General features: G+C 41.3%; 2 protein-coding genes and 1 long non-coding RNA gene across 3 annotated transcripts in view; 1 reads left to right on the top strand and 2 right to left on the bottom strand.

The window, feature by feature from the left end:
* ZNF407 (zinc finger protein 407) overlaps positions 1-36767 on the bottom strand; it is a 349254-nt gene extending 312487 nt beyond the window's left edge. The window contains exons 1-2 of the mRNA XM_049830283.1: positions 36673-36767; positions 4421-9245 (exon numbers count right to left, since the gene is read on the bottom strand). Of these exons, the coding sequence (XP_049686240.1) occupies positions 4421-9203 (4783 nt within the window). The 5' untranslated portion in view covers positions 9204-9245; positions 36673-36767. The remainder of the gene's footprint in view (positions 1-4420; positions 9246-36672) is intronic.
* A 12637-nt stretch (positions 36768-49404) lies between these two features.
* CNDP1 (carnosine dipeptidase 1) lies at positions 49405-61459 on the bottom strand. Its single transcript, XM_049830319.1, has 11 exons — positions 61333-61459; positions 60357-60500; positions 58594-58756; positions 57423-57511; positions 55303-55503; positions 53786-53870; positions 53048-53208; positions 51474-51638; positions 51145-51286; positions 50594-50741; positions 49405-49736 (listed from the first exon to the last, which is right to left on the bottom strand). The coding sequence occupies exons 1-11, from the start codon at positions 61408-61410 to the stop codon at positions 49631-49633; spliced, it is 1482 nt and encodes a 493-aa protein (XP_049686276.1). The 5' UTR covers positions 61411-61459; the 3' UTR covers positions 49405-49630.
* On the top strand, positions 57759-63005 carry LOC126051269 (uncharacterized). Its single transcript, XR_007509767.1, has 3 exons — positions 57759-57919; positions 60077-60208; positions 62417-63005. It is a non-coding gene; the product is annotated as an uncharacterized LOC126051269 (long non-coding RNA).
* The last annotated feature ends 9084 nt before the right edge of the window (positions 63006-72089 follow it).

The raw sequence follows: 72089 nt of genomic DNA, 5'->3' as shown, positions 1-72089 counted from the left end.
TAATACTTCCATTTCTACTGTTGGAAGTAGATGTAAAATATATTTAGCACCTGAATGGTTATATCTAGTCAGCTTTATATGTTTAAATATCAAAAGCAGGTTGAGACTGCAGCTAACAGCAATCACGTTCTATCAATCACACTGAAAAACCCCAGTTTATTTAAATGATCCTGAAAAAACTAAATTAATCATTAATTTGGTGACATTTCAAATCAACACTGCATTCTATAAAGAGACCCATGCAAATAAAAAAAGGCCTATCTTTGCATTAAATAAAAGAGTATTAAAAGTTGATGTTTTAACTTACGATCTTAAAGACTAATTGCACAATTAATAACATCAACACCACAGCCGGAGAGGATTTTTTTAAATCTATTGGTGTTTATACTGCTCTTTTTTGTCAAAGAATTCAAATACCATGTGGATTCAATCCTACGTTCCCTTAGTTTCTCTCCTACTGATTAAATTGTAAATTCGTTCCTCATTCTGTTACTGCAGGTGTCCCACAGGGCTTCCATACAAGACCTTTGCTGTTTTCCATTTACATGACTCCTTTGTGAAGAACTCGAGTTCAGACCAATCATAGCTACAGTGTGCTGACAATACAAAAATGTATTATTCTGTTGACTGCTCTCATCCAAAAATCACTGAGGCCTTAAGGTTTTTTTATTTATTTCTCAGATCCAGAGCTGAATATCTGTTAACATCTCCATTTAAACTCCATGGAAATTCAAGTGCTGGCAGGCCTCAGTCAGTACTTACCACCTGAAACAAAAGCAGCGCATCTCCCTTTTAGGTTGCTGGTGCCAAATTTGTTCCAGTGTGTTCTTGGATGGAACAACTCAAAATTTTATACTTAAGATGAAGACATTACACTAAGAGTTAAACTAATGGGGCAAAAAACCTGTATTTACCATAAGGCTATCTGAAACAATGTTGAAGCAATTAACTATTTCTTAGCCATACTTGCATTATCACAAACTTTAATGGTTCTCATATGCTGTGTTAAATGTGATACTATTGGATTCGCACTTGGCTTTTAGTTCACAGAAAAATGAGAAAAATACTTTCAATATAGCATCTTTCCAATAAAATTACTTTAAAAAAAAAAAGCCACAGAATTACTTTACCCACAAGTTAAGGCATGGAAACGAAGTGTACATTTTCTTACGGTAGCAGTAAACAATAAGGCTCTAAACAGGAGAGTTGGGAAAACAAAACAAAACAAAACAACAAATTGAAAATAGACTAAATTTAAGAGTCCAGGTCAGACAGGCAAAAACTATGCTACTGTTTCACAAAAAAAAGACTGGAGGTCATAGTCCTTATTTTACATTAAGACAACAGAGGCCCAAAACTATAAAAAAATTAACTGTCTCAGCTTTAAGCTGGCCAAAGGCAATACCATCTGCACCTGCAGGCATGGCTGTGTCCCTAGCTCAGGCCTAATGCAAAGTGAGCAGAGCCACATGAAACATCATCATACCATCTCCTCCTCTGTTTAGGACGTGGGGAGTAAGATACCACACTTACACTGAGCAAATCTTCCATTAACTGAGAAATCTGATGAGAAACGAAACAAAGATGATATGGTTGCAGGTGATTTTTTGTCAGATGTTGATTGTTAATTAAGTTTATGGGACCTCCATCAATTGCGAACTAAAAAGTCTTCCACCTCTACTACTCCTTTTATTTTTCTTTACGCTTCCTCATTTTCACTTGTCAAGATGTGATGGACTTACTTGTTATCTCCTCTCTAGCGAAGCTTCCCTTTCATTTGCAATGTGAAAATCTCCTACATTATTTAATGGTATTTTGAAACATTATTTTGCTATTAATGGAAATCATTAGTTGTATCTTTCTACAACTTTCCCTTCCCCCCCTCCCCCCCCAACCATCACCAATTACTCAATTAAAAAAAAGGCAAGGAGTTGGACAGGGTTACACATACATACAAACATATATATGCACACCTGGATGCTGAAGGAAGATTTTTTAAAGAGCACATAATCAGAACAATAAATGTGAAAATGTGCAGCTCTGCTCCTGTTGTGTACCTGGCGTTACCCTGGAACAGACAGGAAGCTACAAATACTGTACTTTGCCTCACCAATGTTATAAGGCAGTGTGTATACAGTTGGTGGAGTAGGTCAGTTCCCTCTGCCACCACTCCCAATAACCCAAAAATATTCGTTTCTTATTCAACTGCACCTATGTGATACAGATTGGAAGAAAAGGTTCTATAAGTCACAAAGGAAATCACAACTATGGAAATACAGATTGGAAGAGAAAGCCTTCTTCCCATTAACTATTAATAAAAGTCTCCCCATTACTATTTATGTGAATAAGCAAAGCATAAGAAAAGCATTTCATTTAAAGGTGCGGTGAGAAAGAGGGCAGATAAAACTCTATTCTGTAACCCTTCTATGCCTCCTCTGCGCACACTACCGAAAAAATGACTTGCAAAATTAAATGTATTCTTTTACTGCTTTGCGTATTTAGGGCCATCCAAAAGCACAATAAAAATATACTTCATGATAAGACCTACACACAAGATGTTAAAAAGTACACTAACTTTTACTAAATGTTACAATCAATGATGTAACTTATGTAAGTAGGGTTGCTTTGTCATATATTGATAGTTACCTCACTTTCACATCCACATTAACTTGATTTTAAATGCAATTAATACATATAGTCAAGAAAGACTAATGGACTACATTCTGCACTTAACCTGGTGGACATTTTCAAATGGCACAAGTGACCAGTGCAAACCTATTTTGCATTGTAAACGACTAAATAAATCTTAATGGATTAAGAATGATCAGCTATCAACACACAAGGGAAATTAAGTGCTGAAATGCCTACATTGATTATTTTAAATTATTAGCCTTACTCTGTTCTTGAATTTGTATGCTTTTAGTGAGCTTTAACACATTTACAAGACTTATTGACTATAATTACAAGAGAATTCAAGTAATGGACACATCAATTATAAGCAACATGTCTTGACCAGACAGTTGCATAAAGAATTCTAAAGAGAGCTCCATTAGCATCCTCCCCCTTAGTTTTATTCAGTTTTATCTGCCGTAAGAGGGCATATTAAGGGCTTATACAGCTGTTCGGACCATGTGAACACGAGCGTCCCTCTAAAGACTTAATACTGCGTTCAAAGTTGGATATTAGCTGAAGCAATAGAGATAACTATGTTATTGACAGGATAGAAGTAATGCTGAAAGTATTAAGTATGTGAGTTATTGGTATACATGAATACTGCAGTTGTAGTAAAATACTTTGAAAGGTTTGAAATACAATGTCCGTGTTCCCCAAGATTAATTTTAAACTTTGTTGTCCAGTCACGCCCTTGCCTTTTCATAAAAAAAACCTTACGAAACTATTTTAGGATTATGCCAGGAATTACCATTCTTTTATGTTTCTTTTTTCTTACCTTTTTGTTCTCTTCCTTGTAACCATGCACTAAGTTTCAAATACTGCATGAATTTAAACTATAGCTTCCATAATAAGCCATTATTTAAAAGTACAGTAAAATAAACCTTACAGTTTTAATGAAAATATGTTCATTGAAATGTGAATTTATTATTCAAATCCACTCATAAATTCAACCATGGAGACACCACTTGTCTAAGCAGAGCTCAGTGATTTAGAAAAGCTGTCTATTTAAAATAAAGAATGTATGGCAGGTTTATAGAAACATCGCAGTGAATTTTTACATAAATTTAGAACTGCAGCTTATGCATTTTTCTACAAAAATGTTTTTAAATTTTCCACTTAAAATCAAACATAAAAACGAATTGAAAGTGTGATCAGCACAGAAACTAAATCAGATGCTACATCCCTGTGCATCACATCAGCATTACACACTACCTTCCAAAAAGGCTGACCAATTCCAATTCCCCTAAATTATTTCCACAAAAACCTCTTGCTGCGTCTTATTGGTGTTTATTTAGGAATGATATAATATCAAATGCCTATCCTGAAGCGTTATGCAATGCTGAAAGTGTAACTGAATTGAAATCAAAGAAACAATTTGGATATTAAACAACTGCAAGGAAGAGGAAGTTAGAAAGAACAGTAAACTGTTCTCTCAAGCCACCACTGCTTCATTATATAAATTTAAGAACCAATTAATGGTTACAATTTAGATTAAAGGGAAGGAAATCTCTCTCTATGAAACAAAAAGCAGAAGGGTGACTGCGCTTAAAATGTTCTTACATTTTCTGCCCTTTGATCACTGTATTTTCATACCCCTTTAGGTAATTTTGAATTTCACTGGGGGCTCATCAGGCGATATGAATGCCAGTTCATAAGAAATGTTAAAGAGATTAACAGGCAGAAAAAGACCAATGGTATAATTCACCCTGTTTGAAAGAGACCACTTGCAAAGAGAGCGTTTCCATACCTGTATGGGTACGGATGTGAGCTAGGAAGGCCATGGAATTGCTACTTCTACACATCTTCCCACAATACTTGCAGACGTTGCCTTGGTTCTCTTCCCTCTCCCTGTTTATTTGCTCGGTGTCTTCCACAATGTACTTGTTCACTTCCCGCAGCAGCTCTTCGTGCTGCTCTTTGATGTGGAGGAACAAGCTCTGCTCCGAATCGAAGGGCTCCGTGCACTTCACACACTTAAAGGTAGCACCTCCTTCGGGCAGCTCCTCCACGCTCGCCTGCTCATTTCGCAGGTGCCCGGCACTCGCCAAGTGCTGGTGAAGGTTGCTCTCTGTGTAAAATGATTTTCCACAGAGTAAACAATGAAAATGTTTTTCTTTTGAAGGATGTTTCATGGCTATGTGAACATTTAGTCCGCTCAAACCATCTGCTAGAAAACCGCAGTCGTCGCAGCGAATACGTGTCGATTCCCCCGGGGAAATTCCTTCCGACTTCTTCTTTTTCCCACCACTTGGTGAAGGATCTGCTTTCACTGCGAGCTCACTAGCTTTCACTCCACCTGACATCTGTCCTTCAGCAGAATGGTCAGTGGCTTCCCCATCTGGATGGCTTTTTAACCTCACTATAGAAGAATCAAACTTGCCAAAATTTTGCATTGCCTTTCCTTTATCATCAGCACTGAAAACTGTTCCTAAAGCCTCATTACTACTTTCTTGCATGCCCTCAGCTGTTGAGCCATCTGCCTCCCAAACATTGTTATTTATAGTTACTTCTGCTTCATGTTGTGCTTCCATAAGGGCTTCTTCCTCCTCCCCAGTAGGATCCTCTTTGAAACTTCTGTCACCCTCTAAACTATGTATATTTTGTACCATTTCTCCAATGTTTCCAGCAAAATCTGATTGTTCTACTGCACTACTTGTTTCTGGAAGAGTTAGCATAAGTGGGTTATTTTTCTTCAGTGATATTTTTTTAAGAATGCCTGTGTTTCTACACTCTGCTTCAGGGTTTTCTCTATTTGCTTCCAAGCTTTCCTCACCTTTTCCTGAATTCAAGTTTGTGCTGCTTGATCTATTTTCATTTTCTGCAGTGCAATCATCATCTGAGTTGAGCAGCTCCTGACCATGCCTACTTTTCTGCAACTCACAAGTACCTGTTTCTTTAACTGGTACTTCCTTGTCAAGTTTAACAACTTTTTCTTTCTGAGGAGTTTGCTGGAATCCTTCGCAAAAAAGGTCGTCTTCTCCATTTTTAGCTGTCTCTTCAAGTTCACCTTCTACTGCATTTTGGGAACTGCCACCTTCAGGCATTCCTGGAGATGCATTTTCATCTAAGACAGTACACTCAGTTAAGCTTTTATTCATATGATCACCTTCTGCTTCGTCATTGGCACATTTTGTTTCATCTAAAACAGTTTTTGATTCTCCTGCACTGTGATGGTGCTCCTCCTGAGACAAAGCAGTGCCGCCTTTAGTGATATTTGCTGTGTTTGCTTCCTCCCCAGAAGAATACACATAAGATTCTCTTCTAATTTTATGTTTCTCTGTTGCTGCATGCCTAATCATCTCTCTGCGAGTAACAGCATAGTAGTCACAAGCCATGCAGTAGTATTCAAATTGTTTTGTATGTTTTCGCTTCACATGCAGCTCTAAAGAAGAAGAAGAATGAGCAATGAAGCTGCAGTGGACACACTTGTTGTCGTTTGTGCCCACTGCTCTTCTCTGGAAGCACGGGTCACCATCTTGAGTAACCCTCGCTGGTTCCAGAAATATACGTTGGTTTATATTTAATGGAGTCCTAGTATGCTCCAAATCTGGCAGCCTACTGGCATTTACAACTTTTAGCTCAGCATCTCCTTGCTCAACTTCCTGATTGTCTAAGACAGAATTTTCCAGATCTGATGACTGGCCACCATCCTCAACATGTTCATACAAGGCAGTCAGGGGGCTATTAACCTTCTTGCTCACAGATTCAAAATTACCTCCTTCAGGGCTAACGATGATCTCCGAGTTCTGTTTTCCACATCCTTCTATTTCAACACGACTTTTGTGTTTTTTGGTTGCACAATGGCGTTCCATATCTCCTTTGGTTACAGTATAATAATTGCAAACCTTACACAAATAGCTGTACTGATGACTATGCTTTCGTCTGATGTGAACAGTCAAATTTGTAACACTGGAGGCCAAAAGACCACAATGGGTACATGTCCTAGAAATAGTGCCTTTGGGTTTCCCCCTTCTGGGTGCATTAGCTAAAACGAATTCATTTCCACCAATCCTTTGATCAAGTGGAACGAATTCTTTATTTCGTGAGATGTTTTCCACAGAAGAAGATGAAACGTGTATAATTTCTTTATCTAACTCTGTATTCCCACTCCCAGAAATGGAAGGATCCACCACTGTTTTAATACCACCAACACCAACACAAACCTTTTCAATACATTCTTCAAAACGTAGTCCAATGTTGTTTTTCCTGGCATTTTCAAGGTGCTTACTTCTTTTGATATGCTTCTCCATTCCTTCCTTACTCAGTGAGTAGAGATTACATGCTTTGCAAAGGAAGTGATACTCCTGTGCATGTCGGAGTTTTATGTGCCTTGTAAGAACCGTGGAAGATCTTGTCTTATAAAAACACTTTTTACATTGAAATTGGGTTTTATTCAGAACAGAATGCTTTAGTTCATTTCTATGATTTATGAAAGAAGAGTCTGGAGTTTTTGCTTTCACTGACACTTCCATTTCCTTTGCAACATTTTGGCTATTGTTTGATACCGAGTCAGCATAAGTTACTACTTGCAAGGTCTGATCACTGTTACTCAATGGAGTAGCTTGCTGAAATAACGAACCATCATGTTTCTCATTTTTTTGATGATTTATCAGTTCTTCTTCCATTTGAAAAAAAAGAATGCAAGTTGGACAACTATGGGACATATTATGTGCTTCACTCATATGGCTTCGAAGGCTGATCACATTCAAGCTGGTAAATGAACAGAGTTGGCAATTAAAGCTACAACCACCCATCTGGTGTTTACTGTCCTGACAGTGTTGCTTCATATCTTCCCTGACTCCGGAGGAATAACTACACATCTGACAATGAAACTGGATCCTTTTTGTATGAAGCTTTGCAATGTGAATTTCCAAACTTTTTCTGTTCTGAAAAACATGACCACAGTCAACACAAGTATGAAGAACACTATCATCAGCAGTAAGTTTAACATCAGAATGTTTAGTATCTGTAGCGCTGGAAGAAAGGGTATTTAGCTTATTTTCAGTAAGATCTTGACTTTCTGAAGTAGTATCAAAATTACTTTTAGAGTTTGTTTCTAATTCTGTATGTGACATAGGGCTTGAATCACTAGGTTTAAGCTGTGTGCTGGAGATATGCTTCACATGTACTCTCCGAGTTTCAGATTTGCCTCTCTTACTATTACCCAACAAACTGTACCTTCTTTTAACTTGCCTTTTTAATCGAAAAGACCTACTCTGTCCAAATGAAGACCTTAACAAGACAATGTTTCTTTTATGTTCCCGTCTATCAAATCTCCTTGTCATGTTTAAACTGGTAACTAGCTTTTTGGTAGTTGGAGGGAGTTCTATTTTCTGCAAGATATTTTCTGAGGGTCCTGGTATTTCTAGTTTTTCACTACAGACTTTATCATTTCCTTCTATATTGGAAGAAAGCAACGTTTCTTCTGTCACAGTATCTGTTTTTTCAGTGGGAACATCCGAAGATGGTATCATTTCAACAAGTTCAGCGCCATCATTTTGTTTAGACAAGCTTACTTTTGAGCCTTTCAGTGCACTGCAAATGCTTAATTCTTTTGTATCAGCAGTTCTTGCCCTTAATTTACTGGTCGCCGGTTTTGCTCTGACATTCCTCTCTTTGGTTGCAGTAGATTGTTGTTTTTTAAAGGATTTTTTTGTCAATATCTGTACCAATCCACCCCGTGCAGCAAGATTTTGGCGTCGAAGGTGCGTCTTGCCAAGGAAATGAGAATTCAGGAGATCTTCCTCAGCACTCTGAAAACCACAAAGATCACAACAAAATATCTTGGATTTCTCATGATCTTGCTTAACATGCATGTGTAATGTTGAGCTACATTCAGCTGTGCAACTACAGTGAGGGCATGTTTGCTCTTCAGATTGTTTAGAGGGGCATTCTCGTTTATGATTTTCTGTATCAGAGCAGGAAGGTAAACACCGATTACTCATTTTGCCTTTAAGATCTTTGTCTATGTTTCCAACTGTATAGCCAACCCTGATTTCTTCTGAAGAAGATAACTTATCAGGAACAGCAGCTGGCACCTCTTGTGAATGTTTATTTTCCATGTGAATTTTCAATATGGCACCATCAGCACATTTGAAATCACAATATACGCACAGGAAATTTGTATTAAATATATCATCACTAAGACAACTGGCAACTACGTCCTTCTTTACAGCTCCAGCTACTGTACTACCTGCTTCTCCAGCTACGACTTTGTGCAATTTCCTTTCACTATCTTCAATGTCTTCTGAAGAACTCCGCTTTCTTTTTCTGGAGACATTTTCAGGTTTGTCTGCTTCAGCAACATCCAGGTTTGGTGATCCTGACAGTGCCCTTTTGTTTGTGCCATTATCTTTTCTCTTCTTTTTAAGGTCCCTGAACACTTCATCTGGTATCAGCCTTGTTTTCTGCTGAGACAAAGAGTCACATCCAGCATTTTCTCCTGATATATTTCTCTGGGATTCTTCTGTCAACTCAGTTTGTAAACTCTCATCAACATCATCTCTTTTCTTATTTTGCTCACCATCCATTCTTAACTGATATTATCAATTGTAGATCATTTGGGTTAGTACCTATAAAACAAAAGAGTTATTATTAGTCTTTCATGCACAACAAAAAGTTAAAAGATTCAAGGCAAAAAAAAAGCAATATAGCAAATTAAATTAATGGCAGGAAGACAGACAACAATGAAAGATATGAGGCTACATTTTCAGCATGGTGTCTAAACTTATGACATCTAATAATCAAACCAACCTCTAGACACTTGGTTACAGAGCTCTCACTGTGATGAGCACCGTATGACTGAGCACTAGCTTCAATAGTTTTTGTGTAATCAAGTAATTTACTACATGCTTAAACTTGGGCAGACAAGCCTAACCACTGTTTCTGGAACCATATTTAGGACAAGAAACGCCAACAGGTTTCAGGGAACCGGCCATGGGATGTTCAACTTTTCCTGAACCACAAATCCAGGTTCTCAAATGTAAAAGCTCCAAGGAGGAAATGACCATGACTGCAACAACAAGCAAAACAAAGCCAACATCAATGTTAAACATTGTAAGTATGAAGCTTGCTTTCCTTCCTCTGCTTCGATTACCTGATAAAGAGGGAAAACACAAATAGAGACATCTTCTAAAAGAATATGCCACAAGCAGAGTTTCCCATCATTCCTAAAATATCCTCTAAAACATCATTTTCCAACTGGGGGGATGGAGAAAGAAAGAAAAAAAAAGTCATGAAATAGTGGTGCAGAGAAGGGCAGATCTTTGAACCCCAGCACAAACTTGAACCGTCCAAATCTAGTTACCAAAAGCTTTTGCTCAACTGCCCAGTGTGACCTCCCTGCTCCCAAAAAGATGTCACCACTAGAAAACTGATGCTACCAACACGGTTTATAAGAGGGATAGGGGTGGGAAATCAAATCTTGACATTTATTACCTTTTCATTTTGATATGAAGCGATTGAGAATTGAAAATGCATTTCATTTTAACAGATGATTAAATACTAAATGTTTATCTATGTGCTTTACACTATGATTTAAACATCAATTTGCTGCAGATCCAAGTATCCAGTTTTTTGTTCAGTTACCCATTGAATGAGGCCATGACCACAATTGTAAGTACTTCTTGACAAGATTAAGTAATTGCAATGTTGATACAGACAACGCAGGGTACAAAAAAGCTATTCAAGTACATGCTAAAAAAAAAAAAAAATTATGCTTATTTTTGAGGACAAAGTAAGAAAGTATTAAACTGGGGAAATATATTCAAATCAGTCGGACTTACTACCTATGGAAGTAAAAAAATGCTTTTCTGTTTAATAATAACTTATGGAAGGCCTATAAGGAATTGAGTGCACTGTAGTTGCATACATTGAACAGTTTTTCAACTGTAGGTCTCTCATTGAGCTAAAGTACTGACCACACTTATACCAAGCTAGCTATACCTAAATAACATGAGAATAACCTCCTCTAGATCATGATTGCCCTTTGGAGGATCCAGATAATGCTTCTGTAACTGTGGTTTTCTGGTTCTTATACACTATTCTTTTTCTTTGTTCACTAAACCATGATAGAAACTATCACAATTAGTCAGAAATAAAACAGTCAGGTCTATATTCTCAGCTGGTTTAAGTCAGCATATTGTCAGTATGTTCAAAAATGCTATAGCAATTAATAGCAGAGAAGGATGAAGCCTTTGAAGTGCAAGCTTACCCTGAAAAGGTTTATGAGCACTGTTTGGGATACAGAAAAAAAGATCAGATGAAAATTATGTTGTTTAAATGCAGTACAGCTTTATTTATATAACTTGGAAAACATAGTGAAATTACTTCAGGGATGAGTGCCACAAGTCTATCCTGAACTGCCTGCACGCAGCAGCCGTGGGTCTTTTGCCTTGCTGCACCTCCACAGCAGGTTCCCAGCACACCACTGAGACCTGACCACTCTTCTCTTGCACAGTCTGGGGAAGAACAGCAGTTTTTTCTTTGCTGTACAAGACAATTTGCAATCTCAAACCAATTCTCCATCTTCTTTATAGGATACTTTCCTCTCAGACCATCTGATTTATCAGAAAACCTGTCCAGCAGTGAACTAATACCTGCATTGGAAATTTCCACGATCAAAGGTTGTATCGGGATAATTAGGGGTTTCTCCATCGACAAGAATTCATACATTCAAGACATATTAAAAAGTAGGGGACTGGTGGCTCCACACCATACTCTCTTCTGACACACTTCATGCCCATTTAAAGCCATCCTATAATTTGATTTAAACCTTAAAGCACTGTCACACTGAGATCAACCTCTGACAGAAATCGCAAGCCACTTTCAGCCAGAGATAGAGTAATCGCTGGAGGTGGATGCTTCCCAGCTGTCACAGGCAGGTATCAGCAGTCTCAGAACATGCCTTTTCTGCCACACCAGCACAGATTCAGCTCATCTCCATTAGCCATCCACACACCTCAAAAAAGATGGCTGATTATTTGCATACAGTACTTGCAGGCTTAGCCTCACTTCTTGGCATTTGATCACTAACTCTCCTATAGAAGTTCATCCTGTTCTGTGCTTTACCAAAAACTCTTGGCTTGCAATCCCAGTTCTGGTGTCCAACCTTGTCTTCAACTCAACTGTACTGCACCGATTAAGGATTTTTTCAAGTGCTTAGGGAAAAGAAGAAAAAAAAAAGTATTTCCCTTATTTTATATTTGTAAATTGTTTGTAGTCACTACTACAAAATAGTTGCTAGGCGAGTGAAAAATGTAAAACACAAATCTCAGGTGCTGCCAATAATTTCAGTATGAAATTAAAATAGTCACCTACGTAATACAAATATGCAATGGAGCCTTACACCCCAGCCTTCTTGTGTAATTCCTCCAGGTCTCCAAGTTGACAGTAAATGGAGACACTTATCTCTGCCTTCAAGACAAACTTCTAGCACGCAGACCGGGGATGCACTCCACTTCATTTACAGGCAGTACTCCTAATGAAGTCAACAGCCTCACGTCTATCCCCGCAACTAAAAACACATGTTATCAAGACAATAGCTCCTTGGCTGCACAGCACAAGTTAGGCATAGCAACAATTAATGATAGGCCTTCACCAGTTTCATCTCTGCTTCACATCTGAGCTTTCATTAAAGTAATCTCCCCCTGCACACCCTTCCCAGAGTTAGACTTGCCTGTGTCCCACCTCCATATAAACTGTGTCAAAATATCACTATGTGGGAGTACGCACCTGCATGAAACCATAATCCAGAAAGAATTCTCTATGAAAAAACAACTATGAGGCAGTTGCTGTTGTTTCTCTAACATTACCCCTATATTGATTAATGTAAGGAATAAATAGCCTTCAATTTCTTTTAGTTCTGCCTTGAAGTTGCCTTTAGGAGAAGAGCACATCTTCTGAGGTAGACACTTAATGTCTACTGTCGCTACCTTTTGCTGGGACCGTCGTCAGCGATTTGCTGAGCTGTGGTCAGTGCTCCACATCTCAGACAGGATCTAGACCACAACACTGAGCCCTGCCTCTGTTTCTCCCCGCTGTGATCTTTGCTCGGATAACACGGCTGTGTCTCTAACGCGATTTCAGTAGCATACCCCTCAGCTTCCTTGAGGGGAGACGAGTGCCTAGTACCCACAGGCAGCTGCGGGCAGACCTCTTCTCAGCTGCCTGCGTGGATTTATTGCACAAATGACTGTCACTACTTGAAGGATGCATTCAGCACACCATAAGCCTCCTGTAGGCAAAAGGAGCGTATATAGGGCTTCCTCTGCTGTCAGCTTCTCTCCTGAAAGCCCCTTCTCAGATTTGCCGCAGGGCAATGGCAAAGCAACAAACTGATCACAAATCTGGGTGGTCCTAATCCTCAGCCTGCATAAATCAGTTCACCTCTGCTCTCATCAAAGCCACCACACTAATTAAGGGCTAGCCTAGTATTAATACATGAACCCATGCATCAGAGAAGGCATCAACAGCACTCCCAAGTTTGTACGGTCCCAGTGACCACATGATACATAAGGTTAAATGGATTTCTTTCTGCAAAATTAATCTTGGCTCAAACCTTAGTCTGGCACAGGGATCATCATCAGAAGCAAAGAATCAGCATCTGGAATTTGATTAGATCAACTGGTAACCAAAACCACATTCTAGATCTAACAAGTAACCCTCTGCAGCCACAGCGGCTTAAGCACACGTTGAAGTCCAACTCCTACTTATTAGTGTGACTGAGGCAGCCTTTTGAGATCAATGTAATGCTGGAAAACTCATATAGCAGTAGAAGTGGGGAAGAACAGCTCTTGAACTACCTTATTCGTGGACCAACAAGACTAAAACCAATGCAAGGTGCAAGCTCTCATGCTTTTCCTTCTACCTTCACCTTTTAAAGATGCCGGTTATGTTTTTACAAGTAAACAAATATCTAAAGCGCAACAATACGTAACCACTTAATGCACTGCATAAATAAACCAGAAAGGATTTGTATAGGCTCCAAGACTGCACCAAAGTTATCGCCAGGTACAACACAGCAGAACACCAGAGCACAGGATCAAGCCCAAGCTCAGCAGACAGCAGTCAAATCTTCAGTATTTCCATAGTTTAAAACCTCGTTCTGTCAAACAGTGCTCTCTTAACATCATATTTGATGTTCAAAATGAAGCTGTTCTAACTCAAAAGTGGGTTGACTTTTTGTAACATAAATCTTTTGTTAATGTTCATATAAATCAAGTATAGCTGAACAGATTCTTAAAGGATATGACCAAAAATTAATTTGCCACATTAGCTTCAGGTTAACAAATTCTTCTGCTTGGAGACAGTCATACATTACCTAACACATTTTAAGGTTCTTTGCGGCACACTGCTGTTCCTGAGTTTGGGAAAGAAACCTGGTGTGCCCTCAACATTTTTACACAGAAAAAGCTAAGCTAAGTAATTCTACTGGAAATAGGAGCTAGGTCTTTAACATAGTGCTTTTCTTCAATAATTTTCCAAGTATCCAAAAGAAGTGAAACATGTTTTTAAGACCTTCAAAAGCAAAATGGTTATGTCACATCTGCATAGGCCAAATATCCAAATCCTTACAGAATATATAAGAAGACACACACATTTTTAAATTACAAGTGCATAATACACCATACTTTGGCTATGTCACAGAAACCAATATAGCTAAGGATTCCCCTCTTTGATGCACTGGGATTTCCAAATGGTCAAAATTGTGGAGTTTTTGTTTCAACATTTAATCTAATTTAAAAGACATCCCACAGTCACAATTCAGCACCATCTCACTACCTATTAAGAAGAAAATGAATACAAAAAATGAGAAAAATACCACTTCTTGAGCTGCCACCACCATTTTTTACCAGATAACTACACAGTTTTTTGTATTCTTCCTACAAAGCTTTTTTTGTATATTGATATAGTATCTGCTACAGTTCTATACAAAAGCATCAGTCATTTGCAGAAAGAAGATCTTTTCTTTGATGGAAATAGAGAACATTTTACTTGAGTGTTTTCTCCATTTTTTTTCCCTCTGGTCCAAAATATAGTATATAATTCCTCTATGCCAAAAAGTGGAGACAGTGCAGTTGAGATTTTCAGAGTAAGACTTGCATTGCCCTAATCCTCAGGTGAAATTTAGAAAGTAGTAATCTTAAATTAAGATCAAAAGTACAAGCAATTTAGTGATGATCCATAAACCTGTAATGAACTGCAAAGTTCCTTAACTTGATGCTCAATACAATTTTATTTACTCCTCTTTTTGGTCATTTGCCAGCTCTTTTAAGGGAACGGGTACGGCCATGTACAGAAGAACCCAAAGAAAGTATATTTACAAGTACTAAATTCCACTTTGGTTTTTATTTTTTATGCTAATCCTGGCATTAGAATTCCCAAGGCACTTCTCAGTCAGAGTATGATTGTCTCCAAGTATTCAATACCCAATCTGCAGTATTTGTAAAGGATGTGACATATGGAAAACAGGGTTTCTCTTTTTTCCAGTAAAAATTCCTCTTTTTCAGACAATTAATTCTTTCAATGAAATCATGGATACAATGAAGCAAAATCATTTTAATGAGCTCCTTAAATAGCCTGCACAAAACTAAATGTGAACAACTCATCTCAACATATGACCTTTGTGTCAAATAAACATTTTCTCATTTTCAAGGGCATAACTTCCTTCCTAAATCAAATCATAGGTCTGTCTTATGGCCTTACAAAGTTACCTCACATCCTTCAGAGAGACTAATCCAAGAGAACAGTCTCCTCCATAATGGAATACAGAAGACAAGATGGTTGTTGGTTCAAATGGAACAAAGACCACCTTTATTTTGAGGAGTATTTGATGCTATCCGTTACCAACATGTATCTTCCCTCACACCTCAAGAATGCTGGAACTTTGAGCTTTACATCGTAAGCCTGTTCTTCATGAAAGCCAATCATTTCCCCGGGGCAGCAGAACCTCCACAGGAGACTTCCAAACAAGCTACAGGCTTTCAAAGACTAAAGACTTTGAAACTTCCACACTGATGGATCTACAATAGTTACGGTAACAAAATAAAAAGCCTGCTGATAGTCATCACTTGTGTATCACTGAAAAACAGCAAGTTATCTACACCCGTTAACTTCATTTTCTCACAGGCATCAAGAAAGAACTGTAACGGCATCATGGGGAAACTCACCCTGCAATACTACTCACATCCTTCTTGCTCCTGCTTCCAAACCACTGAAAGTACTCCTGGGTGGGCAGAAATTGCCAACATAAAGGAAGTTCTTATGAATTCCTGACATGAAGAATATATTCTTTAATTCACACCTAAACAAATCAAGAGAAAAAGGGAAGGCTCCCTACTTCATCATCCACTCACTTCAGAAAGAGCCAAATGCTGCTAAATGCAGCAGTGGCCACCAATTAGATCAGCTTTGACAAGGAAGTCAAAAAAGAAAGACGTGGACACACTCTTATTTCAAGTGCTGTCAGAATCAATAGGCATGTATGTCTAAGAAAAAAAGAGGAAATGCATTAGCATCTCCTAAAAATTGTTGAATAACCTCCAGATTTTCAATTTTTGAAGATTTAAAGAGGTCCATATATTTTTAATTGTAAATTCAAAGAATTTTGACTATCTCCAGAGCAAGCCATACATATAACAATAGCAATAAAAATATTCAACAGAAACTTCTGAGGATCCAAGAAAGATAGTATTCATAAGCACTGTGATATTTATGGATTAAAAGCACTGTTTAAGTATTCTCAAAACACTTTAGAGAGTTTATCAGGTCCATCAAAGAAACCTCCAGGAAAGAAATGTTCATTTTTCACATGCAGTAACGAGTCCCACGGTTTGTGGGAATTCCCAGAATGACATGTTTTTATGCAAGATGCAATTCTCACCAACTTCACCAATTAAAAGCAGAGAGAAGCAAAAAGTAAATGCAATTTGAATCTCTTTTCTACCATAGGCTGTAGTACCCTCTTACATACAGTGGACCACACTGGAATTCATCAGAGGAAGTACACAGGCGCTATCACTGACACCTGAAAAAAAATGTTAGAAGTGTTAACTTTTTCATGCACTTTGGCAGCAAAAGATAAAACTAAGTTGAAATTGCTGTTACTTGCAAACTGTCTCTTGGAAATTTTACCCTAGAAACCTGGTCCTAGAAGCCACCAACTGTTGTCCTTTAAAATACAAGGAGGAGGAATTTCCTAGATGGCTATTCTGGTGTTTGATACTTGCCAAGATTTACTAAATTTCCATCAAACTTTGCTCAAAACTAAACCTGAAAGACGAAAAAAAGATGGCTTTTTTGGCCCCTTGTTTTAAACTACCGTATCATACAAAAAGCAACAAGAGGCCTCCATCATCACAGCCTGGGATGCATTTGTCTACCAACACAGCTTGAGCAGGCTTGAGGAGGTAGCAGCACAGCACAGGTGAAAAGGCCAACACTAATGGCCAGTTCTCTGCCAGCTGAGAACCAAGAACCCATTTTTTGAGTAACTTGAACCAAGATGCAGAAGGGAAGTACGAACCAGAAAAAAAATCAAGTTTTTTCTTGTAGGGAAGAAGGAAAAAAAAAAAAAAAGCTTTTCTTTTAATTGAAATGTTCTCTTCATTTTTTATGAAACAAACAAACAAAAAGATATTGAGCATTTTTCGGATATTTATTACCCAGCTATTCACTGAGCCTCAGCTCACTGAATATAACAAAAGAACCTAACCAATACCATTTTAAATTAAAGGTAGGCTGATAACAGTTTGAATGTATTCGATCCACAATTAATGCAAGTATGCCAAAAACTCACAGCTAAATTAAATAAATAAATATGTCATTTAAAAAAAAAAACCACATTCAGTGTGAAGTCAGGACACCAAAACTGTAGAAAAGGGATTAAGAAGGGAAGATGGCAGAAAGTAGAAAGGGAAATTTAACCTGTTTTAAATACTAGTATTTTCTGACTAATCATTTTAATTGCCTTACCTGTAGCTCTTTAATGACATTCTACTAAGGTAAATCAGGCCCACATGGTTTAGCTTACTGTATCTATCGCCATCTTTTACATTACTGAGGCAAAGAATGCATGTAGTAATCTGTGTATATATGCACATGTTTCTCAGTGTTGTCGTGCATCCTGTTTTCCTCTTGTTAGCTGCCTATCCAAGTAGCTCTGCTGAAAAGAGTTGCATGAGTTTTTGGCTGAACAGGTAACATAAGGATTTAGGATTATTTGTGTGGTAGGTTTACAAAGTTTCCAGAGAAGACTACAAAGTGTACATACGCTTCTAAAGAAAAGGAGAAATTAATAAAAATAAAAGCATTCTGATGACACCTGGTGGCCACTTCACACAAGGAAGTAATTGCATTTCATCTGAGAAAAGCAGATCAAACAGAAATGTGTTATGTGTTCTTTTGGCAAGCATATCTACAGCAATGACAGCTGATATTACTATCAGTTAGAATATATACTCATTGGAATATTCATCTTTACACGTCCGTATATATCAAATTACTGTATTACTGGTATTGACACATAGACAAAAACTTAACTATTAAAGATAAAACCTGTTTTTCTGTACAATGAAATCAAAGTGAGCACACTGAAAGTATTTCAGCTCAATCCTACAAGACATATGAAACTGACTTTCTTTTCAGTTTTGAAAAGAAACTCTACTCCTCTACTCCACTCTGAGACCCCACCTGGAGTACTGTGTTCAGCTCTGGGGCCCCCAACAGAAGAAGGACACGGACCTGTTGGAGTGAGTCCAGAGGAGGGCCACAAAGATGGTCAGAGGGCTGGAGCACCTCTCCTATGAAGACAGGCTGAGAAGACAGTTGGGGTTGTTCAGCCTGGAGAAGAGAAGGCTCCAGGGAGACCTTATAGCAGCCTGCCAGTACCTAAAGGGGGCCTACAGGAAAGCCAGAGAGGGACTTCTTACAAGGGCATGTAGTGATAGGACAACAGGTAATGGCTTTAAACTGAAAGATTTAGATCAGATATTAGGAAAAAATTCTTTACTGTGAGGGCGGTGAGGCACTGGGACAGGCTGCCCAGAGAGTTTGTGGATGCCCCATCCCTGGCAGTGTTCAAGGCCAGGCTGGATGGGGCTTGGAGCAACCTGGTCTAGTGGAAGGTGTCCCTACCCATGGCAGGGGGGTTGGAACTAGATGATCTGTAAGGTCCCTTCCAACCCAAACCGTTCTATGATTTTCCAGCTCGGTTGCTTAAATAAGGCAGAGGGTGATGGGGGAGAGGCTCGGTGGAAGCAGGGGGCTGCCTCACACCAGGGTGCAGTAGGAAGGGCTCTGTGGGACAGATGCTGCCCCAAATCCCTGCCGCAACACATTAGTCCTCCAGAACACTTCCGCAAAGCATTAAGCACCAGCCTTCACTTCTTTGTATCACTGGATCTCTAACAGAAAGCAATTAATATCCACCATTAGAAATTAGTATAAAAAGGTGATAGCCGTACACAGATCTTAGCTACAGAGGGGATAAACCCTTAACATGCAGGGGAAAAGCTGCATGTCAAATCACGCCTTTTCTCCTTAATGGTTTCTTATAATATGTGCAAGCAATCACAATGGTGCCGCCATCTCCTCCGCAACGTATAGGGGGATTTTTTTCCCCAATAACCTTAGATGATCATCACTAAGACTTAAACCACGCACAGCTGTCAAAGCTTGGCTTCCTCTCTGGTAACTGTTGCTTGCTTTCGGGCAAACCAACCCATGCTTCAGCTGCAATTGCCGAACCCCTTTTAAAGGTACATACTTCTGCACTCTGAACAGTTCAGGGGGTTACCATTGATTTTTATTCTGATTTCCATCACTGTCCATGTCAACAGATGGAAACCAATACAAGACAGCAATGGGAGGAGTACAGGTATGACGGCGGCATCGTGAGTCCAAGTACTGGCAATATGAGATGACACAAAAATTATTCACGACTTCCGTGGTGCCTGTGATACCAGTCAAGAGCTACTATTATGGCACAACATGGAGCGTCTTCCCTTCCCCATCCTCAAGCCCTTCACCAGAGCTGAGCCATGTAGCTACAAAAGGTGCCTTCGCTCCAGCAGAGGACAGAAGAGAGGCTGAAGGCCGAGCGTGCTCCCACTTCTCCACAGCAAAACGCGCTCTTGCTCAGCGGACGGAGAGCGGAGGTGACCGAAGGAGGCAGTGCTATAGCAAAGGGCTCTGTACACCCAGGACAGAAGGACCGGGGGATGCCACAGCAGCATCCACCTTGTACCGTGGCCCACACGCTGAAACCACGTCTCCCCAGGATGGGTCCAAGCCAGCTAGAATTGAAAGAGGGAAGGAACTGAGGGGAAGGGACAGCCCCTTGCTGACACCACCATCACCTATAAAACCCCCATTTACCTCTTGTCCAAAGCATTCATAGTGCTGATACTTGGGAACAAATACCATGAAGGTTTCAAATGCCACTGCTTATCAATAGTATCCGTTTCCTCCCATGTCTGTTTGTTTCAATGCAACGAATTTGGTGCCTACCTAAATCAGTCCCTGAAATTCAGCTGTCTTCCAGAACTAGGAAACTGCCTAAGCACGTGCACAGTATCAGCAGCATTCCCCCTAGGCTTGACGCAAAGCACACGTGTTCAAGTGCATTCCCAAACAAGGACTCACCCAGCAATTAAAATTTCATTTCTCCTGCAGGAATGGTGCACGCAGTGCAACATCAGGAACAGTTGCGCGGGGGACCTGACCACTTCCCCAATACCTACAAAAATTATGCAGCTTCATTTTGTTCCATCTAAGAGCAGCACCTCGCTTACTAGTTTTGTTACTTGGGTATCCCGCGTGCAAAATCCCCTCGTTATTTTGAAGCGCACCGTGTAACAGCTACACAAGACTACAGTGCGTTTCCTTCAGTTGCTGGTTTATCACAAACTCGAATCTCCGGTCGGCACCCACGCTATGAAACGGCTCTCTGGGCAGCATCACCGACGGAGCCCAAGGTCAGGGGGGTCTCCTCCTCCCCTGGAGCCCGGCGGCCGCAGAGAGCCACGGCAGCCCTCCTCCTCCGCGGGCTGGGAAGACACGTGCCGGTCAACTTGGTGGCCCCGGCTGTCGCCTCCTGCTCCCCCAAATCCCTCCCGGGCAGGGAGGGCAGCATGCCACCGGACCCTTCCCGGACGCAGCAGCTCCCGGTGTGGCAGGAGGTCGCGGCAGGACCGGGCGGCTCTTCCCTGGGCGAAGGGACCTCGGGAGTCGGGTCAGGGCTGCAAACCGGGGCGCCTGGCCTCCGTATGTCCTCGATGCATCGCTCCCTCCTGGGAACGCGTTAGGAGAGCGTTACTGCTAAAAATACTGCTAATTCCCTGAAAACCACCGAGTTAAAATCAATCCCGCAAACTTTCCTGAGATCAATAGGTTTTAATGAACACAGAAAACATACTCTGTGGCAGCCACGGGCAAGTACCCGGAGACCGAGCTGAAGTAAGAAATAACACCCGCTCCAACGCTTTCCTGGGAGAAAAAAATTGACGTATTACTAAGTAGGCTGTTGCTCAGCTCAAAAGCCCCCAGGATCTGAGCGACCACAAGCTCACCCTTACGGGCGACCTGCGCGGTGATTTATCACGGCAGAGCGCAGCCAGGACACAAAGTCCGATTTCCCCACCGCGGACCGGGCAGGGTTTCGGCACCGCGCTCCCAGCTCACCCAGCAGCCCGAGTCGCAGAGCCAGCCCGTTCCGCTGATGGAGCAACGCAGGAGCGGGAAGAGGGCTGCAAGCCGAACGGGCTGCTTCCTACAGCAAAGGGTGCTGGTGTAGCCGTTTTTTCTTGCAGGTGGTAAAAAGAATATTGAGTCCTGTGTTTCAGTCATCAAGTCATTTTCCTGGTATTCATCCTTGGAAAACACTTTCAACAAGTGCTACAGGACTTCTTCTCCTAGCTGTAATCATCAATGGAAAAGAGACAACAGTCGAAAATTAAAGCTTACAGATAACAGGAGCAAAAATGCTGGTTTACGTCTTTTAAAGTGAAACCTAATATTAAGTGTGCTGTGTTCGCTGTGTTCCATCTTGTATTTTCCAGAAGACTCGAGCATTACATCCTATTTTTCCCAAGCACTATGATTCAGATTCTCACTTTCCAGTAAATTCCATAAATATTGCATAATCAAATGCAGCTTCTGTTTTGTCGGCTCTGCAGCCCTCCTTATTCTAACGCACCAAATTATTTTGTTTTTTACATGCAGCAGGAAAGGAATTCACTTGAACAATGGCCCTGTAATTCCATTTTACAATTTAAAATATCGTTTTGTAGCATATGCACCATTTTTCCAGGATCTAATATCTGATATTATTTCTATAAACTAAACAATACAGAAGATTTTACTGGTTAAACCCCTGTAACAGCACAAATCACAGCAATATAAATATGCAAAGGTTCTTGTTACAACCATTGTAATTCTCTCATCAAACTCATTCTGCACTACTGTGCTAAGGAGATCTAGGTATTCTTAGATGCATGTACAATGGAAAAAATACATAAATACCCCATTAATGGCAAGGAATTCCTCACAAAATCCCTCCCCCCCAAATGCATACACTCGGACTCTCAATCACTTAGTAAGCATCCTGATGCCACTACCTGTGTTTTAAATGACTCAAATACCTACAAACATCTAAATCCAACTGAAGTCACTGGGAACAGGGCATTTGAAAGTCAAGATATTTCTTCAGGTGCTTAAAAAGGATTCAGAAAGTAATGTCAGATAGCCAGATTTAATTATTTTATCCCCAAAACTTGTTATTCAGAATTGAACAAAATGACATAAAAACACATTTTTGTAATTAAAATTCAAGGGGTTTTATTTTGAAAACTCACCAATTAAGAATGCTTAGCTGCATTAATAATAACTCCTTCTCCAGAAAGCTTCAAAAGAAAAATTAAGTTATATTAGACTGTTTTTAATAACTTGTAGATTTTAAAAGTGCCCAATTATAAATGAAAAAAGGACTACAGAATAAAGGTAACAAATGCACAAATTCAATGCTATTAAAAGGCAGACACATGAGATCTCATGTATCTTGTGCCATTTGTAAAAAGGTTGTTTTATTATCAGTGTAACTAATCACAATGAAGCCATCTCTTACAATCAAAGACATTATAATGAATTTTCTTTACAGCTACAGAGAAATGGGATTTGCTGTTCCATATCAAACTAGAACAGGCTGTATAAATTCTTCTTCATATTTATTGTTAAATGTAATTTTTATCTATAAAATCAGCCATGAAATATTAAAAACTGAAACAACAGAATTTATATCCTTTACTTAATTTAGTTTAAACGGCCTATTCACTAAAGAGAGGGAAAAAAGGTTACATATGTATTATAGCATGCCCTCCCCTCTCTCCCCTAAGCGTTTCCATTATAAACCCCCGAGTTTTTGGAATTTATAACTCAGCAGTAAAAATTCACTTCATACTTAGAGTTGGTATACTTTTCCTTTCACAAATTTAAAAAAAAAAAAAAAAAAAAAAAAAAAATCTATTCCAGGAGGAAGGCAAGAAAGGATGTGAGAGCAGAGAGGGAGAAAAGCAACCAGACTAAAAACTTTAATGCTTAGCCACGTAAATCAGTAAATAAGGGCCACCTATTGTAATTCAGTCCCATCTTCCACGCCGAGGAACTGGCGGGAGATGGTCCGCTGGCTGCACCGCAGCTCCTGGGTGGATGGGTGCCAGGTACTGACCTCCAGCTCCTGCTGACCTGGGCCAGGCTCAGGCTGGCAGACTAGGGAGGAAAACCTCCCTATGCTACTGCTATCTCCTGGAGTCATCTGTACAAATTGGACAAATTGAAAATGAGTGAGAACAGCAAGAAGCGTTAACATAATCTGCGTCAGAGAGAAGACAAGACAAAACAAGCCAGCACATCTTAAAAATGAACAATAGACAAAATAGCACGTAAAAAGGGGATTCTTCCAATTAAAAGACCTAGGACTTGAGAATTCAGGAACTGGAGACTGAACAACGTCTATTGCAATGAAAAATGCAACAGAAAGATAAAGGCAGTCAAAAAACATCAGAAGCTCATGGAAGCCAAAGGATTAAAGGGTATAAAAAGGGCTTTATTTAATACCGCATGGAAAACAATTCACATGTAAGAAGGTAGATTCCAAAATGAAGCATGCGGTAAGGCAAGAAGAGACAAGCAACCTATGACCTTAAGGTGTAGGCTATAACCTAGGCTATTGCCTACTACCCGTATCTTCTTTTCAGCCTTCCCCTAGAGCACAACAAAAAAGCACAGAAGCAAAATGTACCTTCATTTTCAGAGTCCCCATTTTACGGTCTGAAAGGAACACAAAGAAGTAGCAAGGGAGAAAAACCCCGCTTTGGTTCTCGCAATGCAGCTGGTGAGTTGTTCAAGCTGGCAGGAGCAACAGCCACGCTCGCCTGCAGCCGCTGTCCCAGGGGCGCAAGGGAAGCTGGCAGAGACCTGACGTCCAGAGATGCCCCCCGGGATGCCACACTCCTTCGCTTATAGGAAACCACCGAGGCCCTGGGTTCAAACGTCGCCTTTATTTAGTCTGTAACTAACTTTATTCATCAGAAAAGGCGCTCCCTTAGCAATTCTTTAACTACAGTCCAGGAAGCCAATGTACATGGCTTGCAACCCATTCCCAGAACAATACAAATGAGTAATATTTACAAATTCATTGGTTCTCCACCGTGATTCAGGCTCGGAAGTGATCATAGGGAAAAAAATAGGCTTCACGTGAAGATCCTTTGCTGAACTAAATTAATCTGGCACACACAGGCAGCAGAGGATATTTCCAAAATATATACACAAAAAAAAAAAAAAAACAGTGGAAAGGTATTACTTACACACCCTCCTGCCACACGCTCAAAAAAGGTACATGAGCAAAAAGAACTACAAAGTATGAATTTTAAGGATCTAGTAGATATTGATATCATGATTATTTTGATATCGTAATTTGATTTGCAGTGGAAACGAACAGCGAGGAACAAGAGAAAGAATGAGAAAGTTGGTGCTCTATGACAAACGCATCCTTAAAACAACCAGACTCAACAGCAAAGGCTGCAACTGTAAAATCAGTCACCAGTTTATGGAATTTTTGCCAGATCACCAATAGGAAAAAGATGAAGGGAAAGAGAAGGCTGAACCAGGCGACAAGGACGCTGTAAGGCTTCGGATGGCCTTATGGAACAAAAATCTGCACTCAATTCCCAAAATTCAACAGTCCAAAATCACTTAAGTCTGTATTCACCACGGACGTCAGGCACTACCGAACTGCTCAATGCCAAACTTTAAAATGTCTGGATCACAAAGCGAGATCTGGAGTCCTGAGTTAGGTACTGGTATCTCGCATACAATACACAGAGGAGAAGTAAAAAACCAGCTCCTGCTCAAGCCACGTGGGACAGCCTCCTCAGCTGGCGGAGAAAGACAGCGAGCACAAGTCCTGAACCCAGAAAAGCAGAGCTGCTACATCTAGCAAGCTGGACAAAGGGAGATATTGGCTCCACGGAGCTACTACCGTACTATATAGCTCTCACGAATCTGAGAAGCCTTGCTCTTGCACCTACGGCGTGCCAGCTGTCCCAGCGTCCTGAAGCAGGCACCTAAACAAAGCCTCCTCCTCCAAACCTACTGGAGCTGCTCGATAACATGACATCCCCTACTTCTGAAAACAGAGCAGAGCTTCAAGCCTGCGTTCCCTCAAACAGGGATTAGTAAGTTTTCATAATGATTCAGTAAAATCCCCATTCATTCCAAGAATATTTTTATTTTTTATGTTAAAAAGTGCAGAGACAGTAAGATTATTTCTATTTGAATTCATTATATTTATTAGAACTTACGGTTAAAATGTATTGATTACAGAAACACGTATTGAACAAACACAAGAAAATATTTACTAGTTGTTCTACCTGCCAGCTGTTCTTTAGTGGAAGGACATTGAAAGAGCATTAGGAGCGCTTTGTAGAAGTGTTCAAACAAACAAATACCTAAAAGCAAAACCTCAGCAATACAGCATTTAACAATAAAGCATATTTTACAAAGTACTGGAATTTAGGGGAGTGCTAGTCTTGAAATTGTGCCTTTAAATTACTCCTATTTGGAATGACTGGCATGACTGTATTATCTATACTTTTTTACATTGCATTATCCAGCCAGCTCACTAAATCATTAAAAATATACAGAACTGAGCTTCAGTTTGACCTGCAGTGACTCCTGTATGTATTCTCAAAATTAACACAAACACTGAATGCTACTAATCTTCAACTTGTAATAACTGATCAAAGAATACTGCCCTGTAATTCACTACAAGCTGAAATCATAGTGCTGAACTGTGCACTTTCAAACAAGTGGTTTATAGCTCTAGATTTAAAATGCAAAGTTTCCATTATATTTAATAATTAAAATGCATGCTGTGTTATGGTTACATTTGGTGACTGGATTAGTAGTACCCCAACTGAGTTAAACAATGCCTTTTTCCTATTAGAGTTCGTATTACCATATTATCTATTTGTTTAAGAAAAGGAAGAAAAAAAGCACAGCAAGGAAGAAGGAATAAAAAAGAAATATGAATATCAAACATACTGAAAGACAGCGAGGACCAAGACAGCGAGAAGACCTGGTATCAGCAAAATCTACGCTAGCTGAAAGCAGAAAAGCTGAAATATCTTTGCATTTAAAGTATGAAAACTTTTTAAGAAAATATTCTCCCTTTGTCAGTAAGGGTTCTCATTCTTGGATATTAGGAAAAATTTCTTTACTGAGAGGCTGCCCAGGGAAGTGGTTGAGTCACCATCCCTGGAGGTATTCAAAAAGCACGTAGACGGGATACTCCATAACATGGTTTAGTGGGCACGGATGACAGTTGGACTCGATGATCTTGAAGGTCTTTTCCAACCTAAATGATTTTATGATTCTATGATTCAAAGTAAAGGGTTTAAAGTTCAGCTTGTTTTCCCAGATGCAGTCTCTACAAATTTAGGGAATACAGACATCACTGTCAAAGAGCGGACTCTCTCAGGCTGTCAACTTCTTAATCAGGGTCTGACTTCACTGGAAAGTGTGAAATTATGTAATTATTTATGCTTGGCAATTCTGATGGTTTAGACAACTCCAGCACTATGAACATCTTCTTTTATAAAGCAAAATTCCTACTGCAATTTTATCTTAGGGAATATGCCATTTTTTTTTCTGTACTTTCTATCTAGGTGGTTTATTCAAACAAAATTTAAATATTATTGTCCTGGTTTCAGCTGGGATAGAGTTAATTGTTTTCCTAGTAGCTGGTTCAGTATGAAAAGAATGTTGATAACACACTGATGCTTTCAGTTGTTGCTCAGTAGTGTTTAGACTAAAGTCAAGGATTTTTCAGCTTCTCATGCCCAGCCAGCAAGAAGGCTGGAGGGGCACAAGAAGTTGGGAGGGGACACAGCCAGGGCAGCTGACCCAGACTGGCCAACAGGGAATTCCCTACCATGTGGTATCATGCACAGTATATAAACTGGGGGGAGTTGGCCTGGGAGGATTGTCGCTCAGGAACTAACTGGGCATTGGTTAGTGGGTAGCGAGCAACAGCATTGTGCATCACTTGTTTTGTATATTCCCATCCTTTTGTTATTATTATTGTAATTTCGTATTGTTATTACTATCATTATTTCTTTTTCTTCTTTTTTTCTTCTGTTCTATTTCTGTTTCTTCTTTTCTGTTCTGTTAAGCTGCTCTTCTCTCAACCCATGAGTTTTACTTTTTTTCTGATTCTCTCCCCCATCCCACGGGGCGGCGGAGGGGAGTGAGTGAGCCGCTGCATGGTGCTTAGTTGCTGGCTGGGGTTAAACCATAACAATTATGTAAAGTATTTCTCCTCTCCCAAAACAGATACCATTGAGCTTAGGAACATAACTTACAGGGATGCAAAATAATTAAAAAATAAAATCAAAATGAAAACGTGGCCGCAGTGACATCAACCAAAGTTTTCTCAGCGCTGCCAGTTAGATTAGGTGTCACCCTAAACTCTTTAATTACAAGTCTAATGACCTTTGAGCACTTAGAACAAACGTATAAATTATTATTTGACCCCATTAAAAGACACACTCTTTATATTCCTGTACTTCCATGCCACGTTTAAGTATAAACCTCAGAGATTAACTTTGTTTTCATTTCAAGTGTATTTTCATTATCTTGGTATCAGTAGCAGATTTGAAGACAGGCTGGTGTGCCCGAAAGCTGGCCTGCTTCTCCATCTATAGCAAGTAGCTGGTGTAATGCACCACCTCTGCTTGGATTCTGCCTCCTCAGAAATCTGACAGGGTAAACACCCTTTGCATATAAAATACAAAGGTACCCATTCTCTGACATAAAAAAAAAAAGTTTATTCAATACTATACTTCAAAATACACTTTATTGATACCAGCAACATCTAAAGTCATGATAATGTGAACGAAGAAAAAGAGGAGGTATTCCTGCAAGTCAACCTCCGCCTACAAAGCTCAGGATGTTCTTTACCTGGAAACAGAAACTGAAGAGCTAGCAAAAGGCATTGTCAGGTTTTTACTTGTCCTCTCTGAACAGCTGTCTACTGTACCCAATAACCTTGTGCCCAAGGCTTCTTGGGTTTTGAGGGAAGGAGCTCCTTACGCCTCATCAGATGTCTGCTTCAGAGCAGCAGAAGGGACACCTCCAACGTCAGACCTACGTCAACTTTCTCTTCAGTCTCTTCCTCTCCTTCCTTCCTCAGCTTGCCATCCCGATTGCAAACTGCTTGGGTGACACAAAGAAAATCAGACGGGGAACAAAACCTACATACAGCCCTCTCCAGGTATCATCAGGGGCACACACAGAGAAGTCAGAGATACTTCTCAAGAATTTTCAAGCTACCTAGATTTAGAATGGCTCTCAAATTCACAAGTCTGTAGCTTTGACAACATCGAATGAGAAACAACTAAAAAAATTTTTTTCATACAACACATCTGCAAAGTTCCTGGTACCAACAAGTAACAACACTGTATTACAAAACCTCTGCTCAAAAAACAACCTCTGTTTTTTGGGGTAAGATTTGGACACAAAAGAATAAAATCCAATTTTATTTCTTTGGGTTTGTACACACAAATCATGAGATGGAAAGCTTGTGTCAGGTTCCGATTTTGATCATTTTGACACAAATTGAAAAAATTCTGTTAAACTAAATGGAGATATTCCGATTTATAGTCAGGTAAATGACATCAAATTCTAGTCCCAGGTTTTCTTTCCTTCCTGATTAAATTACATTAATGTACACTCAAAACAAAGCACCTACTGCTAGCTAGTCCTACTATTTTTTTCAGCAGAATAACTTAACTGTTAACAAAACACCACATACACATATACATGAAGTCAACAGGGTTCTTTCATATGTCTGCCATCTACCTGAAGCCTTGCAACAACGAGGCTTATAGCAACATTACAGTATGCGGGCACCAACATATCATCCTAAATGCAGGACAGAAGTGAAGCTGCTTCCAGTTTTTCCCTGAAATACTTTTTATTAACCCGATATGTGTATGAGATATAAAAAACCACAACACTCTGTATTCTTACATGGAATACAACAGGAAAAAGCCCAAAAAATAAATATTGCATCTTAGCATTGTTAAAAGGTTTGACATAGTATTTATTGCCATATTACCCCTAATTAGCAGTTTAAGCTTGTTAACAAGAACAGTTCATTTAAGGTAAACAGGAATTATCTTTCCATTGTATAGGTAAAACTTGTAAATAGGACAGCTCATAAATTCTAAGATGAGAGTAACTAGGAAACTATTCATTAAGGCTTGTGTTATAAATTCAAAACATGAAGCATAACATGCTTAAAGAAGAAGGTTTTATTTTTAAAAGCATTCATTAGGCTCTCATCTTCAAGCCTCAGACTTGTAAATAATTTAAAATGAAAATGCGAACAACAGGGAGAAAAAAACAAATGCAATTCAAATCAGTCCATTGTTGTACCAATAAAACTCAAAACAATAGAAAAGAAGTTGGCAGATTTTGAAGACAACATCCAGAAAACATTTTTATGTTCTGTATCTTTGAACTTAGATGATATGCTTGCACTGGATCCAATCCAAAAAAAAAAAAAAAAAAATTAGCTCTGACTTATAACAATCAGGCTGTACCCAGTAAAGGATACACATACTAAGCTAGTAATTTTTAGTTTTCATTGCACTTTATTTTGGAGCTACTAAAACAATCAAGCTGCAGCTTATGGATGCTTTTAGATTTTTTATTTTTCCATTTTGACTTTTCAGAAATGTATATCCTATTAACAATTTATATGACATAAGGCAAGAACCCCCTTCCCTTTAAAGAGTAAAATAAATCTAGGTTTGCCTCACATAGGGAGCATGAAAAGAAACAGCCTTTACTTCACTGTCATTGAAAATGGGAAGTGAAGGAGACAAAAGTCACAAATCAAACAGAAAACAAAACACAAGGATCACTTCTGTCCTTGCTGCATGTCCAGTGTCCCAAATCCAATGTCAATACAATGCTGCAGAAGGTGTGTTACACAGCAAGGAACCAGGAGACAGCAACGTTTTGCCTTTATTGAATTTCTCGTGTTTGCTATCCTTTCCCCAAGTACTTGGAACAATCCAACTTAAATATGATTTCACTTAAACATTGAGTGGAAGACAAGCATGCAACAGGCATTTATTTCTACTTGTTAACAAGCCACATGCGATTGCAAAATGCAAAAGAGCTGTATTTCTATGCCACGGTTCTTGGGGAGAAAAATGGGCATGTATACTGACTATCACATGAACATCAAGATACGCTCCACAGAAGCCTTGCACTTACTGCCCGCACCCCACGCACCAGGAAATCTGAGGCTTTTTGGCCACGTGGGATTTCCCGCGCGGGTGCAGGACGCGAGCAGGGAACCCGGTGCTTCCAGCGAGCTCTGGGCATACAGCAGGCGTGCGGCTCGGCTGCAGCACACACGTTAGAGCCAGCACAGTGCTTTCCAGAGGCACCAAACCCCTCAGGCAGCACCTGAGCAGCGAGTCTGATATTTCCTCGCGTGAACCGAGACCACTAGTTCGCCCCTGTTCACGCTTTTCCCTCCAGCGCAGAAGTGGGCGGTGACAACGTGCTGCGTATCACCAGTACAGGTAAAGTAAGCAAGTCTCCTCGGGCTAAGGCGTGTCTGAAAACCAGCTCTGGGTGAACTATCTCATACATTTATAGCACATGTTTATAGCAAACGTGTTCTACGAACTGACCAAAAGCAAACAAACCCGACCACTAACCCACCGAATGGAAACAGGCGCAGGCCACAGGCTCTTCCAGAGCAAGCCCAAGCTGGAAAACCTGCCTGAAAACTCACATGTACGCAAGCATAAAGCCATACCAGAGCTCTTAAGGCCGGCCATCCAAATGGCACCAGGACAGGCTGTTTCCGTCTCTGCGTAAATTAGAATTATTGACAGGACCTCCACACTTTTGAAACTTCCTGCTGGTATGTTTCCTACAGAAAAAATTTGCATACCACGTAACTGTATGGATTCCATAATAAAAGTTTCACACAAAACAACGATTTCTTTATAAAATGATGACCTAGTGTTACTATTTGGATGAGTTTTGTTACACCTTGTAATTGCAGTGAATTTTAACATTTATATGTATTTTTTTAAATCTTTGTACCTATATTTTGAGAGAGACTTTTGAAATACCAAAGATAGGGTTATGGACAGCAAGAAACTTTCTTTTTAACTACAATGAGACAAAGAAATACCAGACAGAAAAGCACCTACATATATGCTTCGTCTATAGACACGTATACATCCAGACCTAGACAGTGAAATACTGCATACCCTAACTACTCTCCATGCCTCCTCCTTGGCCATTACATATGCCACGCACACATACAACGGCTTGTATTTTCAGACTCAGAAGGGCAGAGGCAATTAAAATTTATGCCTGTACCACTAAGGACTAAAGGAAACTAAGAACATTCATAGCCTCCTAGCCCAGTTAAACACAACCCATACTGTTCCAGACAGTAGTTCAGTAGCAGGCCAGGCTACTCAGAAAAAAGGTCAGCCTGCTGTAAAACAAGCAAACACAAAGCAAAAAAGTCAGCAGTCAACAACTCTGCTAATGCAGGACTGGAAAGCAGTCATGAGTCACACAAACAAGCATTTTACGTTTGGAACATCATCACTGCTCGTTTTGTAAATGGCACTTGGGTTATTTCTTTGTGAAGAACCATGTGAATTGGCTAGCACTTACTGTAATTTTCCTTTTCACATTGAGGAAAGAAGGTAACTAGACTTCTTTCTGCTCTAAAGCTGTAGATTGCTGCCGCTTTAGAAGTTTGGGACACAACTTTCTTCCATCTTCACATGTTGAAGAACTGAAATTAAGTAAAGTTCTTAAGAAAACTTCCATGTATATTTAACATAAACACCTAGAATGGGCCATAGGCTCTTCTGTAACTACAGACCTTTCACTGGCAGATGGCAGAAACAGGATCACCAGAATTCAGAGTTACAGAGCAGGAAAGCGGGTATGGTTCCCCTGTTTTAAATGTACAACTTCTTTCTGCTAAGCAAAAGATGCCTTTGGAATTTCTGCAGGTGAGAAATTAGAGATTACAAAGAACGGCATCTTTACAGTTTTTGCTTCTTCACTGGTTTTATACATACAGGTGTTGTGGTTTAACCCCAGCCAGCAACTAAGCACCACGCAGCCGCTCACTCACTGCCCCCCCGCCCCCCCACCAGTGGGATGGGGGAGAAAATCAGGAAAAGAAGTGAAACTCGTGGGTTGAGATAAGAGGAGTTTAATAGAACAGAAAAGAAGAAACTAATAAAGATAACACTAATAAAAAGACAATAGCAATAATAAAAGGATTGTAATGTACAAATGATGTGCAGTGCAATTGCTCACCACCTGCCGATCGACACCCAGCTAGTCCTGGAGCGGCAATCCCCCGCCCCCACTCCCCCCAGTTTATACACTAGATGTGACGTCCCACGGTACGGAATACACCGTTGGCCGGTTTGGGTCAGGTCCCCTGGCTGTGTCCTGTGCCAACTTCTTGTGTCTCTCCAGCTTTCTCGCTGGCTGAGCATGAGAAGCTGAAAAATCCTTGACTTTACTCTGAACACTACTTAGCAACAACTGAAAACATCAGTGTTACCAACATTCTTCCATACTGAACTCAAAACACAGCACTGTACCAGCTACCAGGAAGACAGTTAACTCTATCCCAGCTGAAACCAGAACACAGGACACTTTGAGCTTATGTCTTAGCACAGGCTGAAATGACAAAAATTTAAAAAGTACCCAGTTCACAAGAAAAGTAGGTATAGGTGTATTTCATTTAAACTTTCATACGCTTTTGTATAATGCTGTAAGAACATCTGCTGCAAAGGCAGACAAACCAAAGATTAAACCACTCTGACATTGTCAGAGAGATGTCACATGCATTTTGACACCCTGGGCCAGGCAACATTTAAGTGGTCTGCAATGCCACCTCTCGCGCAGCCCTACTCCTAATTCATTCTCTCCAAGACACCCACAGTTAAATCCTATGCCTCTTACTACCACTGAGCATCAGCACTGAAGCACACTGCTCACCTCCTACACGCACGGTTGTCATTCGTTCTGCTCATTCCACCCCAAGTCACCTCCTGGGGGGAGCAGCGCTTCCTTCCACGCCTGTGCTGCTGCTGGCCGGGCACTGTATGCAGCTGCACCGTAGGCAGCGGCGGCAGGGCTACCCCGAGCTAGCAAGGCCAACGCAAAACAATACCTTTCTGGGGTAGAAGAACAACCAAGAGCGCTCCGCTGGCCGGCTGCTGACTATTAATCTGTCAAAATGGAAGTACCTTTTCTGTTTGACTCCTACAAAGCACAGAATAGCGACCACTATGCCTTGTGGCTAGTTTTGTGAACAACGGAGCAGCTATTCTTTCCCCATCACTGCAACCCTCGTTTAAAAAAAAACAACAACAACAAAAAAAGGTCACTGAAAGAATAGCAACCACTACATCTGTTGAATCACATCATCTTGTCTTCCCCAACCCAAGCCATTTTCAGGATGTGCTTTCAAAAGAATAACCTATACTCCAAGATTTGCAATCTAAAACGTGAACACAGTAATTTTAACATGTGCCATAACACTGTGGCATTAATTTGAATGAATGACTAGACCAGACGTATCTTAAAACAATGCTTTTATTTGAGTGATGGGATCATCCATCCAGTGCAGCCTTTTTGTCTCCCCAAGAAAGAGAATATTTAAATTCTAAACCATCGTAGGAAATTCAAATGTAGGAGTCGCTCAACAATTCCAGTTCAAGCACATTTCATATGCCAATCTGTCTGTAAATTTTAGCTTATGCACAAAACCACAAGTCTGTATACATTCAAAAGATTAAAAAAAAAACCCAAAACAACAATTAGGCTACGCGAACCTACGTTTTTCTTAATGTCGTGCACACTAACACCAAAAAAAAATGCTGTTCTTCATTACAGAAGGTTGATTTTAACAGAGTATTGCGACTGACATCTGCTTCACACACACTCTTTCTCCAAGTAATATTCTTCTATAAAAGGAGACAACACAGCTTAAGTTTTAAAAAAGTTTCTAAGAAAACTTTCATGCAAACAAATTAGAAATCTTTGATGCTGTTACTATACAATAGTTCCTACAGAGGAATGATAGTAAAGGATTTAACTCAGGTCGTTTGAGTTACGTTTCCCAAAATGCTAATAAAACTGACATGTTTGAACATACTGAAAAAGTCACAGTCCATCATCATGCTGTCACATCAGTGCATTTGACTTTTTTTAAAATGTATGGATTATACAATTACTACCAGGCTTCATATTTTATATATAAAAGCTACAATCTGATTATATGTCCATGCTGAAATAATTTATGAAATAAGGGTGGAATGACTGTAATGTTACTTCTATGATGAATGTAACTTGCTGCGAATAGTCTAGGAGATTGCAAGAGAGACCAAACCGAAGCCTGTAATTGTCTTCATCTTTCATGAAGTGGTGTGACCTGGGAAAAATATAGATCCCAACATCCAAAGCTCCAGCCTCATGCAAACATCTTGATTACTTATGTTCTGATATAGGAATGGTAAAAGAAAATTTATAGTCTTTGCAGGCCACACCTTTAGATTATTAAGGTAAGAATCACAGCGAATTACATCCAATGTTTAAATTATACGTTAGTCTATTACTGTTTTGCACCATCAGCAAATCACTCCTGCCACTATTACCCTTGCACTTTTGGATTCCCATTATTTACTACTCCCTAGGTGTTACCATCACGCTTAGTACGATACAGATGAACATGAATACACGACAAACCCAAGGTCTTGCAAGTCTGCATCAAGACAACTACACAAAGAGGGTACACGAAAACTAGAACTATGCAAATTCTGAGGTCACCAATAGCTACAGCATACGGATCACAGACAAAACGCTTTTTCCTTTTCTTTCTCTTTAACTAATGCTACATTTAAGATGAACATTGCGGTTCACAGGCCACACCAATTATTTGAAGGAGCAACAGGAAACCTGCTGGAACAAGTCATATTAAGCAAGATGATAACTTGTCCCTCAAAGGCCACCTAAAACAGTTAGTTTTGGTTTAACGATCTTTTCCACTGGAGATGCACACCTCTTCAGAAATGTATTTAAGAACTGTTACGGTATTTATGGCAGCTCGCTTTCCTCACTGCGATCTGACAGGTCCTCTGAAAGTCCGCTAACACCCTAGAGACGACAAACCAATGCTGATAATCACAAGACCGTGGGAGCGCAGAAGGCGATGGCGACTCAGGGACTGCTCTGTTCGGAGATTTCAGCAGAGTAAAGGGAAAACGGTTACAGCTGGGGTTTTTTTTACCCCTTGCAAGAACTGCTTACAAAGCTCCTGCAGTCACACGCGTTGCCACTCACTGCCAACCGCACGCCTTCTCAAGCTCATCCACGCTAAAACTACAACAACCTTCGGGAAAGTAAGAAAAAGGGGGAGGGGGAGGGGTGTCGAGCAACAAAAAGCAGTCAAGGTCGAGCTGGACCAAGCCACAGGTCACGTCTTTCTGGCTGCGGGGGGCTCACGGCCCCGGGTGGGGTACGGCACACCCTGACCACCCGCCCCAACCTCCCACCCCCCACGCCGCTGCGCCTGCGCAGACACCGCCCCGACGGCCCCTCACGCACAGGCGGGACTCGCCGCCGCGCAGGGCCGTTGCCCGCTACCGTCCCCGCGGGGAACCAGGTGACGAGGCCAAGCGCCCGCCGCCCGTTTCCCCTCACTGTCCCGCCCGGTACAGGCCGCCGCCGCCGCCGCCGCCGCTACGGCCGCCGCCACAGCCCCAACGGGACTCACGGCCCGCGCATGCGCAGCGGCCCTGGCTGGCGAGACCGGCTGCGGGGTGGGGTTGGCGGAGTGTGGGGGGGAAGAAGGGGCCCCCGCAGCACGCGCCAGCCGCAACGCAACCGGCCGAGGCGCGCGCCCCAGCTACCCGCCGCTCTCTCCTCTCCTCTCCTCTCCCCCCCCCCCCGGCCCCCCCCCGCCGGCGGCGGAGCGGAAGGGAAGAGTCGCGGCCCGGGGAGAAAGGGGGGGGGGGTAGGCGGGAGGCAGCTGAGGCAGCCAATGGGGGCTCGGGGCGTTCTTCCCGCCCTCGGCGCCCCGGCCACTGGGCGGGCAGGGGGGGAGGGAACGAGGGACGGGATTGGCTCGGCGGAGCGCGGCTGGCCGGCCGCCCGCCCGCCCGCACCAGAAAAAAAAAAAAAAAAAAAAAAAACGACGGTAGCACAGAGGCCCAAAAAGCCCGAGGGGAGACACCGGCCCGGCCGCCGACCGGCCGCGGCCCCCCCGGCCCCATAAGCCTCCCCGCCAGGGTCCGAAGCGGCAGCCCGCCCCGCGCCGCTGAGCGGGGGGGGCCGAGCGGCCGCCTCCCGTCCGGCAACGCTTACCGCGCGGGGGGAGCCGTCCGCCTCCGCTTGTGATGATCTTGGTCACAAGTGGCGCGCCGTAGATTTCGCCGTTTTTTGCGTCACGCCCAGCGCGAGGCGCGCGGGGCGGGAGGCGGGCGAGGCCGGCTCACGTGACGCGGCGCCGGGGCGGGAGCCGGTGAGGCGCTGCCCGAGCGCGGGGCCTCGCGTGCCGCCGCGGGCGCGAGGGGCTGCGCCCAACGGCCGCCGCGCGGGGCGGGCGCGGCCGCCATTTTCCCTCGGCCGGGACGGGCGCGGCGGCGGCGGCGGCGGGAGCCCGCGGGCTCACCCGTCTCCTGCTGCTGCCGCCCGGTTCTCTCGCCGGGGAGGGCCCGGGAGACGGGTTCCACGGTGCTGAGGGAAGGAGGGGAGCCGCGAGGGCTCACCCGGCGTTGGCGGCGACCCTCCCGGCTGAGGGCGTGCGTGCCTGTGAGGCCCGAGCTGCGGGCCCCGGGCGGCCCTGGCGGGAGTCGGCGGACGCGGCCGTTCGGAGCGCTGAAAACGGCACCTTCGCTGGCGCCGGGCAGAGCCGTGGGGACGGGCGGCCTCCGCCTGGGCAGCTCCCGGGGCCGGACTGCCCGGTTACAGGTTCGGGCAGGGGCGTACCCGCAATAAATTTGCGTTGTGTAGCCCCGCTCGGCCTGGGCAGCGGCGGGAGAGCCGGCGCTCATCCGTGGGATAGGTGTTTTGGAGGAGGGGGAAGGAAGTAGAAGAGACAGCGCACGTTAAGTCATTCGCGGAGGGTGTCACCTGAAGGCGATACAAACGTCAAGCTGTACTGTCAGTATTTTTCAGAGGATGCAGTTCAGAAGGGAAACAGCTGAATAAGGCCGGGGGGGGGGGGGGGGGCAATTTGTAAAACATTCTATGTTTTGTAAGCTCACAAGGAAGCCGTAATGCTGAAACACTTCACGTTCTATCCCCCTTTCTTAAGTTGCGTGATCAGTATAGTATCGAAATTGAAGAAGTGCGATCTAAAGAGTCTATTGATGTCTGGTGGAATGCGCTTTCTTTTCCACAGCCGCTTACGATTTTGAAAAAGCGGGTTTACCTTTATGTTCTGGTTGCACAGTATTTTTTAGTAGAGTACTATCTTCTACTCTAGTAGAAGTAGATACTAGTAGGTGGAGTATCTTCATTAAACAGCATTTAGCATACTTCAAGGCCGTTGCACAGGGGGCGTCAGGAGGAGAGAATGCACCATTGTGAATGTGCTTGGAGTCCACTGACTTTTTCCAGTCATGCGGTGTATATAAAGGCACATTCAGGCTTACTAATTAGGCCTGACCACTTACAGTTTCATTTAGCCAGTTAGTCACTGGCTAATGCGCTAGCCTTACGACACAGCATTGCCAGTTCTGGAGTGGGCTGTGAAGACTTAAGAATGGTTTGAGGACAAAGCAGTCACTGCGGCCTGAGCCATTCATCGAGTGGAAATGGAGAACCCAGATGAATGAACAGACTCTTGGTAAAGATTGAAATGAATGAACAGAGTTCAAAACATTGAGTATCAGTAGGTAAAGCATCGCACAGAATGTAGCCTAGAGAAGGATATCTCCTTGTCTGCCCAGTACCTAGGGGTTATAGTACATATTTTAATTGTTCTCTGTATAATAACAAATCTACACAGAGGAAGACTCATTAATTTGTCATAAAGATATCTTCGGTTACGTATACATGTGCCTTTATGAGGACATTTAAGAACTTTAATAGGTTATCGAGAGACTACAGAAACCATTGGCAGTTAAGATCAATCGGATTGTTCTTGATATTTTTCAGCATAGGAAGATGGGTAAAACAAGTTTTTGATGTCCCTCAAGCTCAGTTTCTCTGTGGTTTACAGATTCCTTTCATATGCCTAAGAATTTTTGTAGGTCTGTGCCTCAAGGAGCACCTGTGTTTAAATATTTGTAGTATCCAGGTCAGCATGCCTGGTCCATCAGTTCTTTCATCATCTGCTTACTGAGGGAGGAGGCATGATCATGGGAGCTGGAGTTTTGTAAATTGAACTTATTTCTAACAGGAAATTAAGAGAGGCAACATTTTTTAGGAATAGCCTGAAGAGGGAGCCGTTGGTACAGTAGAAGCAACAATTAAGGCAGAATCGCTATTAATAAAAATTATATCTGTAACAAAAATAATCAAATTTTGTAATTTTAAGCTCTATTTATTAAATGTTTACAGGCATACCTACATTTAATGATCTGGTTTAGGTATTATGTACATAATTTTAAAGTCATGCTGAAAATTTAAATGCTTGTTCTTTGTTCTGAAACATACTGATTAAAATATATTAAAATGCAAACTGAATAAGTCAATGATGAATTGGTAAAGCATTAATTGTTTAATAGATTAGTTTATAAATGGACTGTAAACATGGACTGTATTTATCTTCTAACAGAATATGACATTAGGAATGATTCTGCTGTTGCTATATTTCTTCTGCACCAAAATATTGATTGCACTAGAAATATTACTCATTTAAAGAGTAGTACCAGCTCTTACTTAGCTGTGTAACTTAATACTCTATCTACCTTTCCTACTTAATATTCCATGTTTGTTCACATACAGGAAACACACACAGCTTTGTGATTATTACTACCAGACATCAGTCATTTAGCGGGATGAAGGCAGTCACAATACTCATATTTGCCAACTCTGAATTACAGGTTTTCTTGCACATCAAATTTGTTTAAAAAAATAACCCCATGACTTGACAATGGTCATGTAGGTAATGTGTCTGACAGGCCCTCCAAAGGACACTGCCGAGCATCTATAGGATAGTCAAGCAGTCGACAGTATTGTCCATAAGAGTTTCTTAGTTGCCATTACTTTTTTCCAGAGTAGCAAGCTTTTGAAGAAAAGCTGCATCTATCTTTATCTTTATTCTGACAATGTAATTACACCCATAAGAAAACATGAAGCAGAATAATTAGGATGTAAACACCAGGAACTTTTTAAATGTCAATTACCTATGCATATATATACATATATACCTTCCCTTTTTTAATGCAAATTTTTTTTTCCCCCATAGAAAAGACAACCTTTGAAAAGCCTTACCAAGCGGTGGCTTTTCTTCCAGTTGAAAAGTGGGACTAAATGTTTTTCCTCTGCTTTGGGTTTGGTTTTTTTTTTTCTTTTTAATTCAGTGCATGAATTATTGGGTGGAATCTTATCTCGTGACTGAACAAAAGGGTCTCCCTGCTCCCTTCTGGTTCCCTTAAGTGAACCCGTGCTGTTGTGGGTTTGTGGGAAACCGCCGTGGGGCAGACACTGAGGAAAGAACCAAGCTGCTGTGACAGATCCCACCGCTCCTCGCGTAAAAAGGGATGGAGGGCCAGCCTGCCAGCCTCCACTCAGCCTGGATCCGCAGCCTCCGGAAAGCAGAGGCGGTGCGGCCGCGTCAGGGCCTGACTGCGCCTTTGTGCCGTGACGTGCCAGCAAGGTCACGCTGCCTGTGGCACCCGCGCTCGCTCTTCCATTAAAGGTTGCACCTTCTTACTCACATCGCGTTGTCCTGTGGGTTCGCAGCCCAATTGTGCCAAGTAACCTGTCTGAAGTACAAAGAGTTACCCGTTTTTCACGTAAACAAAATGCTCACTGGCTCACTGTTAAATTTTTCCGTTGTGATGTGGAGAACCTTATGCAAACAAACAAAAATGTGATAAAAATTATGTGGTTTCCCAGCTTTTCCTATTATCACAACTGCAATGCAAATGTTTGAGAAAAGTGAGAAAGAATGCACACAGGCTTTAATGAATGCGTGGACGGGATCTGTTTGAATTTCTTATAATTTCATAAAATCTAGAAAAAGGAAGTTTTCAAGCAGCTGCGTGAGAAGAAAGTAGTTTTTTACAATTAAAAATACTATTTATAGCAGTTTAAGTTTGCATGTAGAAGTTGCAAGAATTTGAAAAAAAACCAAGATTATGCTTGAAGTTTCTTCCCATATCCTAAGGCTATTAGAGTCATGAATTCTAACAAAAGAGTAAGGGTGCCTGCAAATCCTTTGTTTGGCCCAGGAGATGCATCATCAGGGCCTGCCGTTGCCAGTACCTTTACAGGCTTTCTGTTCAGCTTTTGAAGAAATGAAACAACTGGAGTTGTTCCACCTTGGTGGATCATGCAGTCTCATTTCCAAATGCCAGGAACACAGCGTGTGCCTTAGGAGAAGTGAAGCTGAATTCCTACAGGCTTAACATTTATCCTTTCTGCTTTTATATTTGGGTAACTGAAGACCTAATTGTAGCTTAAAAAAAAAAAAAAAAACCTTCCCTGTTGCAAAGCAAGGGCAATATTTAGGTGGACTTTTCAAAGTCATCTCTTTTTTTCTTGCAAAATTATGATGTGATGTTCTGAAACTTGGACTGACAGCCTGAGAAGCTACCACTAGAGTGTATTTATCTTTATAAAGTGCCGATCCTGCAAATGGCTGCACAGCAGATCCTTGAAACCTGCAACACAGAAGCACGGGAGCCGTGGATATCTACATGTGCACCGAGAGGTTTCTTCACAGAGGCACGTGAGGCATTAGACGTGATCTTTAATCAGATACTGAATAATCCTGAGTTGTGTTCCTCTAAAGCCAAGTTACAGTATGGCTGAGAAGCGGTAAGAGGAGCACATAAAAATTATGATATGTAAAATCTAGAAGAGTAGTCAACCAGCTATCTGCTCAATACCACAGTAGTCAATATCACAAAAAACAAATAGTAATAAATGGTCATATAAAGCAATTGTATATAAGCACAAACAATTAAAATTTTTTTGCATACACAATACAAAACATGCGAACGAGTGACATCACTTATGTTTCTGTGGATGTGGCTTTCTAGATACAAACATCAATATGAGTGTACCAATAAATCAGATCTCTCATTGTTTTTTTTCCTTGCTGCCAAATACTGAGGTTACTTGAATCAGACAACCAGATTTTTGACCCTTGGACACTGCCTTTGAAGTCTTCAGGCTGTTCCATTTAGAAAATCCCATTTTAAGATAGACCACCACCCAGAGAGAACTGCATGTGAAGATTAAGTTATTTTTCCTGGGCCCGTATGATTCTGTGCACACGTTATAGGGACAACTTGGCAAAGGCAGCAGACTGTCATTGCTAGGCTGCTCACCCAAAATGAAGCTAGCACAATATCTCTTCATCATGGGTCTGTTTGTTTGTTTGTTTAAAATGTATTTTCTTTCATTCCACTGCTTTTCCATAGAAAGTGGACTATATAATTAACTTTCAGTATCCAGAACCCCCCAAAAATGGCTTGAGAAAGGATGTACTTGCCAGAACTTGTTGGTGCTTCCACTGTGATTAAATGAAACTGTATCATTTGAAGCCCTTGCTGGAATGTCAGGGTTGCTGCCAAATCAGTGATGTTAACCCTGCGTCCAGAATTTGCTGTCTTGTCAGGAAGGCAATAATGCACAGGAGATGAGTAAAGCAGTACTAACTCTTGAATTTCTAAGTGTAGAAAAAGAGTGATACAAACTTACATTAAATTCCTATGAGGGTTCTGCCACCACTTGTTTCTTCACACCAGAAGACTGCATGACAGGAGTGTGTCACATTGAATATTTTCCAGTTTCTATTACAGAGATTACAGTTTCAATTTTAAGTTAAAAAAAAAAAAAAAAAATCCCCTTTGGCTTTGTGTGCATTGTCCAGCTCATGGTTCACAAACAAGTTTCACCGTGCCTAGTGCACACAGGCGACTCATGGGGGGTTACAAAAGTGACCCAGCCTTGGGTTGCCTTGAGGCCCTGTCTCTCTGCAGAGACGACTCACTCCCGGGGAGCGGTGTTGACAGCTTAGCCCTGGGTTTTCTGATAAACCCTAAACTAAACAGGGTGGTGGCTGCACCATTCAAAGAACCCAAACCTGAACTGAGCCTTGAAATCCCTTAACAAATAGTATGCCCTGAGTCTCAATCCAACCACTGTTCAGTTGCCTGAGGAAGCAAGGTAAAAAAACTCAAAACCTGTAGGGGTTCGGCTTCAGTTTCAAATTACAACCTTGTATATTTAAACAATCACAGATCAACAAAGGCTAGATAAGAGGAAACTCCACTCAGATATACATAATCTGTTTAGGCATATGACATAATCCACTCAGACACAGTCATACGCACCATTCCACAAGTCGGGATAAAAACTCTTTAAGATTCGGGTTGGAAATGGGGGACTCGCTTCTCCAACTATACAGTTGGCTTGTGAAAGGAAACCCTTCCCACCCTTGATGGGGACGCAGGTTGAGGTAGCTTCCCTGGCATTGAGAGTCCTTACCTGGAGGGGTAAATGAATATTGTTTATGCTTTAAGTTTGTAAACACGTGTGTGGGCGTGGTTGTGGTCGTCCGTGACTTGCTTGTGGTTCTAATAGTGTACTACTCTTGCCTTAAAAAATTGCAATAGTGCATTCCTCCATTGTATCTGCAAAACCTGCAATAGTGGCCTGTTAAGTCTGTAAGTGAAGTTCAAATAAATTGTTTGCTTGAACCTTGCAGTTAAATCTGTGAGTGAAGTTCAAGTCGTTTGCTTGAACCTTGCAGTGAAGTCCTTTTCCATCACAGGCTCCACAAATAAAAAGACATGGCTAGCATGATTGAATTATTCTTACAGATTTTAAAAAAATAATAATAAAAAAATAAAATTGTAACTGCATCTAAAGGACGGGGAACATGCAATTGGCTGGTACTTCATGTTATTTCACAGTGAGAGATCACCAAAATGATTTTGAGACAGGTAACAACATCAGTATTATTCACGCATGCATACACAACGTCTGGTTTCTTTTAACTACAGCTCTATAGAAGTCTGTCTGGAAGCTGACAATGCCAAGACTCCAAGGATTTGTTGTTGTTGTACTGTGGGTTTTTTTAATAAAAAGGTAATTAATTGCAGTAAAATGAAAGAGATTAATTTATTACCCTGTATTATCTGTTATGTGTGAAGATGTCCAGCTTGCCAGTATTTACAGCTCTGCCACTGTATAATTAATCTCTCACAAACCCACAAAGCAAGTTCGTGAAAGACAAATGTCTCAAACATAAACATCAAGTCTGGTACATTATGCATCAATACATTAACTTTAAGATTTAATGCAGTATCAGATCAGATAAGAACTTGCAAAGATAGTCACGCTACATGAAATACAGATTTAATCCTTATTTTTAGTCTTCACTAAGTCAGCATCTTATCCACCTGGCACATATATCCAAGTCCTGTGGGAGCTACATCTGCTGAAGTAAGAACGTGTGTAAACTGTCAGCTTTATGGGAAGAATTTCCTAGTTATACACTGAAGTTCTCAAACGCTCATCAGGTGAGGAACATGACCATTTTTCTTTGCTGTCAGGATGCACCTTGTGCAGTGTGTACTTTGAAGCTTAAGCAAGGGTTTGTTTGGGTTTTTTTCCCCTCGCAAGCGTAAAGTTTCTTAGCAAATAGAATCCAAATTCAATGCCTAGTTATGTTTTTGCAAGCACTTTTACACATCTATTTCATTTAAGTCCACAAAAAAACACAGCTGTCGTTCCTGCCTTGAGGAGTAAGTGAACATAGCAAGTTTCACACAAAGAACCTGGGAGGAATTATACAGCAAAACACAAGCATGCTTTCAGATAGTATTTGCAATTTTTATAACTCTGAGAGTAGATATAGTAACTAGAAACCACCTCCATCGTCCTCCATCTCAAACAATTCACTCCGTGTGAGTTGCAGAATTAGCTGAAAAGCTTTGCAGGAACTGCTGATCCTCAGGCAGGGCTGGAAAGCCCCATTACAACAGTCAGTGGCTCTTTCACTTATCTCCTTAGAAAGTAGTGGAAATATCCAAATGACTTCTAAGTGACTTGAGAAAGAAGATTCACACCTGTTTCAAACTCATACTACCTCAGTTGAAAAAAATCAGCAAAGAGCTTGCAAAATTGTACACCACCGTGCTTGAATTGTTAGCAGGTCAGTTTGAATTTCCTGCTCTATTTTTATGTAATCTAATGTAGCAGTATGGCAGGAAGAGCATTTACTACATACCTGTTTGTCAAAATGACCTCTGATGAGAAGGTGTTCTTCATACATGTTGCCGAAGAATGCAAGTGAGAAGATCGCTGAAATATTTGGCAGTAGAGCTAACTAAATAGACAAAAATACACTCTATTAACAAGGAACTGTTCATATTTTTCTATTCATATAATTATGCTTAAAATATTTATATAATGATTTACCTCTTAAAGGATATGATGTGTCTGCAGCTCAAAATACTGACGCATATGGACACATACGGAGTTGGACTCAATGATCCTTATGGGTCCATTCCAACTCTAGATACTCTGCGATTCTGTGATACAAGGTATACATTTGAAAATCAATTAAGCTTGACATTGGGGCGATAAGTATTGGTGAAGTACCACACTTTTTCCCCTGTAAGAGTAACTTGCACCAAAACTATGGTACCGTCTGCAGTTCTGACCAATTCCAGAGTCAGCATCTTTCTAGAGAAGGAGCCTTCTAAAAACAGATATATTTGAGAAAGCAAGTGAAAAGGAGAAGGGGTGAGAAACGACAAATGATTTTTAGGATCTTAGAGAATCCCATGGTGCAAAATAGCTGGCAGTGAGCGTTTTGGTTAGCAGAGGGGACAGACTCTGGAGGTAGGCGAGAACACGGGTGTGCACTTACGTTCACTTACCCATACATGAGTTTTGCACGCACAGGCACCCCTCACACCCTAGTGATGAGCAATATGGAGATGAGCCAGGGAGACCACACGAGATCCATGAAATGAGAAGACTTTGTTCGGGGCTTTTTTCACGCATCGGTATTTCAACTTTACACATTACTTGCAGGTGGAATTTTCCAGCAGGAACAAGGGGACCGCGGCGCGGGCTCCTGTGTCACCGGTAAAGGCACAGTTGCACAATCTTCCCTGTCCAAACACAGACTATGGATATCCTTTACTAGCAAGGCATTTTACGGCGTTTTGTCAAACAAGCTAAATGCCGTATTCTGAGAGGAATGACTAGCAGGAATCAAAGTCAAGCTTCTTGGGAGTAATGTTACTGGAAAGGAAAACCATAACTATGCGAGTAAGCATAATCTTCCATTTTCATGGGCTAAGCAGATGGTGACCTGATTAGTTCGTAGTCTCAGGAGGCTGGTCATCTCTCTACACCTTCAGCTTCTATTGTCATCACTTTATTATTTTACTCATTCTCTATGATTTTAGTTGACTGTCACTTTTTTTAACCTTCTCTTTTGAGACATTGCTTAAGGATTAAAAACTGTGTTTATCTAACATAAAAAAGCAACTTTCACACTTAAGCCTGCTGATTTTAAATGGAAATTAAAATGTTCCAGTTTCTTCTTTCACACTAATAATCAGTAGGAAAATACGATCCCACCCTTGCGCATTTGATTCCCTACGTCGTTGTACGACTTACAGGAGGGAAGACTTGGGACGACGTACCAGGGAGACAGGCAGACATTGACCCACTAGGTATAGGCACCTAGTGCTATCAGAGGTGCTCTGGGGTGCTGCGTTTGGCCGGCTGCCGCTCCACTGGCGGTGTTCACACAGGGCTTGAGTTGTGTCTGTCATCCTCTAGGCATTTTTCTCAGGTACCATAGGATGTCCCCTGTGGCATTAGGCATCCAAATCTTGCTATCTGAATCAATATCTCAAAGGTATAGATGCTGCTGTTGGACATCCCCACAAAGTTGTTTTCGTACTACCTGGGTGGGTTTAATCAGCAAAGCATCCTCTTACCTGATTATACAGAACATGATGTGTGAAACAAACAGTACTTAGGTTTCACTGTGAAGAGGTGCCCTGAAGTAAACACACATTATCAATATACTTGTATCACAGTATAAAAATTAGTCTAGAACCAGTCCAATTTACACTGAAAAGTCACCTTTTTGGTGTCCCTTTTCTGTGACTTTGTGTAAACTGTGCTAATAAACATATCGTAGCATTTCTAGTTTTGCACATAAATTGGCCCAAACAAAAAGCCATTATTCAACCGTTAATAAGAAAAACTTCAATCAGTATAAACAAGAAATTTTTTTTAATAAAATGTCAGGATTAGATCTTGTAAGTGTACGTATATATACATAGCTACATACATGCATATGCATATGTACACACATAAAGTGTGCATATGATTTCTGTAGTTAGTTGTTCAGGACTTGAGAATGTCTAATATGTTCTGACATGGAATATGGCACATCTAGAATAAGGCTAACAACTAGAAGTGAACTTGAATCCTATTTCTAACAGTATTATTTTAGAGTTATCTTTAACTTACTGGGGCAACAAATAGCTGTTAATGCAACCAAGAAGTAACATTGCGAGAAATGGTATATAACAGTACAGACCCTAGAAAAATGCACACTTTTTTTTTTTTTTTAAAGGCTGATGAGATACTGCACAACATAAAAAAAAAAAAAAGGAAAAGACAGGATAACTGGTGGGTGCCCTGGCTTGATCTGAGAGGGAAAGAGTAATTCTGGATACCCCCGTGGGCAGGAGTGACTTCCACAGTGCATTCTTTCATGGCTAGGAGAATCCGAAATTGAAGTTTTCTGCTATTTCTCTCTTCTGGGACTGAAGGAGGCATGAAGATAGTCTGCATAATTCATTGCTCCCACTGTTTCACACACATGGTTTTAACTTGACAGTAAGTGGCTATTTCAGAGCAGAACCTTATTTCAGTGCACAGCTCTGACAGTGCCTATGCTTATAAAACGATGCTGTCTTTGTGGACTGTATTTTATTTGGCGTTCCAAAGAGCAACAGAAAAAACTACACGTAACGTAATCCCACCTTCAGTTGCGCTTCTTAATGTTGTAGAAGCCTTAGACAACATGGATTATAGTGATTTTCAGAGTGGTTAGATTCCTAGAGACACAGCCTCCATACCTCTTTCATGAGGAAATCTGCCACCTCCACCACCTCACCAAGATTTTTACTCCTCTGCCAAAAAGGTCATATTTATGAGTAGCTGTTTCTTTCAACGATGCTTGAAGCCACTTTGTAAAGCCACTGCAAAACAGGAGATTGCAAATAATGTTTTACGTCAATCGTATGTCTTCAAATACTTTAGCAAAATTTAGTCGTTTACCTTTGTGGAATAATAGCTTTTAAGCACGGACCAACCTGCCCCGAGTCCCGTGCAGGCGCTGGAGTGCTCTCCCCTGCAGCGTTCCTTACCGTGCCGGTTCCGAAATGGTTTCAGCAGGTGAAGGGAGCTGCGAGACTGCAGAGGACTTGATCTGCAAATTGATGATGTGCAAACTGGAGTTTTCTGATCTTGGAAGCTTGGTCCTTGTCTTGTCTTGGAGTCCTCTCTCTTGGAATGGGCACCAAAATGTAGACTGCGGTTGTGCGGTCCGCAGAGCCAACATGAGCGAGAGACTGAGCTGGGTCCTCCTTTTGCCCTTGAACATGTCAGCAGCCATCGGCCGTGCTCAGCTCTTACAGCTGAACTGTGAGAGCCTCACAGCCCCCGGTAAGTCTGAAAATGGGTGTTTATCGAGAACCTGATTTGAAACCCAAGTATCCGGGATTATTATTGCTCCCAGATCTCTTAAAAGGCCGGCTACTTTTTCGTCCAGCTCCTAGGGTTTGCAGGGGAGCTACTAAAAATCAGAGGTTTGTTTATTTATGTTTTGTAATTCAGCCAAGGCTTTTACCCTGATAACTTTTCGCATCAGCTGTTCGTACAAGTTACCTGTGGCACAACATTCCCTTCTACAGACTCCACATCCACACCTTATGCTCTCAGTCACCTTTATTCTTGCAGGGAGATAGCAGGAGAGAAAAGAAGGATAGCAACTACTTTCTGTAATTTAAGTCATGTAATTTGTTTTAGCAGTAGGGATAACACTACTAAGGTTTTGGTTAAAGCTGGTTCAGTTGTTTCGGTTGCATGAATTAACTATGTGTTATCGTAAAAATCACATTTTGAAATTAAAAAAATACAGATTTGAATTGTGTGATTTGCACTAGGTGTTTTGACTAAACAGCAAACAGAGCTCTCAACTATTGTTTGTTTTCATTTCAAAATACATCATTTGCTTTTGATAATTGGAACAATGTAAACTGACACTTTAAAAGTTATTAACAACAACCAGTTGCTAATTGGGTGGAAAAATGCCCTTCTGATGACAGACTTTGGCTGGAACAGATGTTTACAAAAACTTTTTTCTATTGTACAAAAAGAAAGTCCCATGAAGGAAACATATTATGTAGTGATTCCTAAAACTGTGCTTACAGCACAGTTAGAGCAGATTTGGACTAAATGGGCGGGAAAAGGCAGAATCCAGACCTGGAAATGTTTATTTACTATTGCAGTTCTATTGACCTCAGTGATTATTCCCATAAATGGATAGGCAAGTTCATAGGCAAGTCTTCACATCAAATTCAGCAAGCTAATTGTACTGCATTTCCTACTTACAGCCTTCTGTGAAGGACAGGGAAGAGATTAACTTGATAGCAAATCTTTCTTCAGACAATTACATAATGAAATTTTATATGTAGTTAAGAGGAAACTACAGTGTTGTGTATTGCTCATATTCAGAAACTGGAATACGAGCTAGGCAGCATGAACATGGTGATACTACAAAACAGAAATAAAGTCATTTTAAGAAAATAAATGCAAAAAATTTCCTTTGCCCTGAATTTTAAAACTAAAATGTAACATCACTCAGCAAGAATGAATTATCCCTAACCCTATTTTATAGCATTAGGGATAAGATCACTTGATTGACCGGATCACAAATGCATGCCATTTAGTAGTATGCCAAGTAATAGCATGGCATTTATTTTTGCCACTAATTCAGACCCACTGGATGTGTAATTTATATGTTTTTCCAGATCGGGAAGTTAGAAAGCCTAAGACTAAAAAAGTGCTTTGCTAACTTTCTTGTGGTGGTCTGTCAGTTCTTAATCTCCATGTTGGAAGTTTCATGTAAGTGTCGATGTAGCTTTGATATCTCCAGGAAAAAGGCTGCAAACACTTTGGTTCCTTCAATGTAGTTGTGTCTGTGGAGAAGGAAAGAAAGAGAATGAAGCCCTGTCAGGCTGTTCTACTCTTCAAATTAGCAGCACAGCCTGGTGAAGTTTTCAGAGGAATTTGCAAGATTTGTCACCCAAAAGAAGGACCCAGTGCACAGAAATTCTGGACACATCCTTCAACTGGCATTCCTCTGAAGGATTCACTGAGAAAACTCTTTCCCGTGTTATGTCCCCTAATTACTATTGTCTGTAGCCATAAGGGTTGAGGCTACATTGAGGGGAAACAAAAAATAATTGGAGAATAATTGTAGGATTCTCCAGTTCCTCGAGCTCAGCATGACTTGACTCAGAAGCTGCACAAACATTCAGGCAACACGCTGAACAGTGTCTTACCGTGGTGCCTCAAAGAATGAGCACAAGTGGCAAGTTTAAGCTAATTTTGATACAATTACACTACTTCTTGTCGCTGTAATAGGAATACACCTTTATATCCATTTACACGGAAAACCATCAAAATCCTCACCTAACCATTCGCCTGCATACATCCAACTGGCATACTTCGAAATGGATGCTGTGACAGAAGAGTGCCCGTCTGCATCATCGTCTTTTAGACCAGAGGCAAATTTCATTGGCAGTGAAATGAAAATTGCCAATGTGATGTCGTTAAGGACTGAGTAGGCACTCCATGAAAAGTGTATAGCGGTACGCAATAGGTTGGGAATTTTGCTGTCTGCTTGGCACAGCGACAAGTTTGCCAGAGACAGTGGTTTGGGAATGTCCAGTGCACAGCAAAGCTTCCCGTCTGGCTGTGCTTATTTGTGGGTACCAGGGGACTTCGGTTCTCCCCCCTTCTCTTATAGCACAAACGGACAAACAAAAGAAACCTGCTTATTTTCTCATTCTGGGAGTGTTCCCCATCATCGGCTGCTCCGATCGGAAACATGATCACACTTTTCTGCGTTATAGTCTGAAACATTCTGGCAACAGGAACCGTTGAACCATCCCGAATAAAATCTGGATCTTCTCCAAAAACTGAAATACAGGGGAAGAATTAATTCATTATTAAATGAAATAAAGGTGCTTTCTTCTGCTACCATAAGTTTGAGCAGATAGCTGACATTAAGAGCTTCTGAGTAGACGACGTTTTGAGTGTGTAGCCAATTGATTTCATGAGTCAGCTGCACTCTACAAATCTCTGGCTTCGTATCAGTACACAAAGAAACCAAATGAGGTCTTTTGGCTACTTCTATTAAATACACCCCAATTCAGCAAGGTGTGGAGGAAGATGTGGCTGAGTTCTACCAAAATCAGTAAGATTCATAGGGGTAAGTGGCTGTAGCACTGAATTGGGAAAACCCGTTTGCCCTATAGATGAGCACAATCCCCTGCACACCTGCAGACACATTAAGAAGTGAAAAAAAAAGAAGGAACATACCTTTTTTTATTGCCCTTCTTGCTGCTTTATATAGGGGATCATTAACATCAGCAAGCCAGGGCTTCGCACCCAAAGGCATAGACACTTTCAGTTTGTTTGGACTGTTCCTCCTGGAAAAGACACCCTCCAAGTGCTCCACCACCTGCGGGGAGAGCACGTTGCAGTCAGAAGCGTTCATCTTCTTGCAACTCACGCTTACGCCCACTTCTGCTCTCAGAAACAAATAACTACTAGAAACATTCAGGTTACTACTTTGGGTGTAAATTGGTGAGGTGCTAAGAGGGACTTAGTTTACGCAGTAGAGGCCAAAGAAAAGGTTTGACTCTTACCTGTTGTTTCACAAGCGAAAGGTCCATGTGGGGGACCTGACGGATTGAGAATTTGCCAATGACTTTTGCCGGAATGACTGTTTTAATTCCTGGTTCATGAAAAGCTCCTTCAATCCCATGAATAGAGAGAGAAGGGTAACGCCACAGGTGTAGAAGTATTTCTTCCTTCAAAAAAATAACATTGAAAATAAAAGGGATGAAAATAAAAGTGGAGCCATTCACAACTTGTATAAATTGATGTGAAGAAACAAGATTTTTCCATCCTAAAATTTGTATTTGGAGACCTCTGTATTTTAAAGAGGTTTGATTTGTCATTTAAAAGCATGTGCGTATCTTTTAAAAAATACTACTTCTTTCAGTCAACCTTTGTTTACCTTTAGAAATATTTGGATAATGGCTTTCCACGCACAACAAGAAAAGTGGAGCATTGTTTTAAAATACCTTGGAAATAAATTTTTCTAGTGTGATGAAAAATCAGAAAAACTTCTGATCTGACCGTCTGTCGATCTCGCAACTTCTCACAGGAGAAACCTGTGATCCATTTAGTCAGACCCCTCCCAGATGATAGCAGGGACGAAATTCTACTGATGAGCATTGAATAATACAATAGCTAAGATGATAATGTTCAGTAACCAAGTTGATCTGTTTTTCTAGAGAAGGTAAGGAGGATTAAAAAAAAAAAAAAAAAGGGGGGGGGGGGGAATGTTTCTTCTGAGGAAGAAAGGAGAAATATATAAATTGATCTTCATGTAGAACCCCAGGGCACTGCTTCTTTCCTTGTACTCCAGTTTTACGAGACTGGAGCTTTATGTACATATAAAATTTGCACCACTTCATCCTCATATAGGTAAAGCATCAAAACTTATATAGCATAGTTACATTATACTTCTGTATTACTGATTATTACTGTCTAGCTTAGGCTAATTTGGAAGCTTTTTCATGGAAATAAAAGCATCCCTGTTAGAGCTTATACCACTATAATTACGTTAGTGATAAAAAAACGAATCACTTGTCTCCTTTCTCCCAGCTGCCACTCTTGTGCAGAGACATCTTTCTGAGCCAGCCCTTACCTGCTGGTTTTTATTTAGGATATAATTTTTAAATGCTGGCAGAGAGGTTTATAGCTTTGGGTGCTTTTTTGGCATGCTCAGCAGACATCAAAATCTGAATTAAGTAAATAAAAACCACCCAAAGCACATCTGCCTAAAGCTGCCTCCCATTTTGCAGAGCTGAATGCAACTTCTTTCCTACTATGTAACCTGGATGCAGGGGTTTTAACGCTTATTTTGTTTGGCTGGTTAGGTATGGGTAAGAGAAGTGGTAGTGCAAGGAAGAGGGAGCAATACTGTTAGTTTTGCATTGATTATTCGTATTTCAGATCACTTTCCCCAGGTGCAGTAGCTTACATTTTCAGCAGATTAATTTTATTTACCTTTTAATGGTCTGTGCTCCTTTATTTTATTTTGAGTTTGCCATTGACTGAAAATATCTTTTAGGTTGGCTTTATACATAAATACTATGAATAGGTGATTTAAATTCTTTCTGCTGACCATTTATACAGGTTTTTATGTTACCTTGGTGCCATAGAGGAATTTTTTCACACCACTATTCTTTTTATGTTCCTCTAGATCAAATTCAATCGATTCATATAATTTCCTCTCCTCTTCCGTCAGGGCAGCAACGCTGTCGTAGATTCCAGGGATCTGAATATGACCTGTGGGATCCACAAGGCTGTCTACAAAATGAGAGAGAGATACCAGTACAAGTGGGACCCATTTCTTCCACTTGGCAGCCATAGCACCTTTTCCCTTCTACCTAACTCTTTACTGAATGAGTAAGCCTAACAACTAACTAACAACAACCGTTTGCATCCGACAAGTTGTGGCACCTAACTTGCTGTGGTTTTCATATTTATTAAGAAAACCATTGAGCTACTGTTTGTGTGTAGCATGTGGTGTGTCAGCCCAGCTGCCGACATGAAAACGCCATCCTACTGAGATACAAATCGGTGCTAAAAAGTCAGGTTTCGCTACGTGTGTATGTACTCAAGTTGCTGGCCATCCTTAAATGTTCTTGATCGATGCGTGACTGACATCAGCTTGATGGGCACATGTCCGAGGTCCTGGCCTTACTGTGGACATTCCCTTCCTCAGCTGCTGCCACCATAGCTTTGCTGAGATTTGGAAATCTGGGACTCCTGCTTCAATTAGACTTGCCCTTCTCGGGTCAATTAAACACAGCACTGATCTTTGTTAGGCTGATTGCTACCTGGTGCTCCCCAGTTACTCCTGAGCAATGATGTGTGTTATTACCCAGCAGAGCGATCAGGTCCGTCAGCGGCTCATGAATGATGCCTCCAAAAGTTCCAGAGTGAAGGTCCTTGCCACCACATTCAACCTGTACCAAAACCACTGGTTACATATAAACACTCCCTACCTTATTCCTCTGCCAGGGTCTGTTTTCTGCAGCGACCGGTGGCTTCATTTTCTTAAACGAGGCCACAAATGAATAGAAAACAATTATGTGTTTCTATTTATAAAATGGAAAACATCACATCAGGAACAATCTGCTTTGGTAGAAGACAAGATAAAGCTCTGTTGTTAACCACTGGAGAGAGAAATTCAGCTGTCTATAGCGCTTAGAGGTATTTGAGAGCAAAGGTCCCTCTCCATCCCCTCTTTTGCTTCAGTAAGATTAAATACATCCTAAGCGACAGACTTGCATATTACGGTTCCTAATATTGCAGAATAAATTCTTCAAGTTCTCTATCCTTTTTATTTAATGCAAAATCTTCATAACAAAGGCAAGAAAGAACCTTACTTGGTTTGCATTAAGAAAATATATGTCCAACCTTAATTCCAAATTGCAACAAATAAGAATTTAGAGGTCTCTTGAATCATAAGGCTTTAGAATAGAGAGAGGCATTTGGTTTATTAAATGGGTTCTTTTTCCAGACACATTTTCATACTCAGGTTTATCATAAACTATTTTCCTGCAACGAACTTGTTTATTCTTCTCAAAACCTCATTACAGCCAAGTGTCTGGTAGCAGGCAGAGATCATTTTTGATGTTTTAATAGCATCATTTTTCTTAAGCGAGACATAGAAGAACTGAATCAAGGCTGCCGAGGCTCTTTTGGTTAAAAACAAATTTCATTCTTTTTCAGACATGAAGGTTAATGCAGATTTTTCTTTAGTTCTCAAGTTCTTTAATCTTCTCTCTGAATTCCTTTTATGATTCATCAGGAAGTTTCCAGGTGAGGAATTTCTGCTTTTCATTTCACAGTAGCTCATATTGGCTGCTAAATATACTACAGTGCACCGTTATTTGCTTCTGCCAATGGTTACAAAAATTTTGTGTGGCTTTTAAGCCTGGGGATCCAACTAAATGGAGTCCCTTTTAGGCAGATACATTGCAGTAAGCAGTATCTGCTGCAAAAGGGCAGAGCAGCAGAAGACGTGGGTTTGGAGTGAGAGAGTAGGGGGGTGTGGGGACGATGCTGCAAAAGAATGGAGTTGGTGTGCGGAGGGGGTGACGAGAAAAGACTGGGAGAGTGACAGGAGAGTAATGGGATAGGAAAGGGATCAAGGGGAGGGAGGGAAGTGGAGAAATTATGATTGAAGAGAAGTTAACGGAATTAAATAAGGCTAATTGAACTGAAATGAGGAGGGAAATCTGTACAAGCCAAAAAGGATACGGAAGAAAGCTCTGTATTTGTAAATATTAAGCTTGCTCTCAGTCTTTCTCTGCATGCAGATGTAGATGTGATTACAGGTGCATCAGTGCTCTCTGGTCAGGGGCCCAGCTCAAATGAACCTCCGTCCTTTACCTCCACAAAGAAGCAGGCATTTCCCCGACTCCCATAGGTAAGGGCAGGCTTCTTGTTGCTGAGCCAGACGTTGTCCGAAATCACAATATAATCAACATCAGAGAAAAAGCACTGGTTTTCTTCTTCGAGTAACTTTTCTAGCCCCAAGGACCCTGCTTCTTCCATGCCTTCAATTAAAAACTTGAAGTTCACTGGCATAGCCTAAATGAACATTAGAGAAGTCTGTGTAAGGAACAAGCATTTTCAAAAATAAAAAAAAAATCTTTAAGATCAGAAGCAGACTGGCTTGCAGTACACATTTTGTTAGCAAAAGAATGATATGGTATATATAGCTTGCTTCAGTAGAAAGGACAGTGATAGACAGAGTTTCCCAGAAAAAAATTTTCCTCATGTTTTTATCTACTTTTCAGTTTTGAAGGAGAATAAGTGATACCTTTTTTTCCTTCTTTGTGGTTTCAGAAAACTTGCTGGACTGTCTCATTAAATGGGCTTTCGCTCAGTGCTATTAAATATTCTAATTGATTTGGAAATTCTAACTGTGTAATAACAGTTGCATTTTCACAGAAAATTTCCGGCCTCATATTTCCACTGTTAGTGCCCATGCGGGAACCACTGTCAGAGGTCCACTGCTGTGGTTTTCCCAACACGTTATCTATCGTCAGAGTTACTCACATGGTGGTAAAAATGCTGCTGGTGATTCTACTATAATTGTTCTTTTAGCACTCACGAATTCGTTTGCCTGCTAGTTCGTAAGGATGCATTTCTAAGGGTAATTAAGAGAACTTTTATTATGGCATAGTGCGAGTTAGAAATGCTGACATGTCCATAGGAGAAATAAATTTGAGCTTAGTTTCCCATTCCAATTCATTTTCTCATTACAGGTTTTAAGATGTTTTCTCTTTTGATTCAATGCTCAGATTAAATGCAGGAACAAATGCGTAGAATTAAAGGAACGTGTGTTATGGATGGGTTCACCAATGGTTCATCAAACGACCACAAACTGTTCATGAATATTGTTTGATGGTCTGTGCTGTTTTCTAGGGAAAGGCTTCAAATGACAAAGATGTCTTTTTGCTTGCTTGTTAAAATGCCAGAATAGCTATTAGTGATTTGAAAAACTGGAAAGATACAGAAAGACAGCCCCATAACCATATCCACTTACAACAGCTAATTTGTAGGCAAATAACGTGTGCGTTTGCTAGCACTTAAGAGACGCTGAGGTCAATTCAGTACTGTCGATGCAAGAAAAACACTGGTTTTTCAGAAGGTTGCAAAAGGACTTTAAAAGTCAAGACTTAACACTCAATTTGTGCCGGAATGTCATAAAAGAGGCACAAACCTGTTTCTTAGCAATCTAACAAAATGTGTCGTGCAAATTCACCTTAAAGGATGCTTGCTAACCAAGTTATAAGCTTAGGCTATATGTTGGTTTAGCTTTGCATGGGGATACAACTAGCCCAAAATTATTAAATATGCACACTGATTTGAAGATAACTATGTTGGTCACTAGTCATTTAGGCAAAAGTTTGACTTTTGGAGACATGTCAGTCTCTGAGTATATTTGTACTTGGTTAATGCACCCATTCAAAACATTTTCTTTGATAAATTTAATACATTGTTGAAAGAACAGCCTATTACATACGAGGCTTTTTAGACACTTATTCTCTTCATACATACACATAAATTGAAGGTAACTTGTAGGCAGACAAAATCAAAGATCAGCAGAATGTAACAGCAGAGATGAGTCTTCATGACCAAACTGTGATGTATGTTATTTTGCCATTTTAAAAGCTCTCAAGAGAATAGGGTATCAAAGCTGTTTAATGTATGTAATATATATTGAATGCTTCCCCTAGTGTGGTTTCCTCTGAATGGCAATGACAGCGATACCATATTTACATTGCATACAGACTGTTCTAAATAGAAATGCTCAAGGACAGATTCTTACTGGAGTGGGACTAGTGCCCTGTATATAGCATTAGAAATAAGCTAATATTTCAAGATGTATGTGGTCTGTTGGGACAGAGATATATCATCTAACTCACAGGAGTGTAAATGCATCCCTCCAGAGATATAATAATAATAATAATAATAATAATAATGTCCTCATTGATACCTACTAATTTCAAAGCTCTAAATGTTTCCACTGCATTTATCCAAGCTAGGACAGGTCCTTTATTATCTGTTGCTCCACGCCCATAGAGATTTCCTTAAAAAGAAAAGAGGAAAGTTTTTAAGAAATCTTTGAAACTTCTCTTGTCAATTCAACGTAATCAGCAAAATCCTGTTGCCACAGAAGCTGTAGTGGTGTGTCAAGTGAAGTATCAAAAGAGTCGGGATTTCTGTGACTTGTTTTAAAAAAGGTGATGGGTGTTTCCAATGGACTGCTACTCTCTTTTAAATTTTTTTTTCCCTTTTATATACATCATATTGTGGTTTCTGCTACGTGTCAATTTCTGAGCGTCACTTTTGTTCTTAGGAGCTGTTTGTTCACACCAGACATTCCTGAAGAGTTTGCACAATATACAGCTTCTGTATACATCAGCCAGCCCAGGGAACAAGCCGCAAAGTCCCCACAGATAAATACCACAGTAGAAGTATGAAGCTACAAGTCTAGGTATGTAATTTTTTTTTTTAAGCATTTGACCGTACAGTTATGTACAGGGACAGAATTCACTTTCAAGAACAGTGATACATTTCTGAAGGCAAACTGAGTTACCCCGGCAAGGCTGTTTGCAACTGGTCCCAACCTGTGGAATGGGCAACTTAATGGTTATAGCATGGGCCTAGGAATTGGGATTTCTGAGTTCTTGAGGTCTTACTCATCCACTGACCCTCTACCCGTCATTTTTGTTCCTTCAGTGAGTGGAGCTTTTCACGTCCAGCTGGCTGTAGTGGAAGGACAATTACATTAAGTGGGGGCCTCGCATTCTTCCACCACAAATGCTCCTTAGCTCCAGCGTGGCAGGTGGAGGTACTAACGGATCACGAAGCAAGAACGAGAAGTGCGAGGGAGGATAATGGTTGATGCAACAACCCAACAAGACTTTTAAAGCAGAAAGGGATTCTCTATTGGATACTCTAGAAAGCGGCATTAACCTCACGTGGCTCTTCCACACCAAATATTAGGCAATCACTGATGGGTCTCACAACTCAAAGCTGCTGGATTTGCCCCAAAGATTGCCATAGGAGAAGTCCTCTTGCTTTGGTTAAATATACAGGGAGCCTCCTTCCACTCAGAATCTGTCGTGTATTCAAATAACGATACAAAACTTATCACCAGGTACACACCATCGATTTCAGTCAGCGTGTAAGGGTCGGTTTTCCAGCCATCTTCCTTTTTGGCAGGCTGCACGTCCACGTGACCGTAGAAACATACAGTGGGGTTTTGTGGATCCTTCCCCAGTTCCCCAAGAATCACAGGAGGCAGTGGGAGGTCCTGACCACTAGGCAACTGTGCAGAAATATTTAAAAAAAGCAATTAAGGAAAAACAAACCTTTGAAAACTTATAAAAGTTATTAAAACACCCTGGAATTCTCAGTATTGAAAATCCTTCTACATACTCAATTGGCTCCGATTTGATCAGGTGCACAGGTCTGACTTTGAATCCAGCTCTAACCTCCCCAGAGAAATTAAGATTTTTCTCCCCACCTGTTTAGGTTCTGCAGGGACTTTATGGAGCTCTTCTAATGTTTTACTGTCATAAATGCCCTCATTACTAAACTCTTATTTCCCAGCACTGGAGAAGACAAAGCTGTGTGCTGTAGTGACAAAAGCGTATGTTGTGACACTGAAATAGTCAAAAGCCACACAAACTAATTTAGGGTTTGATTTCACCACAGACGGAGGGCAGGAGGTCTGTAACCTCAAATACAGAAACAAAATAAAGTTTTTTCTGGCAGGAGGCGGCAGCAGCTATTTCAGACTGGTTTGAAAACAGGTTTGAAAACTCTAAAACTAATCCTGTAATGTACCGCTGTGCAGAACAGATCTCCACATTGGCCAAGAGAGGCTGGGTATCTCACAGGAGAGAGAAATAAGAAGTGCAGGAATGTGTGTACTTCCCTTGTATTCACCGGTAATATCAGCCTGCATTGCCCTGTTGCAACCCAAAAGTGTAGCTGCTTCTTGCAAAGCAATCAAAGGAAAAACTCATTTTGTGAAACAATATTTTGGCCCTAGGCAAAGAAGTGTCTCTGGTCTCTACTCCAACAACAGGTACTCCAGTCCCCACTGCTATCAACACAGACTGTTGCTATATATTTTGGCAATCATAACTGCATGCCAAGTGCACGCTAAGGTTTTAATTTTAACCACATTCATTACTACTATTAAATGGCATATAGCCTTAATATTAAACTATTGCTGTGCTGCAAGGTCCTTGTGCTAAGACTCACAATCCTCCCCGGAAGCCTCAGAGGAAGCAAAAGGGAAACTCTATTAGTGAACTTCCAAATTCCTGTTAGAGTAGAAATCTAACAGCCCAGGGCAGGAAAGTGCCGCCAGCTACAGGAAGGCAAGTAATTTAGAGACAAAGATTTCTCAGAGATTAACTCTTGCCTGTTGCTTTCCAACAATCATTAAGAAAATGGCTTGGAGCGTTTGTCAGAAGCTCCCAAAACCAACATTTTTTCTTATAAAAGCTACCTCCCTCATATAGACACTTTGGTGATGAACAGTGCATTAACTATCAAGCATCATTACTCAGAAGAATGTAAAAATGAGACTTGGTAAAAAAACACCCCAACAACCTCAGGCCTTTTAATTTTGCAGACTGCTTCCCTCCAGTTAAAAACATCAAACTGCCCCTGATATGCAGAGAACGTCTATTTGCATTTGGATTGTCTGTGTGGTCTCCCAAGTCTGTTCTCAGTCTGAGGAGGGACTGATTTCAGCAGGTATCATGTAGCTACAGGACTATTGATAAATTGTTACCTAGCTACCAAAAATATCAGTATGTCGTAACATACAGACGCATACACACCGCACTGAATGTAATAGGCAGACCACATGTGCAGATATGATGTTTTAAATGCAAGAATCAGACAAGCACCTGATGTGACCCCAGGTTTACTGAATTAACAGTGGCTCCCAGCGCTGCAAGTCTGTCTGCTGCCAACACCATCATTCGTATTACTTCTTTCCTCAGATCTGGTTGAACAGAATCGCTTTGCACAGCCACCCATTCCTTAAGATCCTGCGCAGGAAGGAGAGAAGTGCAGTTAAATCACCCAGGATGCTGCGGCGTTTGGCCCTCAAACATGAGAAGTGTCACATTGGAAGATGGTTTCGTTTTTATCCCATCACAGCAATGCCATGAATGCTATAAGGCTTCAGAATTGAGAGGAATTGCTTAGATGGGTCCCCAGGGTTAAGAGTCCTGATTTTCTAAACAGGGAGGGTGCCCACGCTTAGACATTCACACTGTCAACCATGGATCTAAAACCCAGTGGAAGAGGAGGTGGACTAGACGCTGACCAGTTTGCATCGCAGAAATTGCATTATGTACAAATTACCTTGCCGATCCTCGTGAGGATTCAGAAGCGCTCATAGCTTTAAAGCATAACTGATACTGACTGGACTGATTATGTTTCTGCCTCTTCACAAGCCACTGATAAAAATGAAAGCACAAGCCAGCATGGGACCGAGACTCCTCTCCTTGTCAAGAGCAAACCTACAAAAATCAGTTCTGACGTAAAGCAAGTGCGAGGGCGTCCCGTCTGGCTTGCTTCTCCCACGCAGGTGCATTTTGGAACCTCCGCGGAACCTCTCGCTGCCCACACTCAAAGGATGCCCACAGCCGTCGGGTTTGTGGAAGTCCACGCTAATCCCTCTTCCACCCGAAGGGTCCCCAGCACAGACCGTCCCCTCGCAGCCTTGCTTTGTGAAGCACCAGTGGCACACCTCCTGCCAGACCTGGAACCCTGCTCGTTACCTCAGTGGCAAACTCCCACCTGGCACATAGAGCACAGGCCTCCGGGGCACCCGTCCCGCACTCGTCATTTCACTGCAATATAGTTAGTTCCTACCTTGATGAAATCACTTTGATGTCCATCAATGTACTGGAAGATCTCCAGCTCCAGCTCTGAAGAGGATGAGGAGGACATTACCGCCTTAGGGAGTAGCACGGGGCTGAGATGGAGGCTATCTAAAAGTTAGGGATAAAATTCAAGACGTTAGAGACATCCTGCAATAAGCACTTCTTTTTGGTGCTAGAAAGGATAGACGATTCCAAAGTGCTGAGCCTATTTAAGTCTCATTTAAGTTCTTCAAGCCAGGAGAAAGCATACCTGAATTATTTTATCACATAAAACCTCCAATTGACTCATAGTCAAGTTTCTGAAAGAAAAAAAGTGGAAAAATGACCCAAGAGTGAGCAGCTGTAAATTTCTGCTTTATAGGTAAATTAGGGGAACCATTTTCTAAAAAAACATTCGCTGCATCAATTTTCAATGCACGAACCTCAAATTGTACATTCTGGGAAGACAACCCCAGGGGAAGACTTGCAAACACCAACACACACCAACAACCCAGGAGACTCATCTTTTTTTTCTTCCTTTCCAGAAGGAGGGAGAGAAATGGATTCACTGACACACGTTGCACGTTTTACATGAATAAGGGAGAACAATCCTGACACTGGACAGCATTAGACAACACATAGCTTTTGTGGTTGAATAAGAACAGTGTCAATACTGAAACACTTGATAAGTGTAGAAGTCATTTAGTACTTGCAAACTTCTCTGCCATCTTGTTTTTGACGAGATAAGTGAAAATTTAAAAAATCTAAGGTTTAAAAAAGTGGTTTTCTTCCTTCCTGAAGTTTTCCCTTCCCGTTTCCTTGAAGTTCTTGCTGTAGTTTCTTGAATTGCTCTTAGCAGAGTAATACTTGGATGACTAAATACTTGACTGGGCTAAATTCAGAATAGCTGCTGTATTGGGCTGGGCGATGGGATGGACTCCAAGGTCAAAACCCAACACTTTGATTCTAAAAATATTCTGTACTGGTAACAAAATGTGCAGTTGCAGGTCCATCCATAATTCCTTAACTTTGATGCATTGCTAAGGTGATAGGCTATGGTAATATTAATAATTTCAATTATGTTTCTCTGACAGAGAAGAAAGATTGAAAACCCAAGGCGCGATGAACAAGAGGAGGGAAACATTGTTAACTGTGGCTGGAGATCCTGGCTGTATGAAGGATGGGCCCCATTTTCCAACCTTCCCTTAGAAGCAAGGTTGCACCCACATTGCCCGTGACACAGGTCACTCTCTGAAGTAAAGCTTTGAGAAGGCCTGTGACGCTAGATGTAATCCCCAGTGTCCAGTTCCTGATATCTGTTGATGCTGGAAACACTGGTATTGGAAGAGACCAAATGCCAGTTTTGCAGGAGAGTGAAGATGCAAAGCACTGCTGCGGAGATGACTTGTTAACCGAGACAAGGAAATCCAAATTTGGGTGGGATTTTTAGGATAGAAGGATTAAATGTAAGCATATTATTTAAATGTAGGAATATTATTTAAATGCTAATACTTGCTGGGGAAAAAAAAAAAAAAGTAACTGATAATCAAAGTACCATTTTCTTCTCACATTGTTTTCTCCATAAAAAGGTGAATCCTACCTCCAAAAGGTGGATCTAATTAACCATCCCCTTCAAATAGTCACATCGCCAGTCACAGCAGCAGATATTTGGCCTAAACCAATTATTACAGGAATTTTTGAAGCAAACATGAAAAAAAAAAAAAAAAAAAAAAATCAGGACATTTCAGAAGAGACAAAGCAGCTTCTGGGATTTAGCAGCAAAGATGTGGTAGAGTATGAGGTTTTGGGGCTTGGTAGCTTAGGTTGTAGTCAGCTTTGGATAGAGACCGGCAGTCCCAGGCTGGGGTGGTGGTAAGTCTGTATGGGTTTTGGGTAACCCCAATGAATAGAGTTTCCTGACAAAGAAGAGATGCTGGTGCTTGCTGGGGCAGTGCCCAGGTAGATACAGGAGGGCATCTGAGCTGAGACACTGCAGGTCATGTCTGAAAGGGGCTCAAGGTACAGGGAGGCGATCAGTATTAAGTAAAAGCTGAGCATGGAGGCTATTTGTGGTGTTTGCTTCTCTTTTTCTTGCTGTGTGGTTTTAGGGGACCAGGCAACGGCTCTGCTTGTGTGGCGTTGCTTGGTCTCACTTTAGCAAGCGGTGGGTCCCAGGGAGAGCAAAGTTTACCTTCACGCTGGTCCTTATTACAGACGTAGTGTCTTCCACCTCCACGCTGGGTCTCATGGAGGGGAGCTGGTTGCCCGCACAGGCCGAGGAGAGGATGGGACCCATGATGGGTACCTTTGTGAGAGGCTCCAAAAATTGCAAGGCACCGCAAGTCCAGAAGGGAGTGATAGGAACAGGCATTGTATAGTGTGGTCATTCATCCCAAAGCGGGATAAATCCTAGTTTTGCCATAGGCATTGCCAACGGGCAGGTCGAGAGATCCCAGCATGTGAGGATTTTAATCAGATGTTCACCTAGAGAGACTTTAGAGCCATTACCTTCATTTATCACAAAGCCTGCTACATGCCTCAGTTTCACATGTATTTCACTCATTCTTTCTACCTTGCCATTTCCAAACCTCGATTTGGAAAATATTTGCAACAGAGGCCACTGAATGTGCCGTCATTTAACCTTACCATAGAAAACCAGACAGGCTTTTCCAGGTTCAGTTACTTAGAAAAACACTACCTTTTGGGTATGCCACACCTGAACAAGGAAGATCGTAACACAGGTCAGAACATGGCTGCTAGAGTAACCAAGCTCATGCAATGGAAAAGTACCAGTGACTCCACCCTATATAATTTTCCCTCTTTCTGGTCAAGTATTCAATTTTGCTGAAGTCTAAGCATACAGCTGGCACCTTATCATGACTTGAAGAAACATGTATCTTAATTTTATATGAAGGTCAGAATTACAAAAGGGCTGCTTATACAGGGAAAGTGTGCTGTGGTGCTGGTATCTTCTGCTTTTTATCCACATTATATACAAAAGACCTGGAAAGATGCAGACAAGAGACGTATGTCTTCACGTCATGTTTCATTAGCTTTTAACTGTTTAAGAAAATGAAACAAGGAAACTAAAATGCTGTGAAGGAAAAAAAACCCCAAACATTCAAGCAAGCAAAGCATCCTAGGAATTTTTGAAATAATTCTGAGAAACAGAGACAGACTTCAAGAAAAGCTTATAGAATACCACAAAAATAGTTGCTTTCATAAACAAAAATAAGCATGAACAGTGACGAAGTTGGGAAAATGAACGTGAGGAGATACTTACGCAGTCCTGCAGGTTAGCAGAGTGCACCAAATACTAATAATTCAGACAAGAAATTAGAGAGCTGCTGTGTTGTGCTATACTTGAGGGAGGGAGGGGAGTAGCAAATGGAACTTCATGTTAATGCACTGCTAATACACAGACAATGCTGCTCAAAAGCATTTGAATTGCAACTGGGAAAGCTTGTGTAGAAAAGGGAGTCAGTTTAATAAAGCAGTAGAAAGATTTCAGGCAAGGCTAAAATAGCTCAGTGTTATGAGGAAAGGAAAAATGATTTGAAAGGATGATAAAGCCTGTGGGGGGAAATATCAAACAAAGACTTCAGTGTTCAATTTCAAGTGTATTTTATTTGATCTCATTTTAAAGAGCAGTTGCTACTTCATAGAAAAATGTAGTATGACTATTTTTAGAAATAATGCATGACAGGCATGCAGTTTCTCTTCCTTCGCTCCTTAGTCGTAAGAACATTCTGTCTCACTTCCTCCCATCTCGTTAGGTACTGTTAAAAGAAAACTTGGCGTTCTTCGGTGGCGATTTAACAAAAAATCCAAGTTGATTCTTTAACTAGGATGGCTCTTTGACAAAATATCAACTAAACTCACAAACATTTGAGAAGCAGCTCCTGAACATGCTTTGCTGCCCTGCTCACCGCTCCTGAAGCGCACGCCTCACGTGCTTTCCTCCCTGCAACACGGCATTTGAGGTGCGTGCGGCATTGGGGGGGGGACACCACTGAAAATTGAACATTTTGCAAGCAACCCAGAGGAAAAAAACAGGTCAGAAGTTGCCTAGTTTGCAGATAATATAAAGACCATTTGGCATGAAGGAGATAAAGACCTGTACGGCAGTAGGAGCTATTCTACCACACCAATGGTGGGCTCCATTGAAAGGAACGTTCCCCCTCAGCAATCACCATCAAGGAAGATAACAGGGATAACTGGGTTATTATTTAGCCTCAGTTAACAACATTCACTGAGAAGTGGCCTACCTTTGGTGGAAGCAGACAACCAAGCCTCAGTCACCTCTCCAGCTGACAAGGTGAGACTCTTGGAGGAAGAGGAGGAGGAAGAGGAGGAGGAGGAGGAGGAAGAGGAGGAGGAGGAGGAGGAAGAGAAGGAGGAGGACGACTCTTTCCGTGGCAGTTCTCAAGCACAGCCCTGACCACGTGCAGCCACTGTCGTAGCAATGAGCAGGAGCTGCAGAGATGCAGGCACCTGCAGGGGGATGAACACCTGCTCACAGAGCCTGACCGCATTTGAAGACGATTAAAGAAATGGCACCAAATCCAAGAAACTGTGTAACAGCAATGAAAATGTTTGGTGGAAAGCATAGGTAAGATCTGGAACTTGCTGGCAGGCGACACTGCAATGCCCAGTGCCGTTTCCAGCAGTCAGCTCTTAAAAAGTGTTGCAATATGAGCTGCCTTAAGGGCGTTTTGGAGAATAGTAATGACTAGCCCTGCCCTTGCTCAAGCTGACCCCTTAGAGGAAAAAGCGAGACCCCGTTTATTGGTTCTGCTTTGCTGTAATACAGATGATATTAAAAAAGAAAGTGCTTACCTCTTTGTGGTCTTGTTTTGTAGCTGCCTTTATGGCTCGTGATGAGAGCTTGAACTGGAAGGATCTCCTCTCGCGCCTGCAGAACAACGACATTTTTATCTCAGTTCACTGATATGTTCTGCAGTTATAAATGGTTACTCTGAAGTTAAAGATTAACTTTTGGTTTAGATGCTTAAGTCTGCTTGTCGATCATATAATAATCCAAGTAGGATCCAAATCTCTACCATATCAAGCCATGAGAAATTTTCCCATCTCCTTTTCCTCCTCCTTTTCTCCCTGGAAGTCCCAGATCCTAGCAGGAATCCCAGCGTCAGAAAGCACTTCAGTGTTGCTGATAAGTGTTGCTGCTTTACAATAGTATTTTGGAGGACTTAGAGAAAAGAGGTGGCTTTTGTTTGTTGCTTTGATTTGAAAACTGGAAAAGAAAAAAAAAAGAATACATTTCTGTTAAGGAGAAGAATTTCTCCCAGGAAGTAGTATTTCACTCTGTGCTTACTGAGGAGAAGTAATTCACTATTTACCTAAGAAAATCTCCTGAGCTTGACTGCTCACTGGTTTGCAATCAGATAAACCCTGGTAGAAAAAAAAAATATCCTTTTTAGAAAGGCAACTGCACTGTCTTCTGCTCTTTTCATTGCAAAATGTTAATAGGAAAGAACAGCGGGAGGTACAACTAAGTACCAACCTACACGCACTAGTGTGTAAAGCCAAGCTACTAACCTGGTTCATGATGCCCTTAAAACACAGTGAGCACCAAAAGGAAAATTGGAGTATACGTGAAGAATATTTGCTATATTCTTACTTGCTGGGATGGCATTTGGCATCCTCATCTAAAGTACATTGTACTTGCTTAGATGTGGATAGCCTCACCATCTTCTTGCTGCCAGTTCTTCCATAGGGGGCCTCTAAACTTGTAGTAAATTTTAGGTGCTTGTGTTTGTGTAGAATTTTCCATCCTTATGGTCCTCCATCCATTTTGAAACAACCACTCTTCACATGATCAGATTCAGTAACAAGCAGCAGTCTTCAAAGGGAGGTCAAGGTCCTGTCTCAGAGCCTTACAAAAACCATTTCTTCTTTTAAGTACTCGTTCTTCATTTGATTAATATATAAAATCTCATTTGGAAATGAAATGCAAAAGTTGGGGGGGGAAATTAAATGTTTATTTGCATTTATTTAAAACAATCCTATTTTTACATGAATCCTGCCTTCCTTTATCCTAACTTGAAATGTTTCACACTGGAGTTACTCCTGAATTACAATACTATGAGTGAGATTAGAAATAGGTCTACTAAATTCAGTCATTCAACTATTTTCTTATTTATCACTTCATACTACTGAGAAACTATACTATTGTGGAAAAAAAGGAGAGCGATGATTACTTAGTAGCTTATTATTTCATTGCTAATTGCTCCTTATTTTATAACCTATAACTTGGAACAAGGTTTAGAGTCCACAGTGCAAGAGATTTATTTTTTTTATGGTCATTATTCCATTTATGGAGTATCATAAACACTACCAACATCGTTTAGAAGCTTTTTTAAATGCAGGCAGGTTTATCTCCTTAATAAAAACACTCTTTGATGGTACCTTATTAACTACAAGAAATTAAAGAACCAACTTGGCTGGTTCGGCTGAGTGCTGGCATGGACAACTCCTCTTTGGAATACAATAAGTGTTTAAGGAGGAGGAAATAGATTAATTACAGGAAAATAAGAGCAGAACTAAAACAATAGGATAAAGAAAAAAAACCCATCAGTGTCTTTGTTTCTCGTGTCCTTTGAAAACGTAAGCTATCCAGGGCAGAGCTGGTCTCCTTCTTTGCGTTTCTGTTACTCCATCAGGGTAGCAGCCTCAGCTAGTTATAAAGTGATAGTACAGACAAGAGTAACTTAATTTTATTGGCATTTCAACGGAATTAGCATGCCTTAATTGTTACCTTAATTAAAAAGATACCTTAAGTGATTACAATATTAAGTTTGAGTGAGCAAATATGTAAGAAATATGCTGTTAGGAGCAATATTTCATTGACAGAGAAATTATATGATGGTTTTCAACACTGTCACTCTATAAGCAAGTACCTCTAGCTCAAGCCGGCTATTTTGTTTCTTGAAAGTGTATTGTGGGAAAATGGGAATGATATTGTAATGTCATAATCAGCGGTACCTGGTTATTATTGCAGCTTACTGTCATTTCTCAATATACTGCCTTCGTATAACTCAAGTTGTCCTTGTCTCCTAGAAGTGTAAGCGTGGAATGGAAAGGTCCCTTCACAGGATTCCCAAAATTTCTCTCCCTTACAAGGATTTCTACCTCTGCTCCCTGTGCAGCAGCAGCAAGCCCTTCCACCTCCTCACTCCTCCCCGCTTCACGCCGCAGTTTGGAGAGTATTTCCCAGAAATCATCTTTCAAGATAATCCTAACTGATGCCAAAACCTAGGAGCACAAGTTGAGCAATAGTGCCCGCTGCGAGAGCCGGTCAGACAGTGGAGCGAGATCGCGCTGGTGGAGAGGTGGTAAAGACCCCCAAGACCCTGAATTAGTAGTTGTTACCTGAACGTTGATAATCGCACCTGGGTACATCAGTGGAAGGAGATTAATTTAGAAAAAGCCCCCTTAGCCAGGCAAGAGACTGCGCAGTGCTTCACAAGGGTTGGTGGGTACAGACTGTCTCTGTATGGAGCAACGATGCTCAGCACCTTCCAGAAGCGAGACCATAAAGATTAGAGGTAAAGGAAGAGCAGTAACATGAAGCCTTCTCACCGCCCGGGGGCTAATTCACCAAGCTCTCTGTATGCAGATCTCCAAGCCTGCAGGCTTTACGTGATACACCCCAGAGAGGAACCAACAAGTTCTTCTCGTCCAGCACCTTTTCCAGTATGCTGCACCAAATGCTGAGATAGGAGACTGTCCTGTTTTTCCAAGAGCAAGATTGTAAATTCATTTTGCTTAATGATTAAGCAAAAGCATTTTCAGGTATTAATCACACTGAAGCGATGGCAAGAGATTATTCCCATCTTGATATCCTTCAGGCAGCTTTGCTCAGCCAAATAATAACAGCGTTCCCTTAAGGGTGATTAATGCTGTCTGTGCAGGTGAGGATTTTATCCAGCTAATAACTCACAGTCATTCATTCCCAAACAGACATCGGCGACCGGCTTTACGCGTTCACAGGGCGAAGTCGATCCTGACCGTGCAGTACTTTGTTTGTGCAGCTCTTCACGCTGCCTCCTCCCAACTCACATGCGAGGTCCCGGAATCGGCAGAGGCAGGGCACGAGCCACTGAGGTGGTGGCGTGCGCGGTGTCCCTCGAGGCACGTGGCTGGAGTACCACAAAGTTAACTCGGTTTGACGCTTCACTGACTTCTGCATCTCGGCCGGGTGTCCTGGGAGCAGCAGCCTTGGAAGAACGGCTGAGGAGTATTTTTCCATTGCAGCCCTCCCGTCATTGAAGCGTATTTGGGAGAAGGCCAAAGCAAGCAGATAGGTTCTTCTCTGGGCAAGCAGAAGTCGCTCTTAAAATAGCTTCGAAATAAAGGAACCTACTGTTTATACATGTGTGAATATATATACGCGTATGAATGTGTATAAAATATATATATACACACACACAATACTGTTGCATCTCGTGGTGACAAGTGTTACCGTGGCAAGGTCTTTGTGACTGTGACCTCCTTAAGGAGGAGCACGAGAGATTTCACAGCACCTCTCTTTTATCAAGGTGCCACGGACGACATCAAGGGTAAAGCACGTGCTTGGAGAGCCCAGAGCAGATGCTTATTAAATCAAGGCTCTGCACCATTCATGTGCTACACAAGTCACGCCATCAAGGGGCCGTTTTGTGAAAGATGCAGTAGCGTCTCAACAAAAACAGAGGCAGATAATTACAAGACTGGTGCCTTTGGTTAGAAAACTAATACATATCTGGACATCTTCTTAAGCACCTGCACATGGGCGCTGAGCCTGCAAACAACTGAAGTGGCTCCCGTGGCTAAGTGGATCAGGCTCTTTGGCTGAGATGCTATAAACTTAATTACAACTTCGGGGAAAATAGTTCCCTACTCATTCCACAAGGGTTTAGACTTAAAATGATTTCTCTACAGACAAGTATTTTTGTTCTCTTTGTTACAGCCTTTTCAAGCAGAGAAGTTTCTCATATGTTCAAAGGCCTTTCAACAAAAGTGTAGCATGAGCCTTGACATGGCTTAAAAGGCAATGATGGCTTTGCATTTTTTGTACTACAGGAACCCAAACATTTAGACTAATGTTTTTAGAGCTCTTAATGTCTAAGCAAATGACAGTTCTGAAAATCACTGCTTTGGATATAAGCCGCTAATCCCACACTCCGAGCGCCTGAATCCTTATGTAAGTTATGAAATTTTGGTTTAAATATTTGAGATAATTTATGAAGATGCATAAAGTTTGTTTCCCCTCACTCACTGCACTTCATGGGGAATTAAGTTTCAGGGTGAACTAAAAAAGAGAAACAGGGGAAATCCCAGGATAATAGTAATATTAAAAAATGCATTTAAACCCTTAGCTATGAAAGATCAAATGCACAAACAGCTGTAGAGGAGCGGTTCCACTACGTGCTCCTCTCCTCTTGCCTGGAAGCCAGTCTTTAAGGGGAACAGAGCTTGACCAAGAAGAAAAGTACCTTCTCCCCGTTTGCAATAAACTACGCACCCTTTCCTGCAGGATGGGAAACGGGAAGGCTGGGGAGGGAATCACGTCTCAGGCGCACATTGCCTGGGCGCGTGCTTGAGCCCCAAGCCTCTTGCGCTCCAGGTGAGCAACGCTATCACCAGCTTTGGTTTTCATCTGTTTTTCATGAGGGTTTCCTGCTTAGGCCCCCGAATACGAGGTTATCGTCACCTACCTTTGAGAGAAGGTGCTGGGCTTTCCCTGCTGCACCGAGTTGAGGGTTAGGGCAGCCCTCAGCTTGCTCCCTTAGCTGGCAGAGCTGCCTGATAACATGCATCAGGTGTCCAATGCATTGCTACAGGCACTGCTCCCCACTGCAGGGCTCCAGGCTCCCCTCCAAGGCTCATCCCAAACTGATCACCACCCAAACCCCTCCCTAGTAGCAGCAGAGTGCTACTGGGCAGCCTAACCAAACAACTCCAGGTTTTCAAAATCTGACTCTTAACCGTAAACCACACTGGTCTTACACACCGATAGCTTTTGGTTTGCATTTTTTTTTTTTTTTGCATAGCCACATTGTATTCTTTGGTTGTTTCCTACGTGCTGGGACAGACATAGTCGATGGTACAGCTGGATATTCTTTGATCATAGAATCATTTATGTTGGAAAAGACCTTTAAGATCAAGTCCAGCCGAGAATCTCAGTCCATGACATGCGATTACATAGAAACTACCCATAGCAAAACACTGAAAATTTAGAGGTAGCGTTTTCTTCGCTTCTCCATCTATGTGGAAAACCCACAATACCTGTATCTTTTGCTATCAAAATACAAACTTTTTGTTTAGCAGGTTTTTGTATTTCTTACACCAGAGGTCAGTATCTTAGACTACAGAAGAGCACATAGGAACCAAAACCATATTCTGATGTCCCCTTACTTTCCCATGGTGCCTTCCCTCATTAAGACTACAGAGGTTAGGACACTTTGTTTTCATGTTGATACCTACAGGGAAACTGGCTAGGCAAGGAGATTCCCCCAACAAAAAGCTACCTGAGGACCATACACAACAACCTATGCAGGTAATTTACCACAAGAAAATAGGGACTGAAGATAATGGCATAATGAAATGGACCCCGTTTTCCCGTCACATTTAGAGAAGTACAAATATGTTTATAATGTCAGCCTTAGCTTCTGCACTTGCAATAAGTCTTCTTTCACCTATCTGATCATTTGCTGCTGGGGTAAAGGAAAAGTTATTATTAAAAGTATTGCTGCAGGCAGCACA

Source organism: Accipiter gentilis, chromosome 27 (genome assembly GCF_929443795.1).
Source record: "Accipiter gentilis chromosome 27, bAccGen1.1, whole genome shotgun sequence".
NCBI lineage: Eukaryota > Metazoa > Chordata > Aves > Accipitriformes > Accipitridae > Astur > Astur gentilis.
Note: the sequence above shows the minus strand (reverse complement) of the source record. Positions and strands in the feature narration are given on the sequence as shown.

Excerpts from the sequence above, each read along its gene's own strand:
- CNDP1 (XM_049830319.1), bottom strand. The coding sequence starts at position 61,410 with ATGTCCTCCTCATCCTCTTCAGAGCTGGAGCTGGAGATCTTCCAGTAC. Across the intron at positions 60,501-61,332 it reads ATCAAAGTGATTTCATCAAG|GATCTTAAGGAATGGGTGGC; the intron begins GTAGGAACTAAC and ends CTTCCTGCGCAG. Across the intron at positions 51,639-53,047 it reads AATTCCTCTATGGCACCAAG|GAAGAAATACTTCTACACCT; the intron begins GTAACATAAAAA and ends ATTTTTTTGAAG.